Below are 70,620 nucleotides of genomic sequence, written 5' to 3' on the forward strand. Positions count from 1 at the left end.
TCGCGATCATGAAGTTGAGAAGTAAGGGAGCCTCCAACATCTCCCGGCGTCCCCCACAGAGTCCTGAACACTCCGTCCAGAATTCGCCTACTCCGGCTGACCCGGTTCCTCAGGTCCAGCCGGAGCAATTCAATGCCCTGGTGCAGCAAGTTCAGGCCCTGGCAGCTGCCATTCAAGGCATGCGGCGCGAGGAGGCCTTACCAACGCTCCCCCCGCAGGCCCAGATCTTGCCGGAGTTTCCTTCCAACGACCCGATTCTCCAAGGCCAGAATCTCCATGGCTCCTCCAGGGCCAACAACGAAGGGCGGGCCTCCCCCCAGAGAGAGCTGCCGGGGGAAGGTCTCAACAGAAGACCCCAACCCTCTGAAGCCGAGTCAGCCCCAGACCATCGTGAGCCGGAGCAAACCACGGTGACGATTCCTCGGGTTGGGGAGCTCGACAGGAAAGTCGAGCACTTGGAGCGCCAAATCGAAGCGCTCCACAGCAAGAAGGCAAGACAAGAGGGGGATTTTGAATTTACCACCAAGTCCCCCTTCTCCCGCCAGATCGAGGATGAGCCGGTCCCCGTGAGGTTCAAGATGCCTCAAGTGGAGCCCTACAGCGGAGTCACCGACCCCCACGACCACTTGGAGAGCTACCGAGCTCTCATGGCCCTGCAAGGATCCTCGGAGGCCGTACTTTGTAAGGCCTTCCCGGCGACTCTTCGAGGGACAGCTCGGCTTTGGTTTTCTGGGCTAAAGCCGAGCACGGTATCTTCCTTCGAGCAACTCGGCCGGCAGTTTGCTACCAATTTTGCTGCCAGCCGACGCCAACGGCGGACATCGGACTCCCTCCTGGATATCAAGCAGAAGGAGGGGGAATCTCTCAAGGAGTATCTAGACCGTTTCACCGCCGCCACGTGGGAAGTCCGCGAGCTGGACCAGTCAATAGCCATGTCGGCTCTAAAGACTGGGGCTCGCTCTTATCGATTCCTCTTCTCTATCGAGAAGAGCTTCCCGGCCGACTTCACCGAGATGCTGGCCCGAGCTCGGAAGTACGCTAAGGTCGAAGAGGCTATCGTCTCTAGGCGGGGTGCGATTGAGCCAGCCTCAAGGAAGCAGAAGAAACGCTGCGAGGAGCGCGGCCGCCAAAGAAGTCGATCCCCCCGCTGAGAGAAGAACCTCCCCCGACTAAGAAGCCCGCCTCGGCAGCGGGGACAACCTCAACGGTGGACCCCACCTCAACCAAGGTCCCCACCGCGGCCTCGGACATACCCGGGGAGGTACGAGAATTACACCCCTGTCAATGCTCCCCGGGCCGAAATTTTGATGGAAATCGAAGGTCGGGACTTCTTCCGACCTCCGCCTCCTATGCGGGATACAGGAGTTCCCCACAATCCCAGGAAGTACTGCCGCTTCCACCGAGACCGCGGGCACGACACGGAGGATTGCTTTCAGCTCCGGGACGAGATAGAGGCGCTTATTCGCCGCGGAGTGCTCAATCGGTTCGTAAGGAACCGACGTGAGGAAAGGAGGCCAGCGGAAAATGCCACACCGTCCGAAAATCCGGATGACAACAGGCCTATCGCCGGCACCATCAATGTAATCGAAGGAGCCTCGGCAGGAGGATCAGCCCAAGGAATCTCCCCGAAGCGCCCGCGTACTGCTGAAGTCATTTCGTTCTCGGACGAGGACTTGGAAGGGGTTGAGACCCCCCATGATGACGCTGTGGTCATCTCCATGATTGTAAATAAATTTGATGTAAAACGTGTCCTAGTTGACAATGGAAGTTCAGCCAACGTTTTGTACTACCATGCTTACCAAAGAATGGGGTTACTAGAAGGACAGCTCCGGAAAATTAATGCCCCACTGGTCGGGTTTACCGGAGACTCGGTCCCAGTCGAGGGCGAGGTCAGCTTTCTTGTTACGGTCGGCCTCGCTCCCCAGAAAAGCACTGTGAGGACGGACTTTCTTATGGTCTGTCTACCCTCAGCCTACAATGCTATCCTTGGGCGGCCAGAGCTAAATGCCCTTCGAGCCGTGGTCTCAACCCGCCATCTACTCATGCGATTCCCCACCGGCCAAGGAGTAGGCGAGGTCCGCGGGGATCAGCTGGTCGCCAAGCAGTGCTACGTGGCGGCTCACAGAGTGAAGCAACCAACCGAGGCGCCGACTCAGGCAACGGGCCCCTCGCTATCCATAGAAACCGTGGACGCAAGGGACGACCTCTGGAAGAAGCAAGTAGAGCCCAGTGAGCTTCTTGTTCAAGTTTCTCTACGAGAAAATTTTTCCGAGCTAACTGTGCAGGTCGGCTCCGGCCTTGGCGTCCGCGAGAGGGATCACCTCATTAGCTTCCTGCGAGATAATGCTGATGTCTTCGCCTGGCTGCCCGCCGACGTACCAGGAATTGACCCTGAGGTCATGGTCCATCGACTTCAGGTGAAGCCGACCAGCAGACCTGTAAAGCAAAAAAAAAGGGGCTCTGCCCCGGAATGACAACGAGCTGCAGCCGAGGAAGTGGATAAACTCCTTGAAGCTGGCTTCATCCGGGAGGTCTCCTACCCAGACTGGCTCGCCAACGTAGTCCTCGTGAAGAAGGCCAATGGGAAATGGCGCATGTGCGTGGACTACACTGACCTGAACAAGGCCTGCCCGAAGGATAGTTTCCCCCTTCCAAGCATCGACCAGCTCGTCGATTCCACCTCAGGACATCAATTGCTGACCTTCATGGACGCCTTCTCAGGATACAATCAAATTCGAATGGCGCCAGAAGACGAGAAGAAGACGGCCTTCATCACCGACAAGGGCACCTATTGCTATAAGGTGATGCCTTTCGGTCTGAAGAACGCTGGAGCCACATATCAGAGGCTGGTCAGCCAAATTTTTGAGGACCAGATCGGCCGAAATATGGAGGTCTATGTGGATGACATGCTGGTGAAGAGCCGAGCGGCGGAGCACCATGTAGCTGACCTCAACGAAACATTCTCCAAGCTCAGGAGGTACCGAATGAAGCTCAACCCAGCAAAGTGCGCGTTCGGAGTTACCTCAGGCAAATTTCTGGGTTTCATAGTGACCCAGCGCGGAGTTGAACCCAACCCCGAGAAAATCCGAGCGCTGCAAGAGATGACGCCTCCGAAGACGGTCAAAGAAGTGCAGCGGCTTACCGGACGGGTTGCCGCCTTGGGGAGATTTGTCTCCCGATCGGCTGAGCGCTGCCTCCCCTTCTTCAAGATCCTTAAGCGGCCAAAGGACTTTCTGTGGTCAGAAGAATGCCAGCAGGCCTTTGAAGAGCTCAGGCACCTTCTGGCCTCTCCCTCGCTACTCACCAAGCCTCAGCGGGACGAAGTTCTTTACTTATACCTGGCCGTCTCCCCGGTCGCAGCAAGCTCAGTCCTGGTCCGGAAAGAGGACAAGCTCCAAAAGCCGGTCTACTACATCAGCCGGGTCCTCAGGGATGCTGAGACCCGATATTCTAAACTTGAGAAGACAATTTTTGCCCTTATCATCTCAGCTCAGAGACTCCGGCCTTATTTTCAAGCACATACAATAGTCATACTGACCGACCAGCCTATGAAGCAAATATTGCAAAGGTCAGATCGTGCGGGGAGGATCGCCAAGTGGGCGGTCGAGCTCGGAGAGTTCGACCTCGAATATCGGCCCAGGCCGGCCATTAAAGCTCAAATATTCGCCGACTTCCTCGTGGAATGTACCTTGCCAGACGACCCTGAGCTACCGTCTGCATCTATGGAGGGAACCCCGAGGCTACCATGGGTCCTATATTCGGACGGGTCCTCAACCTCAGAGGGTAGCGGAGCTGGACTCATCCTCACCAGCCCGGATGGAGTGGTGGCCGAGCAAGCCTTACGCCTCGAGTTCTCGGCCTCAAACAACGAGGCAGAGTACGAGGCGCTCATTGCTGGGCTCAAATTGGCGAAGGAACTGAAAGTGGAAGATCTGAAGGCCTTCAGCGATTTCCAGCTGATAGTGAGCCAGGTCCAGGGAGACTTTGAAGCAAAAGAGCCATCGATGCAGAAATATCTCCAAAAAGTGCGGGAACTCACGTCCGCCTTAGGCTCTTTCAGCATCCAGCACATTCCCAGAGCGGAGAATCTCAGGGCGGACTAGTTGTCTAAACTGGCGACCTCCTGCATGAGCGAGCTTTCCAAGGAGACAACGCTCGAGTATCTTCGGACACCCAGCACGGAGGAACCCAAACCAACCATGTGCATCGACTTCGAGCCAAGCTGGATCGACGGGTTCTTACACTATCTCCAGGACGGAACCCTCCCTCATGATGAGATAGAGGCTCGCCGAGTTAGGCGTCAAGCTTCCCGGTATGTCCTATATGAAAACAGGCTCTATCGTCGATCATTCACTTCTCCTCTCCTCAGATGTTTCCGTCCCTCGAAGGCGGATTATGCCCTCCGAGAGGTCCATGAAGAAATTTGCGGAAATCACCTGGGAGGTCAGGCGCTAGCCCATAAGATCCTGCGGCAAGGATACTACTGGCCCACGCTCCAGAAGGATGCGACGGACTTTGTTCGGAAGTGTGACCGGTGCCAACGGAACGCCAACATCCAACGCCGACCTTCGGCCCTGCTAACTTCAATCATCGCCCCCTGGCCATTCGCCCAGTGGGGGATCGACATTCTGGGGCCCTTTTCTCTGGCCACCGGGCAAAGAAAATTTTTGGTCGTCTCCATCGACTACTTCACCAAATGGGTTGAAGCTGAACCTGTGGCCCGAATTACCGAGCAAAAGATGCGGGACTTTGTGTGGAAGTCCATAATCTGCAGATTCGGACTTTCCCGTATCCTTATATCTGACAATGGCCGGCAGTTCGACAACGTCCACTTCAGAGAATTTTGCTCCGAGCTCGGCATCGACCACCGCTTCACCTCGGTCGTCCATCTCCAGACAAACGGGAAAACTGAGGTAACTAATGGTACCATTTTGCAGGGACTCAAGGCTAGGCTTGATCGATCCAAAGGACAGTGGGTCGAGGACTTGTACAACGTCCTCTGGGCATACCGGACTACGTTCCGATTGCCCACAGGAGAGAACCCCTTCAACCTAGCATATGGCACAGAGGCTGTCATCCTGCTGGAAATCGGCCTCCCTTCTTCAAGGGTGGAGCACTACGACCCCGACTCCAACTCTTTCCGACTCAGAAATAATCTGGATCTCGTTGAAGAAACACGAGAGGTCGCCCGGGTCCGCATGGCAAGATACCAACAGAAAACGGCCCAATACTACAACTCCAGAGTCAAGCCCAAGCTCTTCAAAGTGGGGGACCTCGTCCTCAGGAGAGCCGAGGCTTCTCAGCCAACTGAGCAGGAAAAGCTCGTCCCAAACTGGGAAGGGCCATATCAAATCGCTCGAGTACAACGACCCGGAGCGTACAAGTTGAAATCTCTCGAGGGGACTCCAATTCCGCGAAGCTGGAACTCCGAGAATCTACGGATGTACTACCAATGAAACCCCTAGGGGTTCTAGGCAATCAGGAACATGGACTCAGTCTCCTCTTTATAATGATTCATCTCTTTTCAATGATTATGATTATCTCTTCTAATGTCGGGTCGTTTGTGATCCTCAGATTCCTCGACTAAGGTCGGGATGCCTCGAGGCTCGACCGTAGAGTCCCAAACTCCCTCGACCTCGGAAAATATCGCAGGTCGATAGAGCGTTCCCAGACCCATCGACCTGACGCAAGATTCCTCGACTAAGGTCGGGATGCCCCGAGGTTCGACCGTAGAGTCCCAAACTTTCTCGACCTCGAAAAGCGTCGCAGGTCGATAGAGCGTTCCCAGACCCATCGACCTGGCGCACGATTCCTCGACTAAGGTCGGGATGCCCCGAGGTTCGACCGTAGAGTCCCAAACTCCCTCGACCTCGGGATGTATCGCAGGTCGATAGAGCATTCCCAGACCCATCGACCTGGCGCACGATTCCTCGACTAAGGTCGGGATGCCCCCAGGTTCGACCGTAGAGTCCTAAACTCCCTCGACCTCGGGATGTATCGCAGGTCGATAGAACGTTCCCAGACCCATCGACCTGACGCAAGATTCCTCGACTAAGGTCAGGATGCCCCGAGGTTCGACCGTAGAGTCCCAAAACTCCCTCGACCTCGGAAAGCGTCGCAGGTCGATAGAGCGTTCCCAGACCCATCGACCTGGCGCACGATTCCTCGACTAAGGTCGGGATGCCTCGAGGTTCGACCGTAGAGTCCCAAACTCCCTCGACCTCGGAAAGTGTCGCAGATTGATGGAGCATCCCCAAACCCCCTCAACCTCGGCGGGCGCCATCGGGTTCATAAGAAGCCCGAGCTCTCCGAAAGTCAAAGAATGACTCCGAAAGTCGGCGAGGAAATAAGGCAACCCACTCCGCTACGAGGGGCACAATTCTGAAAATGCAAAAGGTACATCCCACTAGATGCTTGCCTCGTTATATTTATCTACGTATTGCCAGAGAAATCCCGATTAAAATCAGGACCTTATTTTGGCCAAAGTCGGATTACTCCTACAAGTCGGTTTAAGACTAATCTCCTACTGACCTTATGCATGCTCCGTCTACCGACAACTCCCACGACAACTTATGTAAACCCTCATGAACAAGGGCCCAATTCAGCCCTCGTACACAGAGACTCCAACGTCGACCTACGAAGATAACCTCGACCAAGGGCGTACTGATCGAGCTCAAGAAGGCCGAGGTATTTTCTACAGGTTCCGACCCCGCTCGCCGAAACCTCGGCAGGGTCCGAGGGCGATAACTATGAAAGCCCTGGCGATGATTTGATTATTGGCTCATGCTCCCCTTCGGGGGACAGCACTACCCTTTTTATAGACCTACGGTCCGAAAGCCGAGCTCGAAAGCTCGGCTGGACCCCCAGATAGCGGCCTATGCAAGTCTAGCACGGCCCCGCTCGGAGGTCTGAGGCCCGAGCTCGGTGCCTCAAAAATCTAAAAGCCAAACACGGCGACCTCTGCGATCTTCAGGTCCGAGCTACAGGACTTAGAAAAGTTTCCTAGAATCTAAGCTCGGAGCTCCATCTGGTTAGCGTGATCAGAATTCAGGAAAGCGAAACATAGTCAAAAGAACATGTCTTTATCAAGCAGCTCGAAAGTTAAGATACAAAGTTGAGGGTCGGTAAAACAATAAGTTAAAGTCCCGGCCTCGTTTACAACAAAGGAAGACAAAAAGGAAGATAAACGCGGAATGACAAAAAGAATCTTTTCATTAATGAAATGCCAAAAGGCTAAGTACAGAATTGGAGGTCGACCATTCAAAAATTTGAAGGCCGACCTCGATTACAATAGAAAAGAGAAATAAATCTAAGTCCTAAGGGGCGGTGGTCGCGTCGGCGTCACCCTCGGGGTCATCTATGGCGATGACTGGAGGGTCTTCAGCGGGCGCGGGCTCGGGATCTACGGCAGGGGCCTCGGCAGGCGCCTCGAAAATGCCCTCGTTGGTTTCATGAGGGATGGGCTCCGCCACCGTCGGCTCGGCTGCGTCCAACTCGGCCGATTCCCCCTCGGATGCTAGGGTGGCGGGAACGTCGTCGGAGTCGGAGTTGTAACCCAGCCTCATCCTTGGACGAACTGTTGAAAGGTCGAGCTGGGGGCAGAACCGGGCCATCTGCCTCCGGAAGTTCTCGAAGCCCCGGAGGAACCCATCGACGGTTTCCTCCTCCAACATGTCGCGAAACTCCTCCGATTCCTTGAAGGAGTCTACAGCATGCTCGGCCCGCTCGAGCGCCCTCCTTTTTCGGGCCTCCAATTGCTCGACCTTGAGGCGCAAGACCCCGCCCTCGTATTTGAGGCCCGCGACCTCGGACTGGACCTCCCCCAGGCGCGCTCCGAAGCGCGCAGGGCTGACTTGGCCAAGGAGTGGGCAGCCCTTTCTTCCTCGAGCACCTCGACCATTGCTAGGCGCCCGGCCTCAGTAGCCTCCCTCCGCGCCTCGGCCTCGGCCAGCGCCGCCCCCAACTCGGCAATCTTCTTAGCCAGCTCCAATTGCCGGCTGAGTTGCCGAGACTCCTCTTGACACCCTTGGGCAATAAATACCAGGGTGTCGAGTTCATGGATATGCTGCAAAAAAAAGAGACAACGATTATGAGTTGAAAAACATATAACATGTTCGCTAGTAGTCTAAGAAAAATTGAGAAAGTAACTTACCCGAGCGGTATTGCGGTAAGTACCGTCGACAACCTCTTCCAGCGGCAAGTTCCGGAATTCAGCCCGGTCCGCTGGAAGCATCGCACGCCGAAACACGGCGCGTGCGATGTTGGCATCGTGGATGGCCGAGCTCCCCTCGAGGAGTGGGGATCCTGGCTCGGCCGACTCCTCCCTCAAGACCCTTGAAGAGCTCGGCTCGTCCGAGCTAGGGACCTCGGGGCCTCTGATTTCGGGGCCTCTACTCGGCTCAGGCCCCGGGCGTCGCAAGTGGATCACGGTCGGCCCCCCCCTCTGGGCCACGGGGGCAGGGCAGAGAGGGGCCACTGGGCCCGCGTCGCCGGCGGCCCGTGTCCGCCCCCGATCAGCTGCGGAGACCCCCGCCTCCGGGCCTCCCGTCCCGGCCGATGTAGAAGCACCGGCCGACCTCGACTTCTTCCGAGGCTGGGGAATAGCCCCCCCGGCCTCGGCCTCCCGCCTCTTCAACCGAGAGAAGAGGGACGTGTTGCTGGTCGGCATGTGGGGATGTCTGAAACCAAAAATTTTCTTAAGTGTCAGACCAATGTTAGTGAGAAGGAAAAACAGATAAAAACAAAATGATGCGACTACTCTTACCCTCGGGGCGCGCCGAACTCAAGCCCACGCTCGCCAAGGCGTCCTTCCGTAGGAGCTCGGTCAGGTTGAACCCCTTCCCGAGGGCCCGCAGGGCGTCCAAGACCCTCAGCTCCCTCCCCGAGGGCTCGGAGAGTCTGTTGAGAGCTTTCAACCGAGGGTGCCCCCACCTCGGGTTAAACCCCCACGGCACCTCGGACGAAAGAAAGAAAAATTTCTCCTTCCACTCATGAATAGAGGAAGGGGCACCCTGAAAGAGTGACATACCGCCCGGAAAGGCGAAGTATAGCTACCCCGCATCCGCCGGATTTTCTTTAATAAAAAACACCGGCGGAAAATACTCACCGAGGTCGGGATCCCATGCGCGAGACACAAGGATAAGAACCCGATTATGGTCCTCTACGAGTTCGGAGCAAGCTGTGCTGGGACGAGTTGATACTCCACCAGCAAGTTGTTCACGAACTCGTGAACAGGGAACCGCAGACAGGCCCAGAGCGTCTCGCGGTGAATCGCGATCCGACTTGGGGGCGGCCGCGTCGCCCTATCCTCCGGCCCCGCAGTTTCGAGACGAAACCCGGGCTGGAAGAAGAACTGGGAGCGGATTAACTCCAACTCCTCCCCCGACAAACTCGACCCCACTTCATCTGGACCAAGACCCATTTTGCAGAAAAATGAAACAAACTAAAGATAAAAGGAGTAAGGAGGAGGAGGAAGAGGAACCCTAGCTAACACAGGGTGGAAACCTACAGAAGAGTCGCCGAAAATCGCTCCGGGTACCGTCGGCAAGGTTTTGTCGAGAGGTGGAATGAAGGTAGAAGCGGCGAAAATAAAAGGCAACCAAATAGAACTCTTAGGGCAGATTCGTGGGGTTTATATAGACCTCCCTGACGGCCCTGATCGGCAGGTTCGGTTTCCACCCCCCGTCTAGATTGCGCCACGTGTCGGCCTCGGAAGCCGAAGCACCGCATTCATTCCAGATCAATATGTCGGGTACAAAATCGAAGCGCCGTCCCATCGGATCTCACGACCTCATCATGGGTCCGCAAAACCGGACCGCCTTAAAAGACGAGCGGACGTCACCCCCGCTCCCTTCATTTAATAAGCCTCAGGGACGCGTGGAGCGCCGATATAACCTCAGCCTCCCCAGATCGCTGTTCCACCAATTCGAGATCAAAAACATCCGACCTCGGATCATGCCACGTGTTCACTTTGAAGCGCGAAACGGCGTACCTATTTAAGAAGGGGGCCTCGACCACGAGATCGAGGCGCCGCCCCATCGGGCCCAGGGACCCTCATCATGAGTTCGCCGTACGAAGTGATCCCGGAGATCCAAAGAGCGCTATCCCCGTTGTAGCTGCTTCGGGATGCGTAAAGAAGCAGACCCCGTTATAAGTTCGCCATGTAAAGCGACCTCGAAGGGCCAAAGGGCGCAGACTCCGTTATAAAAGCTTCAAGGCGCGTAAGGGTGCGGACGTGATCCCCTTCGGCCTCAATAACCACAATGACAACTTCTACTTCCTGCGTCCGAGCTTGCAAGCTGCTCGAACTCGGAAGTCGGGGGTAGTGTTGGGGGAATACAGTTTTCCCCAGTAGTATAGTAACCCCGCCTCTAGAAGCCCGCATGGCTGCCGACCCTGGACGACCGGGGTCGGCGCCCGACCTCGGAACGTCCGACCTCAAAACCTCCGACCTGGAGAATTCCCGACCTCAGAGGTCTGTCCTTGTCGACCACCTACCACGGCCGTACCCCTCCGAGGTCCGGCCGAGGGCCATATCCTGCCACTGCCCCAGCATTTATTACGCATGACCTCTGCAAACCCCCGGTTCACTCAACAATTAATGCGAATCTCCGGCCTACTCAACAATTAATGCGAATCTCCGGCTTACTCAACAATTAATGCGCATGGCTCCTATTATCTACGGATCCTCAACTCTCCACGGCAAATCAGCTCAGCAGAGTCCTGTCAGCCGTGATAAGTCTCTGACCCCGGCCTCACCTCCGACATCAATGCAATGATTCACCCGATCGCGTGCCAGCTCGGGTCGTACGACGGCCTCACCTCCGACATCAATGCAATGATTCACCCGATCGTGTGCCAGTCCAAGCAACATGCCGAGCCGTACGACGGTCTCGCCCAATCACATCACAGGTAAACCGACCCCCTATAAAAGGGAACCCTTGCTTCTCAAAGGGGGGTTGGACACAGAAAACTCTAAAAATACTGCTCCCCTTTCTCCTTTAAACACAGTTTGCCCCCTCTGACTTAAGCATCGGAGGGCCGGCGCCGGAAAACCCGGCCACCGGCTTTTCTGCAGGCACCCCGACGGAGGACGCCGCCCGCCGACGGACGCCGTGATGGGGACCTCAGCCCGCCGAGCCCAAATCCGGAGTCCATGGCCAAGCCAAGTCCCAAGGAAGCCGGCCTTCACTGCTTGGAAGGAGGACATCAGCCTCGGCCACAGTCGCGCGCAGCCCTCTGCGCGCGCCCACAGCAGCGCGCCAGCCACGGCGCGCCCGTGCCAGCCACGCGCGGTCAACCGCGCGCACACAGACCCCAGCAGGCGCGCGGCCCTCCGCGCGCACCCCTGCAGCGCGCACGCCCGTACGCACCGGCCCAGCAGCGCGCGCACCAGCTCTGCAGCGCCCGCGCCCGAGCGCACCCGCCTTGCAGCGCGCGCGCCCGAGCGCACCCGCCTTGCAGCGCGCGCGCCCGAGCGCGACCACCTTGCAGCGCGCGCGCCCGAGCGCGCCCACGCCCAGCCTGCCGCGCCCGCCTCTGCACGTGCCCGCGCTCCGACAGCAGCGCGCGCCCGAGCGCGCGCCCGAGTCCAGCCTGCGCGCACCCCTGCGCGCGCCCGACTGCCAGCCAGGCCGACCCGCGCCCGAGCGTCAGGCCGACCCGACCGCGCCAGCAGACTCATGGCGAGGTTCTGCCAGCCGAACCTCGCCACGACCAGATTGGCCCGGTGCACTGCCAGGACCCCGGCGCATGCCTCGCCAGCAACCAGCACGCGCGCAGCAGCCCGCTTCACGCATGCCAAAGATGGGCATGGTCATGGCCGACGTCCAGGGGCACCAGCCCGTGCGCGCGCACCTAGGCACGCACGCACAAGAAGAAATGGCCCGAGCACAACAATTCCACAGCCCGGTCAGCCAGCCAAGCGGCCGAGCGCAATCCAAGCCAAAGGGCCAAGCACGGCAACCCGGCACGAGCCCGCGCACATTGCGCCCATGTCAGCCAAGGGTGAGCCAAGCCAGCGCACAGCCAATGGCAAGTGTGCGCCCAACCGAAGCAGCAGGAACCTGGCCAAAGTCCAAGTGGCACCCGCACGAGCAAAGCAGCCATCAAGACAAGCGCGCCCTGCCTAAAACAGCAGGCCACGACACATGGCAGCACAGCCAAGCAAGGCGCCCGGCATCACGCCCAGCCAGGACCACAAGGCAGCGCACCCAGCAGAAGCGCCCAACCAAGCGCGCGAGCAGGGCCACATGGCAGCGCGCCCAACAGAGTCGCCCGACCAGGCGCGCGGCCATAACTGGCCGCGCCACATGGCAGCAGCCCCAGCAGCGGCGCCCCAGGCTCCGCCCAAGCAAATCCCATGTGCGCCAAGGCAAAACCAAAGGGGAAGCCTGCAGGCTTTCCCATAGCTATCAGGCGAGCAGATTCATGGGCGGCCAAGATGCATCCGGCTGCCAAACCGAAGGCCAGCAGCAAGCCAAGTCAAGGATCCGCGTGAAGGGGCAACAAGCACAAAAGCACACTATCAGCCCAACAGCAAGGAGCATTCAAACCGGCGCAAGCACCAACTTGAAGACCTTCCTTAGAAGGTTGGAATCCAAATTCAAGCCGAAGCCGGCCAAGCAACTCATGAAGCACATGGCCGAATGCATTTGAATTCAAATTCAAATGAAGTCGGCCAATTCCCTTTTTGAATTCTGAAGGCATGAAGCTAATAAGGCACTAGGCCTATAAGTAGAGGCCCTTAAGGCCGAGTTAGACATCTTTTTCATCATATTTCATTTGGACTTAGAGTCTTGTAAAGGGTTTCATCCCTTAGGTCCCTTAGGGGTCATTCGGCCGAAAGGCTTGGGCTAAGGAGGAGCATATCACTCCCCTTAGATTGTTCTTAGGATAGGGCAAGGACACTTCCCGTCCCTTGGCCAACCATTCCATGTATTCGTTGTCCTCTTGGAATTGAATCTCAGTTTGTTTTCCCCACATCATCGATTCATTTCCTTCGCCGTTTCCCTTGTGTGGACTATGCATTGGTGAAGGCCAAAGACAACAAGAAGAGCCACGTTACCCACAAGTCGGTCCCAAGCAACAAGGCAACCGAGCCACATCAAATCGGAGGATTGGGCCGGGGATCGAGACCGCAAGTCCCCGGGTGCCCAACACTGGTGCTTTCATTGAGAGAAGTCTTCAAGGAGATCGTCGGGAGCTCGACTAGTTTGAGACCCACGGAAGGTCGATCTCAAGTGGTAACGTATGCTCTTTCGGATCTACACACTCATTGTAATATCTCTTAGATCTGAAAATTAGATCTTTGTTTTTCTTTTTCATTTTGTAAGATCTAATTGGGGAAGAGTGCATTGCTTGTAATATTACTCTCGGAGGGCTGGATCATCCTTTGGGTGACGGCCACAGGAGGTTCGGATTGGTTTTCAAAAGGGAGAAAAATAGAAAGGTTGTCATGGAGTCGGGAGGAGACTCAAACAACCAAAAGATCATTGAAGCCATTGAGGGGAGTAGTGCTAGGTTAGGCAATGTCCTAGATAAATTGATGGAGATATTGACCGAGATGAGGAGGGAGAGCAATGCCAATGCCGAAAGGCAAGAAAGAAGAAATGGAGAGAGGGAGAGCAATGGAAGTGATGGGCTCCGACATGAGAGAAGAAGAAGAGGGAGTAGGAGTGGAAGAGAAGAAACATTCGAGAGATGGGCCGATGGTATCCATGAGGAGGATCGGCCAAGAGGTTATGAGGGAGAAGAAAGTGAGCCCCAAAGGAGTCCTCTTCATCGAAGGCCTTATGGCCGGAGAGAAAGAGAGGAAAGGAGGAGAAGAGAGGAAGATGATGATAGGGTTTCGGATCGGCATGACAGGATCCGGAAACCGAAGATAGATTTCCCTACTTTTGGAGGAGGAGACCCTTATGAGTGGTTGGATAGGGTAGAGCAATACTTCCTAGTGTACGAAATTCCTAGGGAGGAGAAGGTGACTCTAGCATCCTATCACTTGGAGGGGAGGGCCAACCGATGGTGGAGGTGGCTAAGGAACCTCTATGCTAGAGAGGGGAATCACTTGGGATGGATGGAGTTCATGGACGAGTTCTTGAAGCAATGGGGACCGTCACCGACCATCAATCATCATGGCCAATTGGCCAAATTGAAGCAAGAAGGCAAGGTTCATGACTACATCGACCAATTCCGCCAACTACAAACCATGGTGGAGGGGTGGTCCGAAGAAGCTCTCCTTGGCACATTCGTAGATGGGCTCAAACCATGGCTATCCAAGGAGATCAAGCTCAAGCAACCTACCAAGCTTCAAGATGCCATGAGGATGGCCGAAATCATGGACCAAAACACCTTCCATGACCGGCGGCCAACCAAGGAGTCAAGCCACCACAAGGACTCCAAACCTTTGCCGATGAAGCCTCAAAAATCTGCAACAACGACCTCCAAACCACCTCAAAATGAAGTCCGAAAGCTCAACCGGGAGGAGTTGCAAGAGTACATCAAGAAAGGCCTTTGCTTCAAGTGCGGCAACAAATGGGAGAAAGGCCACCAATGCAAGCCCGGCCAATCCTTCGCCATCCACCTTGTGAGCAGCGAAGATGAGGCCGATACAAGTGCTACTTCATCCTCCGAAGATAGCACCCTTGATGAAGAAGATGAAGCCACAAGATCAGCCCAAGAGAATGCCGAGGTATCCTTGCATGCACTATCCGGAGTACAACGACCATCGACGATGAGGATGATGGCATGGATCGGAAGACACGAGGTATCACTCCTTGTGGACAACGGTTCCTCCCACAATTTCATCAACCCGGATGCCTTGCGAAGGATCGGACTCAAAGGGGTAGCCATCGAACCCTTTGACGTGAAGATAGCAAGTGGAGATCGTCTACAATGCCAATCCATTGTCAAAGATGTGCGGCTCAATGTCCAAGGGGTCCGCATAGTGGCTGATCTCCATGTCCTTCAACTTGTTGGCCTAGATGTGGTTCTAGGCAATGCGTGGCTTCGAAGCATTGGTAAGGTCATCACCGATTATAAGACTATGACGATGGAGTTCAAGGTCGGCACCAAAAAGAAGTTATGGACTGCACTACATCCAAAGGAAGTTCGGCCATGTGAAGCCAATTTGCTTGAGAGGCTATGCCGTGGGGGAGCCTTGTGCCTCGCCGTGGTCATGGCCAACCAAGGAGGGGCTGCGGGGGGACCTCAACCGCAGCCAAGTGAAGACATGAGCAACCTTCCCTTGCAAGTGCGCCATCTACTAGAAGCTCACCAAAAAGTCTTGGAGCAACCGACCCATCTTCCACCACAAAGATCCTTTGATCATCCAATCCGGCTCAAGGATGAAAGCAAGCCTATCAATGTACCTCCTTACCGGTATGCACACTTTCAAAAGGGGGAGATCGAAAGGCAAGTGGAAGAAATGATGAAGCAAGGATTGATCCGGCCAAGCACAAGTCCATTCTTTTCACCGGTTCTCCTAGTGAGAAAGAAGGATGGATCATGGAGATTTTGCACAGACTACCGAGCCTTAAACGAAGCCACCATCAAAGATCGCTTCCCTATACCTACGGTGGACGAAATGCTAGATGAACTCCATGGTGCAAGGTACTTTACAAGGTTGGATCTAAGAGCCGGCTATCACCAAATTCGGATGAAGGAGGAAGACATCCACAAGACCGCCTTCCGCACCCATTCTGGCCATTACGAATACCTAGTCATGCCATTTGGACTTTGCAACGCTCCATCAACATTTCAAGCGGCCATGAATAAGGTATTCAAGCTTCATCTCCGAAAGTTTGTCATAGTTTTCTTTGATGACATACTAGTTTACTCAAAGTCCAAAGAAGAACACATGAAGCATCTTGATCAAGTCTTGAGCATCTTGGAAGAACACAACTTCTACATCAAACCTTCCAAGTGTGCCTTTATGCAAGAGGAACTTGAGTATCTTGGGCACATCGTTTCCGGCCAAGGTGTGAGGGTGGATTCACGCAAAATTGAAGCCATGACCGATTGGCCATTGCCCAAAGACATCTCGGCTTTGAGAGGGTTCCTAGGCCTCACCGGCTACTATAGAAGGTTTGTGAGGGATTATGGCCTCATTGCCAAACCCCTTACAAACATGCTCAAGAAAGATGGATTCGAATGGACTCCAACCGCCAAGCAAGCCTTTGAAGAACTCAAGAGGGCCATGACTCAAACCCTGGTGCTTGCCCTTCCAAACTTTAGTCAACCATTCGAAGTCTACACGGATGCAAGCAATGAAGGGATCGGTGCGGTCCTAGCACAAAACAAGAGGCCTTTGGCCTACATTTCAAAGGCCCTCGGTCCTCAAAAGAAGGCTTGGAGTACTTATGCCCGGGAGATGCTTGCCGTGGTCCATGCGGTCAAGATTTGGAGACCCTACTTGCTTGGAAGACGCTTCACCATTGTGACCGATCAACAAGCACTTCGACATCTCCTCACTCAAAAGATCGTCACTCCGGATCAGCAAAAGTTTTTGGTAAAGCTTCTTGGTTTTGAATACGACATCGTTTACCAACCGGGGAAAGAAAACAAGGTAGCGGATGCATTGTCACGCAAAGAAGGTAGCCCGGTCCTTGATGCCTCCCTTGAGGATAAGGGTATTCTCCAAGAAGGGGGGGATGATGGGGACCTCAGCCCGCCGAGCCCAAATCCGGAGTCCATGGCCAAGCCAAGTCCCAAGGAAGCCGGCCTTCACTGCTTGGAAGGAGGACATCAGCCTCGGCCACAGTCGCGCGCAGCCCTCTGCGCGCGCCCACAGCAGCGCGCCAGCCACGGCGCGCCCGTGCCAGCCACGCGCGGTCAACCGCGCGCACACAGACCCCAGCAGGCGCGCGGCCCTCCGCGCGCACCCCTGCAGCGCGCACGCCCGTACGCACCGGCCCAGCAGCGCGCGCACCCGAGCGCACCCGCCTTGCAGCGCGCGCGCCCGAGCGCGACCACCTTGCAGCGCGCGCGCCCGAGCGCGCCCACGCCCAGCCTGCCGCGCCCGCCTCTGCGCACGCCCGCGCTCAGACAGCAGCGCGCGCCCGAGTCCAGCCAGCGCGCACCCCTGCGCGCGCCCGACTGCCAGCCAGGCCGACCCGCGCCCGAGCGTCAGGCCGACCCGACCGCGCCAGCAGACTCATGGCGAGGTTCTGCCAGCCGAACCTCGCCACAACTAGATTGGCCCGGTGCACTGCCAGGACCCCGGCGCATGCCTCTCCAGCAACCAGCACGCGCGCAGCAGCCTGCTTCACGCATGCCAAAGATGGGCATGGTCATGGCCGACGTCCAGGGGCACCAGCCCGTGCGCGCGCACCTAGGCACGCACGCACAAAAAGAAATGGCCCGAGCACAACAATTCCACAGCCCGGTCAGCCAGCCAAGCGGCCGAGCGCAATCCAAGCCAAAGGGCCAAGCACGGCAACCCGGCACGAGCCCGCGCACATTGCGCCCATGTCAGCCAAGGGTGAGCCAAGCCAGCGCACAGCCAATGGCAAGTGTGCGCCCAACCGAAGCAGCAGGAACCTGGCCAAAGTCCAAGTGGCGCCCGCACGAGCAAAGCAGCCATCAAGACAAGCGCGCCCTGCCTAAAACAGCAGGCCACGACACATGGCAGCACAGCCAAGCAAGGCGCCCAGCATCACGCCCAGCCAGGATCACAAGGCAGCGCACCCAGCAGAAGCGCCCAACCAAGCGCGCGAGCAGGGCCACATGGCAGCGCGCCCAACAGAGTCGCCCGACCAGGCGCGCGGCCATAACTGGCCGCGCCACATGGCAGCAGCCCCAGCAGCGGCGCCCCAGGCTCCGCCCAAGCAAATCCCATGTGCGCCAAGGCAAAACCAAAGGGGAAGCCTGCAGGCTTTCCCATAGCTATCAGGCGAGCAGATTCATGGGCGGCCAAGATGCATCCGGCTGCCAAACCGAAGGCCAGCAGCAAGCCAAGTCAAGGATCCGCGTGAAGGGGCAACAAGCACAAAAGCACACTATCAGCCCAACAGCAAGGAGCATTCAAATCGGCGCAAGCACCAACTTGAAGACCTTCCTTAGAAGGTTGGAATCCAAATTCAAACCGAAGCCGGCCAAGCAACTCATGAAGCACATGGCCGAATGCATTTGAATTCAAATTCAAATGAAGTCGGCCAATTCCCTTTTTGAATTCCGAAGGCATGAAGCCAATAAGGCACTAGGCCTATAAGTAGAGGCCCTTAAGGCCGAGTTAGACATCTTTTTCATCATATTTCATTTGGACTTAGAGTCTTGTAAAGGGTTTCATCCCTTAGGTCCCTTAGGGGTCATTCGGCCGAAAGGCTTGGGCTAAGGAGGAGCATATCACTCCCCTTAGATTGTTCTTAGGATAGGGCAAGGACACTTCCCGTCCCTTGGCCAACCATTCCATGTATTCGTTGTCCTCTTGGAATTGAATCTCAGTTTGTTTTCCCCACATCATCGATTCATTTCCTTCGCCGTTTCCCTTGTGTGGACTATGCATTGGTGAAGGCCAAAGACAACAAGAAGAGCAACAAGGCAACCGAGCCACATCAAATCGGAGGATTGGGCCGGGGATCGGGACCGCAAGTCCCCGGGTGCCCAACACGCCGCCCGCCGACGGACCGCCACTCTCCTGTGTCCACCGACCGCTCCCCTTCCTCAACCGACGACCGCTCTCGGGTCCAATTTCCAGCAACACTTGTGGTATGGCTTATTTTTTTGTCCATATCCTCCACCTATCAAGTGTAAGCGTCCTACCTCTCCAGCGTGCAAAGAAGCGTAGCGGAGACATTATATCGGTCTTGTTTCAAGCATGGGGAAAAAGAAATCTATGGCTTCAAAACACCATGCAGGACCACGCTGACGTAGCCGCCTGAGAATTCATCAGCACACCACCAATCTCCCAGCGCGGCCCAATGATCTTGCCATGGAACCACCGCCTGGCTATAGTTGGCAGGCCGGAGATCCTGATCTCATTTTGCAAAGGGGGGAGATTTCGAGGACAACGAGATCTAAATTGGCTTCTTTACTCAATTGGAGAAATGGCAAGAAGCGTAGACGAATGTGGACGAGGAGGAGGAAGGAAAAGAAGGGAGGGTGATGATAGTAGTAGGAAAGGGGAGGGGGATGATGAGGGACCATTGATGGGGGTGACGACGAATAGGTCAGTGGAAGGAGGAGCAGGTGAAGTTGGCTAGGCTGGGTGGCGATAAAAGAGGTCATGGCCTCGGAGGTTGGCGGGTGGTATTTCCCCACAGGTTCCTCTTCCTTGCTGCAAATCGAGCATCCCTCGTGGACTGGCGCCATAGACGGGCCTATGTCAGTTGGGCAATCTAGTGGATTCTCCGACAACCATGTTGGTGTACGTCCAAGTTTGGGGCTATTTTTATTTTTAGGAAAGAATTACAGCGACACCTCGTCCGGTTTGGCCGATTTCCAGAGAAATCATCTCGATTTTCAAATTTTAAAATTGATTTTTCAAATTTTTAAATCGTTTCAAACTTGACTTACCGCTCATCTCCGCTGACAACAAGATGGCAACACATGGTAGTATAAATTTTTCTATAACCCGGATACCCCTGGCATTGACTGTTTGTAGGGCGAATTCCCAGCACCAAGATGCCGCCGTTCTAATAATTATGGGTTCTGCATCGAGAGAAATACCAAGGTGTTGGTGGAAAAATGGACCACCCCACAAATGCAATTATAGCACCCAAATCCGTCCGCTCTCGAGCTCATCCAAGTGATCGGGCTCTTCCGCTCTCGAGCTCATCCAAGTGATCGAGCTCTTCCGCTCTCGAGCTCATCCAAGTGATCGGGCTCTTCTAAGTGATCGAGCTCATAGGCCGAGCCGAGCACAGCAGGCCGAGCACAGAAGGCTGCCGAGCACGGAAGGCAGCCGAGCACAGCAGGCCGAGCACAGAAGGCTGCCGAGCACAGAAGGCAGCCGAGCACAGCAGGCCGAGCACAGAAGGCTGCCGAGCACAGAAGGCTGCCGACCACAGAAGGCCGAGCACAGAAGGCCGAGACCAGAAGGCCGAGACCAGAGAGCGCCGACCAGAAAGGCAACCCCGCCGAGCCCATGCCTTGGTCAAATATCCAATCTCCGCCTAACCCTCCAAAGGATCTGATAACTAAATATATGACTCCACTTCAATCTGCCACCATCCCCAAGTCATTAAGGCACAAGATCTCCGCAGGCATTCGGCACACCCTATCATTAATGCATGAGACCCCCTCAGGCCTCCGATGCACTCAGTCATTAAATGAACACGGCTCAAGATGATCTCCGGATCACTGAACCATCAAAGCGTACGGCTCTTTCTGACCACCGGTTCACTCAGCAATCAATGCACTTGTCATCTACGGACTCCAGGCCCACCACGGCCGGCGGTTCAACCACCCCAACGGGTCCGATCAATCGTGACAGCTCCCTAACAGTGACGGTAACCCATTAATTCGCCCAGTCACATCACAGGTAATCCTGCCACTCTCCCTATAAAAGGGGAGCTTCTCCCTCTGAGATAAGGGAGGCCTCTTCCTCCCAAGGGGATTTTTTCGGACTTCTACATACAAACCCTCTCTCTTCTTCAAAGTTAAGCCCCCCTCTGACTTAAGCATCGGAGGGCTGGCGCCGGAAAAGCCCGGCCACCGGCTTTTTGCAGGACTTACGCCCCCCAGGAGGACGCCACCCGCCGGCACGCCATCGACCACCGCTCCTACGGCGGACTTGCACCCCTCCAGGAGGACGCCACCAGCCATCGGCGCACCGCCACCCACCGTCCCGGTAGCGGAGGCTCCTCCTCCTCCTCGGTTCGCGGCCGCCCCCGGGTCCAATTTCCAGCAACAGTTGGTGCTAGAGGAAGGGTCCGAGTCGCGGCCATGAAACTAAGGAGCAGAGGAGTCTTTAACGCCTCTCAGCATCATGCTCCAAGTCCCAAACGCTCAGTCCAGAATTCACCACCAAGATCTCCGGTAGATCAAGTTCCACAAGTCCAACTCGAGCACTTCGATGCGCTAGTGCAGCAAGTCCAAGCGCTAGCCATTGCTGCCCAAAGCCTGCAACAAGTGGAGGCCCCTCCTGTGCCGCCTCCACGGGATCATGTAAAGCAGAGGAAGAAACTTTCTTCCGAGCCATCTCGAATCAGGCATGGCTCCCGCTGCAACGACGTATGTGGGGGCAACCAGTGAGAAGTAGTAGTCCAAGTCTCACGTCAACGAGTTGGGGGGAAAGAGAAATAAAAGCTGAGATCTGGAGAAGGAGAGTTATGGAGCTTTAAAATGGGATTGTAAGCCTCTGTGACAAAGGGTACAGCCCCATTAAATCCCATTGTCCTTCCAAGTCTTCTGTCTTCCGGCAGCAAGCAAGAAACCAGCATGTACTCCCTCCTCACGGGCGAGTTCTTAGGACGGCGCCCGCGATGTTGCTCCCTTTCAGAGCGACGCCATCACAGAAGCCCCCGCCAAGCTCATGCAAGCCGAGCTCAGAAGGTTGCTGAGCTCATAAGCGCGAGCTCAGAAGCCCGAATGCAGAACACCTCCCCCAGAAAATCGAGCCAAAGAAAGCTAGTGCCAAGCTAAGTCCTAAGGGACTTCGAAGCTCGGAGGCCATCAAAATATCTCCAAAAGGTACAGGACGCCACTTTGGCTTCAAATAATTTCAATATTTTATCTATTTCCAGGTCGGAGAATCCAAAAAACGACCAACGTCGCCCCGAATAGGGCGCACGATCGCCAACGGACGAAGTCCGTCTCCTGTATGCGTCTCCAATGATGCTCTAGCTAAGCTCGGGACGCCGACTCGACGACACTCGACTCCATTCGACGCCATTCGACGCCATTCGACGCCATTCGACGACATTCGACGACACTTCGACGCCATTCGACGACACTTCGACGCCATTCGACGACATTCGACGCCATTCGACGACACTTTGACGCCATTCGACGACATTCGACGCCATTCGACGCCTTTCAACGCCATTCGACGCCTCCTACGACAACACGCCCCGATCTGAGTGGGGGCACCCTGCTGAGTTGACCACAAGTCAAAGAAGGCCGCTGAGTCGACCTAAAGCACTATAACTCTAACTGCATGAAAGGTACATCCTGCTTGGCACGCACATCTCCATATATATTTGGCTATATTACAGGATGATCGACGACTGGACTACTTCCTTCGTCCGAGCCAAAAGGCAGCTCGAACTCGGAAGTCGGGGGGTAGTGTTGGTGGAAAAATGGACCACCCCACAAATGCAATTATAGCACCCAAATCCGTCCGCTCTCGAGCTCATCCAAGTGATCGGGCTCTTCCGCTCTCGAGCTCATCCAAGTGATCGAGCTCTTCCGCTCTCGAGCTCATCAAGTGATCGGGCTCTTCTAAGTGATCGAGCTCATAGGCCGAGCCGAGCACAGCAGGCCGAGCACAGAAGGCTGCCGAGCACAGAAAGCAGCCGAGCACAGCAAGCCGAGCACAGCAGGCCGAGCACAGAAGGTTGCCGAGCATAGAAGGCTGCCGAGCACAGAAGGCAGCCGAGCACAGAAGGCAGCCGAGCACAGAAGGCTGCCGACCACAGAAGGCCGAGCACAGAAGGCCGAGACCAGAGAGCCGAGACCAGAGAGCCGAGACCAGAAGGCCGAGACCAGAGAGCGCCGACCAGAAAGGCAACCCCGCCGAGCCCATGCCTTGGCCAAATATCCAATCTCCGCCTAACCCTCCAAAGGATCTGACAACTAAATATATGACTCCACTTCAATCTGCCACCATCCCCAAGTCATTAAGGCACAAGATCTCCGCAGGCATTCGGCACACCCTATCATTAATGCATGAGACCCCCTCAGGCCTCCGATGCACTCAGTCATTAAATGAACACGGCTCAAGATGATCTCCGGATCACTGAACCATCAAAGCGTACGGCTCTTTCTGACCACCGGTTCACTCAGCAATCAATGCACTTGTCATCTACGGACCCCAGGCCCACCACGGCCGGCGGTTCAACCACCCCAACGGGTCCGATCAATCGTGACAGCTCCCTGACAGTGACGGTAACCCATTAATTCGCCCAATCACATCACAGGTAATCCTGCCACTCTCCCTATAAAAGGGGAGCTTCTCCCTCTGAGATAGGGGAGGCCTCTTCCTCCCAAGGGGATTTTTTCGGACTTCTACATACAAACCCTCTCTCTTCTTCAAAGTTAAGCTCCCCTCTGACTTAAGCATCGGAGGGCCGGCGCCGGAAAAGCCCGGCCACCGGCTTTTTGCAGGACTTACGCCCCCCAGGAGGACGCCACCCGCCGGCACGCCATCGACCACCGCTCCTACGGCGGACTTGCACCCCTCCAGGAGGACGCCACCAGCCGTCGGCGCACCGCCACCCACCGTCCCGGCAGCGGAGGCTCCTCCTCCTCCTCGGTTCGCGGCCGCCCCCGGGTTCAATTTCCAGCAACACAAGGCATTGAAGCAAGTTCCGATTCCTTTTCATCCGCCATGTCCAGAACCATAGCAATGGTGAGGCCCACCCTCTTCTCCTCCTTGCCTTTCGTTCTCTCTGTGCTCTCCTTCTTTTTCTCTAATCTGCTTTCCACACTGCTGCAACCAGAGATCTGCGATGAGTTTCAGAGATGCGACACCTTCCTAATTTCTAATGACCTGGAAAACAAGGCAGAAGCAATGCAAACTTGAAGATAATCGACAACATACATCCCCCAACGGTGCCAGAAAGGCAGATTAGAGAAACTGCTGTATAAAATATCCAAAGAGTATCCATGCAAATTAACTTCCTTTTTTTATCTCATGGAAATCAATATTTGCCCCCAAGGGGAAAGCGTTCACATAACCAACGCCACAATTAACAGCTCACGATATATTTCTATCCGTTTGGATCTACCGGAAAGAATAGCCCAGGCATCAGAGAATGACACTGACATTGACTCGATCGGGATGTCCGCGTGAGTGCTTTCATCCATGACCGGACACCAACACTAAGAAAAATCGAGGCCTTCATGCCCACCATTTGTGACCGTGAGAGCTACGGACCCTTTCAAACCACCGGTTCCAGGCAACGATCTCTGGGCCGCTGGTGCTGAAAATAGGCAAGCGGAACAAAGAACATCACCAAGTTACACGTAAGAAAACATCACCGTGATGCATAATCAACTATCTGATGATTTACAGCAACACTCACACAGGAAGGAGGGCGTCAGGTATGCCTTCCGTGCTGACGAGAACCCTGCAGAATACTCACGGACATAAAACACAGGCGACCAGACATTGGATTGAACTTATGGAAAGGAGCAAAACGCAAGACCACAAAACCATAATATTCACTTACTCCTTGCATGCTGCGGAGGAAGGCTCTGTTGAATCGAGTTTGTCTAGTTCCTCCTGCATGCATAGAAAAAGCAAACAAAATATACAGTTATCTTAGAATCAACTGATCCATCATTTCCCTAGTTCTAAATCGAAGGTAAGTTCATCCAAAGAAATCTCTTCCAGTATCTGTTCCCTGCTGTAAAAGATTGCCGAACCCATTTCAAGCACAGAGACAGTTTCACGACCTTCCATAGATACGCAGGCTGCTTTATGTGTCAGGTTACACAGTTTGGTATTCTGGAGAGCAAGGGAACCATGTAATGCTGTGCCCAATTATTCATGGCTCTCTTTTTGCATCACTCATCCAATTTTCTTTCCTCTTTTTTTTTTCTTTTTTTTTTTTTGAAGCAGAAAGGTTGGACTCAGTCCAATCTCAATTCATTATGAGTGGCAATGCTGATGCCTGAGCTACAATTAGGCAAGCTTATAAGAGCTGACCGCTTCAGATGTTACTCATATGTTGCCTCAGAATGCTAGTTTTGTCAGGTCTATGAAAGTGGAACGTTCAGGGTAAACACCCTGCCGCAGCATCACATGGAAAATGAGCATTCTGGATCTATTACACGTCACACAAGCCTATGCACCGAAAGATGGAAGAACAAGGGCCGTCTTACTGTATCTGAAATTCTGAATAGGTATTAACGGTAGTGAAAAAAAGTTTCTTCCAAAGAAGTTTGTTATTATAAATTTAATGGGTTATGAGAGAGAGGAATTCCCGGATCTTTGACTATGATTGACATAGTATAAAACAGTAGCAGCGAAATAGAAGAAGAAATCTTTAATGTTTTAATATGGTAATTTGTGATATAGTATCAAACAGTAGCAGCGAAAAGAAAAATGAAATCTTTGATATTTTAATATTGTTTTTTTAAAAAGAATTACGATATCAATTTAGACAAATTGGTAGAGAAACGTTAGAATGAACTCTCAAGCACTTATACATTTATAGCACATCTCTCCTGTTGCTAATTCTCCAATTTGCTTTCAAAACTCTAATAGCACCAATAGTAGAAGGAAAGAAGTGTTGTTTCCCTACACCTCCCCTCCCACAATCTCTTACCATTGTAATAAACCTATGCTAAATTCACAATAGGAAGCTTCCTTCCTGCATCACATCCCTCTAACAGATTAATTCTTTGAGGAATATTAACATGATAGGGTACTTGTTAAATCAAATATTCATTTTCTAACTCATAGGTGAATTATCTGATGGATACCAGCTACACAAATTAATAGAAGCATGCAGATTGGGGTTTTAAAGAAAAGCAATTACTATGTCTTTTGTTATGGGGGAATTGAGCCGCCATGCCCCACGTGATCGGCACGCGTATCCAGGAAAGCTACAGCTGCCCTATGATCCAGCACTCCGACCCCGAGTCGGACCTCCTCGGCTCCGCAGCCCGACCCCGGGTCGGCTGCCCTATGATCCAGCACTCCGACCCCGAGTCGGACCTCCTCGGCTCCGCAGCCCGACCCCGGGTCGGCTGCCCTATGATCCAGCACTCCGACCCCGAGTCGGACCTCCTCGGCTCCGCAGCCCGACCCCGGGTCGGCTGCCCTATGATCCAGCATTCCGACCCCGAGTCGGAGATCTTTTGATAACGACAGGCTATTCTCCAGAGGCACGCCGCGGCCTCCTGCTCCACTACTCCCTGCAACGGCTGTACCCGATGCTGCCCACGATCTCCTGTATCAACCGTACAAAGCGGAGCTCCACTACGCCCTGCCATGACCGTACCCGGCGCTGCTCCACGACGCCCCGTAACGGCCATGTCAGTGGCCATTCTATCGTGCCCCACGACGACAAACCCCCCTGAGAGACCTCCCAGCCAGGTATATATGCGGCTGGGGGGAGAAGGGGGGGTAAGCAATACCTCCCAGAGCACTCTCTCCCACTTGTGATTATCATCTCTCCTCCTCCAATCTCCTCTGACTTGACCGTCGGAGGGCCATCACCACCCTGGTGGTGGTGCAAGGCTTGTTTGCAGGTTCCTTGGCGGAAGGTGGAGCGCAACCAGCACCAACCAAGACAACTCAGGCGGAACCCCGTTCACACCGTCGTGTCAATCGTTCTCGGTTTGGACCACCAGCAACAGTTGGCGCTAGAGGAAGGGCCGAATCTCAGAACGATCGTAATGGCACGGCGAGGTGGTCGCGGAGCTTCCAATGCTTCCGGTCGCGGAGCCTCTCGCGCCTCTGGCCGGGAGGCTGCTGCGTCCCCAACACACTCTCAGCAGCATTCCACCGCTTCTCCTCCCATTCAGACGGTCGAACCTGCTCAGTTCGACCAGCTAGCCCAGCAGGTTCGCACCCTCGCGGAGGCAGTGCAGAATCTGCAGGGTGTGATCTCTCGGGTGCCGCAGCGGGCTCAGGAGCCGCTGCTCCCCGAGCACTCGCCTCTTCCTCACAACCCGCGCTCCTTCCTCTCCCATGGAGAGGAGCGCCGGCGCGGGGAGGATTCTTGAGTGCGGTCCATTCTGCCAGGACCTTCTCATCGGAGCTGCGCGGGGTACGAGAGGCGGACCCGGGCGCGTTCTCAGACACCCCAGTCCTCGAGGGGCCCGCACTCCAGTCGGTCCCCCTCGCGCCGCTCCTTGTCTCCCACCCACCGGTCGCGCTCCCTGGACCGGCGGGTGGACGATCTCCACAGACAGCTCCAGGTCCTGAAGGGCCACTCCAAAGATCCCTTCGCCGACTTGGAAATCTCCTCCCAGCCGGCGCTTGCCTCAAGGATCCTGCGAACCCTAAACCCGCCGGGGTTCAAAATGCCGGCGATCGAACCCTACGACGGGGCGGCGGACCCACGGGACCACGTGGAGAGTTTCAGGACTCTTATGCTCCTCCATGGAGCATCGGATCCTCTCCTCTGCAAGGCCTTCCCGGCGACCCTCCGCGGCCCGGCAAGGGCGTGGTTCGCCGGTCTGGAGGCTAATTCCATCCAGTCCTTCCACCAGTTCACCCGTCTCTTCATCAGCCATTTCGCCGTCAGTAGCCGGCGAAGACTGGTCTCCGACTCCCTCTTCGATGTCCGGCAGAACGAGGGAGAGAGCCTGCGGGATTATCTCACCCGCTTCAACAAGGCAACACTGGAGGTCCGGAATTTGAGCCAGGAGGTGGCTCTCTCAGCCCTGAAGCGAGGCTTCCGGAAGGGCAGACTCACCTTCTCCCTGGACAAACGTCTGCCGCGGAGCTTCCCGGAGCTGTTGTCTCGGGCAAACCAGTATGCAGACGCCGAGGAGGCAGCCTCCCACCGGAACAAGGAGGCCGCCGAAGCCCCTCTAAAGCCCGGGAAGAAAAGGCGAAAAGAGGCACCCCAGAGGAGGAGCCCGACGCCTCAATGCCGGCGCAGAAGCCCGTCACCAGCAAGGAACCACGGCGCCACACGCCCTCGTTCTCCGCACCGACGCTTCAACCGGTACACCCCACTCCTGGCCCCCCGGGCCCAGATCCTCATGGAGGTCAAGGGGCGGGAGGACCTCCCGGTCCCGAGGCAGATGAAGAAGATCCCTGGGAGGAAGCCTTCTCGGGCGTACTGTGAGTACCACCGAGACCACGGCCACGATACCGAAGACTGCTTCCAGCTTCGGGACGAGATCGAGGCTCTCATTCGCCGAGGGCGTCTCGGCCGATATGTAAACGACCGACGTCCCCCCGCAGACCCGCGTCCAGCCGACCCGGCCTCTCAGGAGCCTCGGGAGCAGAATCGACCCGTTGCGGGAGTGATCCACACCATCACTGGGGGCTGCTCTCGGACCGTGAGGAACGCAGGGGGCTCGGCGGAAGTATCAGGAGTGGCCGTCGCGAAGAGGCAGCGGGTCGGAAATGTAATCACTTTTTGTGATGAAGATGTAAAGGGGGTTCAGACTCCCCACGATGACGCCATGGTGATCTCTCTCACTATGGCGGACTATGATGTAAGGCGTGTTCTTGTGGATAGTGGAAGCTCAGCTGATATTTTGTATTACGAGGCCTTCCAAAAGATGGGCTTTTCCCGACAATTGTTGCACAAAACATCCACCCCCCTCATAGGATTCACTGGAGACGCTATCTCGGCCGAAGGTGTCATCGAGCTGCCTGTGACCGCGGGCATTGCACCCGCAGAAGCCACGGTGCGGCTCGGGTTCTTGGTCGTCCGTGTCCCCTCGGCCTACAACGCTATCCTCGGACGACCCGGACTGAACGCCCTTCGCGCGGTGGTTTCTACCTACCATTTGCTCATGCGGTTCCCCACAGCGGCCGGGATTGGAGAGGTCCGAGGTGACCAGCCGACCGCACGGCAGTGTTTCCTAGCAACTCTCAAAGGGAAGAAGCCCATGGAGGCCCTAAGCGTCGAGTCACTTGACGCCAGAGACGAAGTGGCCTTGCGGCACGGGGAGCCGGCCGAGGGCGTAATCGAAGTTCCCCTCGAAGAAGGCCGCCCGGACCGCACGGTCCGGGTCGGTGCCAACCTCGACTTGGAAGCTCGGCTCCGGTTAGTGGAATTCCTCCGAGCCAATGCAAATGTGTTTGCCTGGTCGGCGGCCGATGTACCTGGGATCGACCCGGAGGTCGTTTCTCACGCCCTCAACGTCGACCCGACCCACCGACCAGTAAAGCAAAAGAAGAGACACTGTGCCCCGGATCGGATCCGGGTGGTCGACCAGGAGGTAGACAAACTCTTGGAGGCAGGTTTCATAAGAGAGGTGAGCTACCCCGAGTGGCTGGCAAACGTCGTACTTGTCCGGAAGGCGAGCGGGAAGTGGAGGATGTGCGTCGACTACACCGACCTGAACAAGGCGTGCCCCAAGGATAGCTTTCCGCTTCCACGGATAGACCAACTGGTCGACGCGACTTCCGGATATCAGCTACTGTCTTTTATGGACGCCTTCTCCGGCTACAACCAAATAATGATGGCTCCACAGGACGAGGAGAAAACTGCCTTCATAACAGACCGGGGGCTGTACTGTTACAAGGTAATGCCCTTCGGTCTGAAGAACGCTGGCGCCACTTACCAGCGCCTCGTCAATAAAATCTTCAAGGAGCAGATCGGCCGGAATATGGAGGTGTACGTGGACGATATGCTGGTAAAAAGCAGCCATGCAGACCAGCACATTGCAGATCTGGAGGAGACTTTCACCACCTTGCGAAAGTTTCGCATGAAGCTAAACCCAGCGAAGTGCGCTTTTGGTGCTTCGGCCGGGAGGTTCCTCGGTTTCATTGTCAACCAGCGCGGGATCGAGGCCAACCCGGACAAGATCAAAGCCATCCAAGATATGTCCCCTCCGACCAAAGTGAAGGAGGTTCAGGAGCTCGCTGGAAGGGTCGCCGCGCTCGGACGATTTGTGGCAAAGTCGGCCGAACGCTGCCAACCATTCTTCAAGGTGTTGAAGCGCCCAAAAGACTTCCTCTGGACGGCCGAATGCCATGCGGCGTTCGACCAGCTCAAGGAATACATGGCGTCTCCTCCCCTGCTGTCCAAGCCGCAAGAGGGGGAGATGCTCTACCTTTACCTGGCGGTCTCCCCAACCGCAGTCAGCGCAGTACTGGTTCGGGAAGAGGCAAGACTTCAGAAGCCTGTATACTACATCAGCCGAGTCCTCCGGGATGCCGAGACGCGGTACACGAAGGCTGAGAAGATCGCCTTCGCGCTGCTGACTGCGACCAGGAGGCTTCGCCCCTATTTCCAGGCTCATTCTGTCACCCTTTTGACCGATCAACCACTGCGGCAGATTCTCAGCAATCCAGAGAATGCGGGACGGCTGGTGAAGTGGGCAGTAGAACTTGGTGAGTTCGACATCCGCTACCAGCCCCGACCAGCCATCAAGGCCCAGGTACTCGCGGACTTTCTCGCTGAGTGCACTGTGCAGGAGGCGGAACCTAAGCCGCCGGAGACACCCAGCCTCGATCTCCCGATCTGGACGCTCCACATTGACGGGTCGTCGAACCCTGAAGGTGGAGGGGCTGGGTTGGTCCTCACCAATCCCGATGGAGTGATAGCCGAGTATGCCTTGAGGTTCGGATTTCCAGTGACCAATAATGAGGCGGAGTACGAGGCCCTAGTCGCGGGACTCAAACTCGCCAAGGAGCTCGGCATCCGGCGTCTGAAAGTTTTCACCGACTCCCAGCTGGTGGTCGGGCAGGTTCGAGGGGAGTTCGAGGCGCGGAGCCCGACCATGCAGAGCTACGTCCGGAAGGTGCAAACACTCATTCCCGACCTCGGCAGTGTTGACATTCAGCAGGTCCCGAGGAGCGAAAATGCCAGGGCCGACAGGTTGTCCCGCCTAGTGGACGCAGACACGCACAACTTGTCGAGGGCAATCTACCTGGAGACCCTGGATGCCCCGAGCATTGACGGGGCTGGAGCGGTGATGGCAATTGATCCGGAGCCGTCTTGGATGGACCCGCTCGTCGCCTACCTCGCCGAAGGAATCCTCCCTGAAGACGAAGATCAGGCCCGGCGGCTTGTAAAGAAGTCCGCCCACTACGTACTTTATGAAGGGAGGCTGTATCGGACCTCGTTTACCGCCCCCCTCTTAAGGTGCCTCCGCCCCGCGGAAGCGGCCTACGCCCTCGGCGAAGTCCACGAAGGCATCTGCGGATCGCACTTGGGGGCTAGGTCCTTGGCGCATAAGATCATGAGGCAAGGCTACTATTGGCCGACCTTGATGGAGGACTCGAAGGACCACGTGCGGAAATGCGACGCCTGCCAGCGCCACGCCAACGTCCAGAGAGTCCCCTCTGTCCCCTTGGCGCCAATCACCGCGCCCTGGCCCTTCGCACAATGGGGAATGGATATCCTCGGACCATTCCCCGTCGCTTCGGCCCAGCGGAAATTTTTGATTGTCGCCATCGACTACTTCACCAAGTGGGTGGAGGCAGAGCCACTGGCCACCATCACGGAGGCACAAGTCCGGAAGTTCGTGAAGAAGAACATCATTGTCCGATTTGGAGTACCTCGGGTCCTCATCTCGGATAACGGTCGACAGTTTGATAACAAGCACTTCCGGGACTTCTGCGAGGAATTCGGGATCGAGCATCGGTTCACATCCGTGTCGCATCCCCAAACCAACGGCGAGGCCGAGGTCACAAATCGGACAATCCTCCAAGGTATCAAAGCGCGGATCGGCCGGACGGGGCAAGCTTGGGTCGAGGAACTCGAGAATGTCCTTTGGGCGTATCGGACCACACAACGGACTCCTACTGGTGAGACGCCTTTCAGCCTAACCTATGGCACGGAAGCCGTTGCCCCCGTGGAGCTCGGACTCCCCTCGCCTCGGGTGGCCGCGCACCGACCCGAGGCCAATTCAGAGCAACTCCGAGGGAACTTGGATCTCTTGGAAGAGGCAAGGGAAATGGCTCAGGTACGGATGGCAATGTATCAGCAGAGGGTGGCCCGATATTACAACTCCAAAGTCCGACCGAAGCTTTTCAGAATTGGAGATCTGGTGCTGAGGCGAGCTAAGGCATCTCAACCTACGGAAGGTGGGAAGCTAGCGCCAAATTGGGAAGGCCCGTATAAAGTTCGTTGGGTAAACCGACCTGGCTCCTACCAGTTGGAAGCCCTAGATGGCCGAGAAATTCCAAGGGGCTGGAATTCCGCTAACCTGCGGATGTATTACCAGTAGAACAACAAGGCCAGAAAGACAATTTAAAAAGGTGCAATACTTTTCATTTCAATAATTTCTGGTTACAGTGGCGTGCTCGTGTGATTACAAGGAATTCCCAGAGGGGAATTAGGGAGTAAAGAAAGTAAAGAAGAGGTGGGGACCCAAACCCTCAACCCAGGGCGGCTGCAGTCCCACCAGAAGTGGGTGCTTCTAACCGGAGGCGCCATCCAGCACCTCACCAAAAAGAGGAGGAGCCGCCGCAGAAGAAGCTCCCGCTGCCCCCAGGGGAACGCCGCCTCCAAAGGATATTCCCATCTTCCCCAGTGGTAGGGAAGAGAAGGGATTCGAGGGGGAAGAGTATATGGAGGCGCGGTCCCGGATTGAGCGTCCGGCGCAGAGCTCAACCCAGAGGCTGAACTTCAAGGAGGGGAGATGTGATCCCGGATGAAACGCCTAGAGCGGAGTTCCGCCGGGGAGACCCTCCTTGTTGATCCCAGATGAAACGGCTAGTTGGCTGAAGTTGTAAGGGGAGCGCCTCCCCTTTCCTTCGACAGGAGTCTCTCAGTCATATGCCAAGGAGGAGGTCCGCGATCCATGGCAACCTGCAGCTCCGGCTTGGCAAATTCCATCGTACCTGCACCTGTATTTATAGCCAAGCTGCGGCCCCCTGGTAGTTCCGATACGGGTGGCTCCAATAAATGCAGGCGCACTGAATCCGGAGCCGTTCCGGCTCCCGAGGCGTATCTCCCCGCGATTTCCTAAGCGTCATTCTCCTTAAATCGCATTCTTTGTGCAGGACGATCCGGGTGACGTATACCCCTAGGTCCACGTGTCTCCGCTCGCGCCCAGGCCGCATCCTCCTCGAAGAACCCGCGTATCGCGGCCGCTCAACTAACACTCCTCACCAGCAGCAACTGGCGATCCGATTTCCCAGGTAACGCATTAATTAGCGTTTAATACCCTTCTAGTGTTCCCCCCAGGCAACGCTTGGAGGAGAGGAGAAACACGGTCGCGGCTGGGCACAGAGAAACCCCGATGGGCGGCGAGCGACAAGTGGCCGACCAACGAGTGGAATGTCCCGAGGCTCGGCCCTCGGATGCCTGGCTAACCCGATGATCATCCCGGGAGCAGACTAGCCGAAAGCCCCGACCGGTCACCTCGGCTTGCGCCAGCCTTGGCCGACCAACGAGCGGAATTTCCCTGAGGCTTGACAACCCTCAGATGCCTGGCTAACCCGATGATCATCCCGGGAGCAGACTAGCCGGAAGCCCCGACCGGTCGCCTCGGCTTGCGCCAGCCTTGGCCGACCAACGAGCGGAATTTCCCTGAGGCTTGACAACCCTCAGATGCCTGGCTAACCCGATGATCATCCCGGGAGCAGACTAGCCGGAAGCCCCGACCGGTCGCCTCGGCTTGCGCCAGCCTTGGCCGACCAACGAGCGGAATTTCCCTGAGGCTTGACAACCCTCAGATGCCTGGCTAACCCGATGATCATCCCGGGAGCAGACTAGCCGGAAGCCCCGACCGGTCACCTCGGCTTGCGCCAGCCTAGGCCGACCAACGAGTGGAATTTCCCTGAGGCTTGACAACCCTCAGATGCCTGGCTAACCCGATGATCATCCCGGGAACAGACTAGCCGGAAGCCCCGACCGGTCGCCTCGGCTTGCGCCAGCCTAGGCCGACCAACGAGTGGAATCTCCCGAGGCTCGGCCCTCAGATGCCTGGCTAACCCGATGATCATCCCGGGAGCAGACTAGCCGGAAGCCCCGACCGGTCGCCTCGGCTTGCGCCAGCCTTGGCCGACCAACGAGCGGAATTTCCCTGAGGCTCGGCCCTCGGATGCCTGGCTAACCCGATGATCATCCCGGGAGCAGACTAGCCGGAAGCCCCGACCGGTCGCCTCGGCTTGCGCCAGCCTTGGCCGACCAACGAGCGGAATTTCCCTGAGGCTTGACAACCCTCAGATGCCTGGCTAACCCGATGATCATCCCGGGAGCAGACTAGCCGGAAGCCCCGACTGGTCGCCTCGGCTTGCGCCAGCCTTGGCCGACCAACGAGCGGAATTTCCCTGAGGCTTGACAACCCTCAGATGCCTGGCTAACCCGATGATCATCCCGGGAGCAGACTAGCCGGAAGCCCCGACCGGTCGCCTCGGCTTGCGCCAGCCTTGGCCGACCAACGAGCGGAATTTCCCTGAGGCTTGACAACCCTCAGATGCCTGGCTAACCCGATGATCATCCCGGGAACAGACTAGCCGGAAGCCCCGACCGGTCGCCTCGGCTTGCGCCAGCCTAGGCCGACCAACGAGTGGAATCTCCCGAGGCTCGGCCCTCAGATGCCTGGCTAACCCGATGATCATCCCGGGAGCAGACTAGCCGGAAGCCCCGACCGGTCGCTTCGGCTTGCGCCAGCCTTGGCCGACCAGCGAGCGGAAGAATTTCCTGAGGCCTAACCCTCGGATGCCTGGCTTAGCGCCGGAAGAATTTTCTGAGGACTAACCCTCAGATGCCTGGCTAACCCGATGATCATCCCGGGAGCAGACTAGCCGGAAGCCCCGACCGGTCGCCTCGGCTTGCGCCAGCCTTGGCCGACCAACGAGCGGAATTTCCCTGAGGCTCGGCCCTCGGATGCCTGGCTAACCCGATGATCATCCCGGGAGCAGACTAGCCGGAAGCCCCGACCGGTCGCCTCGGCTTGCGCCAGCCTTGGCCGACCAACGAGCGGAATTTCCCTGAGGCTTGACAACCCTCAGATGCCTGGCTAACCCGATGATCATCCCGGGAGCAGACTAGCCGGAAGCCCCGACCGGTCACCTCGGCTTGCGCCAGCCTTGGCCGACCAACGAGCGGAATTTCCCTGAGGCTTGACAACCCTCAGATGCCTGGCTAACCCGATGATCATCCCGGGAGCAGACTAGCCGGAAGCCCCGACCGGTCGCCTCGGCTTGCGCCAGCCTTGGCCGACCAACGAGCGGAATTTCCCTGAGGCTTGACAACCCTCAGATGCCTGGCTAACCCGATGATCATCCCGGGAGCAGACTAGCCGGAAGCCCCGACCGGTCGCCTCGGCTTGCGCCAGCCTTGGCCGACCAACGAGCGGAATTTCCCTGAGGCTTGACAACCCTCAGATGCCTGGCTAACCCGATGATCATCCCGGGAGCAGACTAGCCGGAAGCCCCGACCGGTCACCTCGGCTTGCGCCAGCCTAGGCCGACCAACGAGTGGAATTTCCCTGAGGCTTGACAACCCTCAGATGCCTGGCTAACCCGATGATCATCCCGGGAACAGACTAGCCGGAAGCCCCGACCGGTCGCCTCGGCTTGCGCCAGCCTAGGCCGACCAACGAGTGGAATCTCCCGAGGCTCGGCCCTCAGATGCCTGGCTAACCCGATGATCATCCCGGGAGCAGACTAGCCGGAAGCCCCGACCGGTCGCTTCGGCTTGCGCCAGCCTTGGCCGACCAGCGAGCGGAAGAATTTCCTGAGGACTAACCCTCGGATGCCTGGCCTAGCGCCGGAAGAGTTGCCTGAGGCCTAACCCTCGGATGCCTGGCTCAGCGCCGGAAGAGTTTCCTGAGGCCTAACCCTCGGATGCCTGGCTTAGCGCCGGAAGAATTTCCTGAGGCCTAACCCTCGGATGCCTGGCTTAGCGCCGGAAGAATTTCCTGAGGCCTAACCCTCGGATGCCTGGCTTAGCGCCGGAAGAGTTTCCTGAGGCCTAACCCTCGGATGCCTGGCCTAGCGCCGGAAGAGTTTCCTGAGGCCTAACCCTCGGATGCCTGGCTCAGCGCCGGAAGAGTTTCCTGAGGCCTAACCCTCGGATGCCTGGCTCAGCGCCGGAAGAGTTTCCTGAGGCCTAACCCTCGGATGCCTGGCTTAGCGCCGGAAGAATTTCCTGAGGCCTAACCCTCGGATGCCTGGCTTAGCGCCGGAAGAATTTCCTGAGGCCTAACCCTCGGATGCCTGGCTTAGCGCCGGAAGAATTTCCTGAGGCCTAACCCTCGGATGCCTGGCTTAGCGCCGGAAGAGTTTCCTGAGGTTTAACCCTCGGATGCCTGGCCTAGCGCCGGAAGAACTTCGGGAATCAAAAGTCACAAGAAGCAACCAAGAGCTAAAAAAAAAAAAAAAGAGGACGAGGGCGAGATGAAGAAATATTCAACGTGCATTAATTTTCAGGGCCGAGGCCCATACAATTGGGCAAAACGCCGACATACAAAAATAAAAAAGACAATGAAAGGTACAAGAGGTCAGCTTGGAGGAACTCCCGGGTCGGGAACGCCGGGCTCGTCCGCGGGAGGTAGGGAAGCAGCAGGAGAACCAGCAGGCGATGGCGCCGGAGAGGAGTCCAGGAGGGAGATCTCGCTCAGGTCAACTTCGGGATACTTAGCCGACACCCTTGCCAGGCCCTCCTCGAAGCCCAAGGTGAAGGCTTCGGCCCCCGCGTCCGACGCGTCATGGACAAACTCGTCAGACTGGCGATAGGTCCGCACTGCCTCCGACATATCATGGGCGAACTCGGCGGACTGGCGATAAGCCTCTACCGCCTGACGCCCGATTTCCGCCCTCTTCTCGGCCAGCTCCGCCTCAGCTCGCTCCATAATCTGAGCCTTGGCCTCCAAGACCTTCGCCACAATCCGGCCTTCGGCCTCAGAGGAGACCCTCAGCAGATCAGCCTGAGCCTCTTTATGCTTCGCCTCGGTAGCAACCCGAGCGGCCTCGGCTTCCTTCAGGCGCGAACGGAGCTCTTGGACGTCCGTGCATGACTTCTCCAGGGCCGACTCCAGTTCGCCTAGTTTGGCTTCAAAAGAGCGGATTCGGTCGCAGGCGTTGTCGGCAGACCGCTGGGCCTTCTCCCACCGCTCTCGATAGTCCGCGATCTTCCGGGACTGCTTTTCAGCCCGTTCCTCCGCCTTCTTGACCCTGCTTTCGAGGCCCGAGGCGGCTTTGAGTTGCTCCCGAGCCTCTGACAGTTGCTCCTCCAGGGCGGCGAAGCCGAGTGCCCGCTCTTCGGCCTCCCGGAGCCTCGCCTCGAGGTCCCCAGTCGTCCTGCCTGCCGCAGCCCGGCCTCCCTCTTCCATTGCTTTCAGCCGGTCCTCGGCCTTCGCCAAAAGCCCCGCCTGTTCCTTGTAGCACTCCTCCAGACGGATCATGTACTGGGCGAGCTAAGAAATAGGAAAAATAAGGGAGTCAGGCGGAGAACAACAGAGCCAATAAATGGTGAAAGACGGCCAGAAGAACACTCACCGACATGAGACAGACGCAGCTGGCGGCCCCAACGTCAGAGACATCCAACTCCCGGACCCGCCGACGGTCCTTCTCCAGCAACACTGTTTCGATGAGATTTCGGGCGCCATCGGTAGTGAAGGCAGACCCCGATTTCTCCCCGGAGCCGGATGGTGGTTCTGCAGCCTTACCCTTATCCATCGCCTGGGGAAGAGTCCGGCTGATCGCGCTCGGGGCGGGGGTCGCCCCAGGAATTGATAGGGTCCCGCTCGGCCGGGGCCTCGGCGCGTCCCTCCTCGAGTCATCAGGAGCCGACCGAGTCGAAGGCCGGGTTGGGGACCGATCACGTCCGACCCGTCCGTCTTGAGCAGGCTCAGATGGCACCTCCGGAGTAGCGGCAACCTTACCACCGGAGGGCTGATACAGCGTCAGCTGCCGGTCGGTGCCCACGACATCTCCCTGACCGGTGGGCCCGGACTCGTCGGTCGGCATCGGAGGTATCTCCTTACGGGACTTCTTCGCCGGTGGGGCCCCGCTCGGAGGAGCTCGTTTCCTCCTCCGGACTGCTTCCAGCAGGGACGCCCTACCAACAGCCTTCGACTTCACCGACCGCATGACGTCGTCGACCTCTGCAAGAAGGACGGGATGGTCAGGGACTGAGAAACCGAAAGGAAGAAGGAACGAAAGAGAAGAAAAGAGCTAAAGAAACGATGGCGGACTCACGGTCGGTGGGGACCGAGCTCAAACCGACGTTCACCAAGGTATCCTCAGAAATAAGGCGGCCCACCGGGGGAAGCTGGCCCTCGGCGACCAACTCCTTCAAGGCGGCGACGCCCTCGGATTCCTCCCTCGACAACTTCGACAGGCCAATTGGGGACTTCACCGGCGTCCCCCAGATTGCCCTGATTTCCCAGGAGGGGTCTGCATCAACGAAAAAGAAGCGCTCCTTCCAGTGGTGAATGGAGGTAGGACCCTCCTTGACAAGGCCGCACCCTCGCCGCGCTGCGAAGCACCACCACCCTTTGTCCTGGGGGTGGCCGCTCAGGCCGTAGAGCTCCCAGAAAACGTTCAAGGTGGCGGGAATCGCATGCAAGCGACAGAGAACCTGGAAGACCGTCAGAGCACGCCACGAGTTCGGCACCAGTTGTGTCGGTGCCATTCCTAAACCCCGGAGCACCTGTAAGACTAGGTCTGAAGGGGGAAAGCGGAACCCGGCCTGGAGGATGCCCTCATTGATGGCGATCTTCCCTCGAGGAGGATGAGACATCCTCTCCTCAGGCCCTGGGAGCGTGACATTGCAGGCCTCGGGAAGGTGGTACCGAGCCACAAATCCGTCTAAGTCCTCGGCGACCAGTTTTGACTTGATGCTGTCTGCTCCCACTTCGCCCATCCCTAATGGCCAATCTACGGTCAGGACGGGGTCAAGAAGGAGGGAAAGGCCGGAACGACTGGGGTGCACTAGTACAAAAAGAAAAAGTATGAAGAGCTCAAAGTAGAAGAGTGGGAAACTCACTTGAAGAGGAGGAAGAACGGCTCCGAGAGCGTCAAAGGAAAAGCAAGCGAACGTTTCGGCGGCAACAATGGTAGCGCAAAGGAGAAACTCGAAAATGTCCGTAAAGAAGAAGACGGACGGGGGAGGGCCTCCGATTAAATAGGCGAAAGGGCAAGTGACACCTCGATGACGCCAGAAGACGCCTGGCCGCCGAAGGGTCGCTCGCACCCCAAAGGCGAATCGACACCATTAAGGAAGGATGTCCGCCGAAATCCTCAGGTTGCCAGGTCAGCAGCAACCGCCATACGCCATAAAGAAGGCGGAAAGCTTGAAGCGCGCGCGCCTCTCCGAAGGATGGCGGCAATCTCGAAACATCACTCCCTTCACCTGTTCCCCTTCTGGTTCCAGGCTCGGAAGCGGGGGGCTACTGTTATGGGGGAATTGAGCCGCCATGCCCCACGTGATCGGCACGCGTATCCAGGAAAGCTACAGCTGCCCTATGATCCAGCACTCCGACCCCGAGTCGGACCTCCTCGGCTCCGCAGCCCGACCCCGGGTCGGCTGCCCTATGATCCAGCACTCCGACCCCGAGTCGGACCTCCTCGGCTCCGCAGCCCGACCCCGGGTCGGCTGCCCTATGATCCAGCACTCCGACCCCGAGTCGGACCTCCTCGGCTCCGCAGCCCGACCCCGGGTCGGCTGCCCTATGATCCAGCATTCCGACCCCGAGTCGGAGATCTTTTGATAACGACAGGCTATTCTCCAGAGGCACGCCGCGGCCTCCTGCTCCACTACTCCCTGCAACGGCTGTACCCGATGCTGCCCACGATCTCCTGTATCAACCGTACAAAGCGGAGCTCCACTACGCCCTGCCATGACCGTACCCGGCGCTGCTCCACGACGCCCCGTAACGGCCATGTCAGTGGCCATTCTATCGTGCCCCACGACGACAAACCCCCCTGAGAGACCTCCCAGCCAGGTATATATGCGGCTGGGGGGAGAAGGGGGGGGGTAAGCAATACCTCCCAGAGCACTCTCTCCCACTTGTGATTATCATCTCTCCTCCTCCAATCTCCTCTGACTTGACCGTCGGAGGGCCATCACCACCCTGGTGGTGGTGCAAGGCTTGTTTGCAGGTTCCTTGGCGGAAGGTGGAGCGCAACCAGCACCAACCAAGACAACTCAGGCGGAACCCCGTTCACACCGTCGTGTCAATCGTTCTCGGTTTGGACCACCAGCAACATCTTTGTTGAAACTTATGTGGCTCCTTCAACATGGCATAAATATCAGCAGAAGAGTCTACACCTAGTCTTGACATATGACTAAACTAACATCGAACTATTAGGCCCAAGCTTGACACCATTTCACGACCATAAGAAGCTATGAGGCCAAAAAAGAGCTCGAGCTAGAGGAAGATGGCGATAAGAAATCCGTATATATATAGAGAGAGGGACTATTAGTCCATTATCATCGTAGGAGAAGAACAAGCTGTGCATGTATATCGGGAGGCCAACGGGGCGGCAGACTGGGTGGCGGCGTATGTTGCGAGCCACTCAGACGGCTCCCTATGGGTTGGTGAGGATGAGTTGCCTGATGCATTCCGGGATATTTCATATGCAGACTCTACTAGGTGTATTCGTACCCGTATAGTATGAATCATCGCTTTTAGCCAAAAAAAAAAAAAAAGAACAAGCTGTACAAGGAAATAACCTATTACTTAATAAAAGGAAATTTTCACCAGTTTAATGTTGCACTCTTGCCATCCATAGCATCAGACAACTTAAGGTAGATGGGTATAGAACAACGTGTAGCTGATGAATGACACCAAAAACATAGGATAATGTTATTGACTGGGTTTCTTTTAAGATAAGGACTCTGGGAGTGGCTAGTCACAAAAAAGAGAGGCAAAGCAAGATGATATAAAGTATGGCATCATAGATGTAACTTATAGACATAATTATGCCTGCACTATATAAATTTGTGCATGAAATGCATACTAAAACATGTAGGCGCATGCGATAGGCATGTATATGAGTATATGTTTGTACGCATGTATTTATGCGCACATAGAGACTCATTTAAACAGATATACACATACGCATCTGTCTGTGAGAGCATTATAACTTTTTGTGGGGTCAGCATTGTTTCAGTCGTAGATCTGTGCATTAGGGCTAGTGCCTACAAGGTTGTATACCTGTATTCTTTTAGAAGAATTAGGTATGGGTCATTAAATCATTTGCACCAAATCTATGGCCAGAAGTGAGAAAATCTCGACTCCAAAGTCACATCCTGTGCAGGGTGGCGCACTTTTCTGTTAAAGTCTTCAAAGCACTTGTTGTTAGACATGGACCCTGTCTAGCTCTAGCCAAGATAGCTAGTACCACATCCCTAAGTGGATATGATTTTGGTCTCCTACATGTCACCTGGGAAACTCGCCTAAATAAAGGCACTCTCCACTCCATTATATACAACCCTTATGATTTTATTTTACAAAAGATAGAAGCTTATCAATCAGAAGTGGAGGTGTATGATATACCTCATAATTTGCATGAATAAAAAACCAAGGGAAAATGTTTTAACAGTTGATTGGATCACATCTATGCATCAAACACTCCTTATCGAATGCGTAACATGCATGAACTCTACAATATCTTCTCATAAACGCATAGCCATGGCCACCAAAATTGCTTCACTCGGGCATACGTCCATGCGCAGCATGGCTAACAGAACCTAATTGTCCAGTGACACCCTGCCCACACCCACCCTTTCAATAAAAACCCTTGACAGTCGGCGCCTTATTCTCCTCCCTTCACTGCCAAGCCATGGCCAAGACATTGATAAATTCAAAAGGCAATTGGTTTTCAGTTAGTTATGCTATATGCATATATGTATGTTGGCATGCATCCGCCTGCTTGGCGTGTGCCCGTGTCCACACTTCTACATAATTATATACATATGCTGCACGGGCGAACACCCGTAAAAGCAACAGTTTCAAATCCAAGTGTTAAAACCAAGCAACTCAGTGCATGCACCTGAACAAATATGAGGCAAGTGGGATGGATAAGGTCTAGGTCCTGCATGTCTTCCAACCGATACAAATCAATTTCATGCTAAGGATTTGAAGATAGACATAACCCACATGCGTGCCAACCAGCCTCTCGGCCAGCCATCTCCACCTCCTCCAGTCCTCTCCGCCCGCACCCCCTCCCCTGTTACGCTCATTCCTGCCCACCCCCTTCACCCTCGCTCCATCCCCACCTCTGCAGCCTACTATCTCCACCCCCTTCCCTTCACTTTCCCCTCCCCGCCCCAGCCCCATCCAATCCTTCTATATAGAGCTTTTCTAACTGCAGGGCCAGAAAGAATCAAAGAATGGCCAGAATTTACTCTCTGTATTTAGGATTCCACCTGCACTAGCACCACCCATAACACACAATCAAGAACTGATGCCTCTCCGAGGCCTAAGAAAGAGTCTGGTTGAAGATCTAATGTCGCATAATTCTCCATTGCTGGTTGAAATTCCAAAAAAGGTACTGTACGACATGGATAAGAAATCAGACAATGTCATCTCTCTTTTTCTTTTCTTCTCTTTCATATTGCATCAAGATCAATGGCCTGCAGTTGTGACTACCCTCTTGAGGAACCAGAATAGGATAACGAAACAATTCAGGACTTCAAAGTTTCATTTCTAATCCCATTTGCTCGAGTTAGTTGTTTCCTTCTATGAAGTATGATCCAAAAAGTCCGGGCGTTCTTGGATCCAAACCCAGATACCTCAGATATGCACAACGCTAGCTCCACCTCACCAACTATGCGGGCTATCTCAATCAACACTGCCTTCCGAAACCTACATTCTTCTCCCACTAATCCAACGCTATTGGGCTTCGACTCGAAAATGGAGTGGGCTATCTTTCGAACCAATCATGTGATTGTTCATTGGTCTGTGTTCCGGAAGATTCGAGGGAGTGAGAGTTATTTTATCAGCACAAGAAAGTATTAGCGTCGATGAAGGCGATTCATCGGTGTGGCTATTATATATGATGCTGTCTTGCACAGTCATAATCAAGCCAAGGAACCCTATGATCCGTATTTAGATAGTTCAGAATGCATCTCCGATGGTTCAGAAGGCTCGAGACTGGTCACATGACGGAATTTGCTATGGACGGTGAGTTTGCGGGGATAGCGATCCAAGTCCCACACGCTTCGGACAAGAAAATTGGTAGGTTTCTTTTAGATTGGCTTCAAAATAGGAACAGGCGAGCTTTTAGTTGAGGGGCCAACGAGCTTCTTGCAGGTTCGCTTAGCATACTTGCTTGGTGCTTGGTTCAGCAAAGGGGGGAAGGCTCTGACAGCTGATTGGAAGCAAAGTACATGGTTCTATTCAAACATGGTGGAGGCTGGTAGCCGAGAAATATAACGAATGATGAGGACGAAAGATGCATACCGTTATGCAATCAAAAATTGGATCTGATTCTTCAAACCAGAGACACGTGGTGGATCGATCCAGCGGGGAAGTGCGTGCGTGCGGAGCGCGCGCGCAACAGGTCCCATGTGGCTGCGGGAGGAGAAAGAAGAAACAAGGAAGGAAGGAAGGAAGGAAGGAAGGAAGGAAAGAAAGAAACAGGCAGGGACTGATCTCACACCCAAGCCAACAATACATGATCCTCCCAAGATTCGTATCTAGGGGCGGGACAGAAGTAGAAGAAAGAAGTCGGTCGGCCAGGGTAAGCAGGTGGAAGAGAGAGAACGGACCTGGAGGGAGTGGATCTCTTGATTGAGGCGGTTTATGGCGGCAGACAGGCGGTGCCTCCCCAAAAAATCTCCTGTCCTCGGGGTCGGAAGCCGAGAAGACGGCCGCGCCTCCCCTTCTCCCAGACTCCCGCCCTCCTTCACGGCCGTCGCCTCCACCTCCTCTTCGCATCTCATTCTCCTCGTCGTCATCGTCGGTTCTCTCTATCTCATCTGGATCAATATGTTCTGTTCCTCGCACGTCTGCCTTTCGACCGTTCTCCGTGCCGAGTTATAGCAATAATAGCAATGGTAAAAGGATGAAAGAAGGCGAGGTGGGTGAAGGGCGAGAACTCGTGCGCCCATCATTATCATGATCTATGGGAGAAAGAGGGAGAATTGAGAGAGTAGGGTAAAAGTAGGTGAAACAGACACAGTCCAGTCAAGAAAACGCGCGCAAGTTGTTCGAGCATATTTATTGGACGCTAAACGTAGCGGGACCGCAGACAAAAACAATTCATCCATTTCATTTGCAATTTTTTATTGCCCGCGCGAATGCTGAGTGGGTTGCTGACTCGACTCTTGACGGACTGCGCGTTCGAGGAATTTTTTTTTTGTTTTTTTCGCATTTCCTTTGATTAGAGCCAGCAGGGCGGCCGACGCGGTTTGCTGATGAACATTTTCGTGGAATTCTTTTTTGTCAAAGACGAATGGGTGCGGCATGCCCAGATGGATCATCCCCCTCCTCCTCTCCTCCTCCTGTTTTTTTTTTTTATTAGATTGAATGGATATAGATATATTTAATAAAATTAAAAAATACAAAAAAAATTAGGAGAGGAGAAATAGTTTCGTAGCTATTCTATAGGAAGCCACCAGCATGCAGAGCAACAAAAGAAGCAACTCAGTCAGCTATCTTGTTTGCCTTCATATAAATATGAGCTGTCCAAAAATACTGTGCAATCCCTCATCAGCCTCAAAATTTCCTGCAACAACGGAGGCCCATGGTTCACCCTGCAGTGATTTTAAATCTATCCGATAACCATAGCAGAATTTTTTTAAGCTTAATGCACTATGCCCCTAAGGTGTGCCTTGCATAGGTAATGCCCTCCCAAATAATCACCAACTCTGCACCGGGAACAAAGGCATTAAAGATGCGACTGTCTCCGGCTACCACCAATCTAGAGTCAAGGTCTATGATCACAAATCCAGCTCCGCTTCTACTTCCACCATCTGATATGCTACCATCAAAGTTTATTTTGAGAAAGTTTGGAGGTGAGGACTCCCAGCAGATGAAAATCGTCCGGATTGCTGCAAGAGCTGAATGAAAGTCCCAGATGTCCCTCACAGTCACAGTATCTCCGACGGATGAATTTGGATGATCTCGGCCGCACGAAGTATTCTAATATGCCCTTCTTTGTGACGGTGAAAACAATAGATGTTTCTGCATTTTGACTTTGATCTAGACTTATGGAACTCCTACTACTCCTACCTGTAGCAATCAAGCTTTCCCCTTCATTCTTCACATAACTCTTAGATGCCTTTTTTCTTCACCTCTCAAGATTGCAAGGCATCTTTCGTATCATTAATTGAAAGAGACTCTCTATCATATATCATAGTATAAATGAAGATCTCGTAGGAGGATGGTAGTGAGCACAGTAGAACAAAAGCATGATCTTCATCATCAATTGGAGCATTGATGTCCCTTAAATCCAAGATAGCTTTATTGAATTCATCTATATAATCTTTCATGGCATATTTTCTTCCATATGTAGATGGTAGAGCCAATGCTGTAAGTACAATTTATTTGTGACTGACTTGGTCATATATCTACTCTCCAATTTTAATTATAGTTTAGTCACCATATTCTCTTCAATAACCTCTTTAAGCACCTTGTTTTGCTAAACACAACCAAATAGTAGTATATGCCTTCACCAACAGTTTCTTCTTATCTTTACTGGATGTATTATCTAGCAACTTCTCTTTACTTTTCAATGCCTTCCATAGCTCTTGTCGCACCAAAAGGGCTCGCATCTAATCTGCCCGTTGCCAAAATCGCTTGTATTATTGAACTTTTCAATTTCTAATTTTGCAGTCATTATTGCGAAACCCTAATTGAAAAGCCAGATACCAATTATTGTAGTAGGCGGAGAGAATAATGAAATAAAAAACAAAAGGAAACAATAATAAGAACACACACTATTTATGAGATGCAGTCTATCAACGTACATTCACGGAAAGCGACGATACAAAAGTTTTAATATAAAAAATTAGAGGGCAAGGCTTTTTCCTTCTACCCTACTGGCTTCGCTCACCATGCTCCACTCTATTCGCTTCGCTCACTCTACTTCTGGAAAAGATCCCTTTTATCTCTCTAGTAATTCTAAACTCAAGATATACTCAATATATTATTGATAATTTTAAATTTAAATTTCCTCTTACCTCTTATCTTAGTAGCATAGGAAGATGAAAGGCCTATTTTGTTCGAGTGCAACTAACATACTTGTGACATTCCTGATACCTCTTATAGTGTTACACATCATCGTTTTTCTAACATAAACTCAGTTGCAAATATTTTATCAATTTACCAATCAAACCTAGCCACAGAAGTGCATATCACAGTCACAAACTATATTGGCTTTGTTTTCACATTGAGGTGGACTCATCCAACTTGTTTTCACATTGTTTCCCTCCGCCCCTTCAAAAAAAAATACCAACCACCTTCCTCTGAATTGATTTTGCTCTTTCTTTCGATAGTTCTGTTATTAATTTTGTGCACAGAAGAGGAAGGGTCAATCCTCTAACACAAACCACCATATCCTTCTTCCATATGCCACTAATTCTTCCCCCTACACTACCAAAATCATTGACAAGGACCATGCACATAATTACACGTAGAAATTACAGATGATTGCTTAGTAGGCAAAAATTGCCGTATCTATACAAAGGAATGGGCGTGTAGCATCAATTAAGTTTATATAATTCTTGATATCAGGTGTTCTTCTCTAGAACAGATAGAGCTGGCGCGAGATAGTTATTTGCTTTGTCAGGCAAATGTGCAACCTGCAAGAGCAGTTTGAAAACAGATTAGGAAACCAAAAATCTGAAATACAAACCAAACTGACTTATTAAAACATAAAGATTTGAACAACTTGATTCATTCATTACCAATTCAAAAAGCTCCTTCCCTTGCTCGGCGACGTACTCATAGCATACCTGACAATGATCAAATTAATTAGTTTTGGTGCTCGATAACGAAATGATAATTGTACGACATATAGGCAGACAGAGATGCATAAATCTCACATCGAAGCTCTTATTTCTTGCTGTCGAATCATGCAATGCCTTGACGCATATATCTGCTACATCGGCGCAACTGATGCCCTGCATTATGAAGTGATGTTAGAGAGCTGGTGTAATTGTGGAATTATCGATTTTTTGGTGCAGAGGTGTCGGTCTCACCTGAGAGATCCTGTTCCCTTGATCAAAGATCAGCGCACGCTGACCGCCAGGTTCTTCCTGGAAAATATTTTTGGAATTAGGCATAAAGGTTGATACTACAAAAGATCAAAGTTCAGGACAATTTTTGCATGTGGTGACCTTCCTAGACACATCCTAAAGCAAAACTCCAATGTACTGAGCTTAGGCTTTACAGAGAATCTAGCCCCAACCATCTACAACCATGTGACGCATGTCAGAGGAGGTCTGGTCAGGGATGGCTGTGACTAAATCCACACAAGGGGTTCGCGACAGCACATGTTGAGACATCTCCCATGTTAAAAGAGTTAAATGGGTTGCTCTCTTTTAAAGCCATGATATAGCGATAATCTCATCCAACCTCAAGATTCCTATTGAACAAGAAGTTTTATTGAATGACGACAAATATTTGAAGGCAACGGCACAGAGCTGGAAATGTTGCTAGCAATGTAATTCTCTAGGGAATTGAGGAACTCTAGCCTTCATGATCTGCAGGAAGGATGACTATATTGATAAGGTAATAATATCAAACCCTCAGGCTCTTCAATAAGGTTATGTAGAGCTCAATATTAATCGTTAATATTGCAACCACCTGTTTTCAAGACTAGCGACATCCTAATCAACCACATCGAACCACAGCAATCAGCCAAGCATCAATATGAAACCAGCACCGCATCTTTTTTATTCCATGCAGTTCTATCGTAAGTTATATCCACAGTCCAAAACAGCCCTTTCAGAATCTTTCTCAATAGCAACCATCCAGATTTTCTTATTTTTTCCATTTTGGCTTTTCCATAACTCCTGAACATCCATGTTTAACAGGCATCATCTACATAGGGGTGAACAAAATATGACCCAACCCACCAATCCGACCCGTATTCGACCCGCCATAAACAGGTTTAGGTTTGGCCTAAACAAATTTGGGTCGTAAACAGATCGACCCGTTTAACCTATTTATTAATTGGGTCGGATACATATTTTAGATATCTTACCCGTTTAATATATGGGCCTCATTGGGTCTGATTTTATTCCAAATAAAACAAATGGAGTAATATATAAATATCCTTAGGCTAATGATTCCAAGATCGAATGGCTGGGAGCGGAAGATCACCAGATGAAAACCCTAACTAAAAGAAGAGAAACCCTAAAGCCCCCGGGCTCTTTCCCTCCTCCATCGCTCCCTCTCTTCCCCCGGTTGCCGAGCCGCCGAAGGTCTCCCTCCAGCCGTCGCCCTTCCGTCGGAGACCGGAGCCGGCCATTGCCTCCCTCTGCCGATTGCTGGTACTCGCGTCCCCTCAGATCTGACCTTTTCGTGGGATTTGACCTCGGTCCCCTCAGATTTGGTGAACAAATGAGCGAAACAGAGGAAGAGAAGATATGGGATCTCCCTAGGTTTTGAGAGGAGGATGGGACGAAGGAGAAGCAAAAGATCCGGGGACGCCAGGCCTTCGATGATGCCAAGGAGGTCGGTGAGGAGGGACTCGACGACGACGACGGTGCCGCTGGTGTCGGGGTCGGAGGAAGGGGCCAAGGGTCGGAAGATTTCATCGAGATCCAGAGGGTCGTTGGAGAAGCGGAGGAGGGAGTGGTGGTCGCAGAGGAAGACGCTGGGGTCGACGGCCCAAGGCTTGCCGCGGTTGGGGTCGTGGAACCTTCCGAGGCGGGGCTTCCAAGAGGTGGGCGGCGGCCGCCGCCGGCGGACAGAGGGGGAGGTGGATGAAGTGGAAAAGGCGGCGTCTTTGGGGCTGGAAGGGTGAGGAAGGAGGTCTTGGAGGAGAGGGGTGAGGAAAAACAGAGAGGGAAGGGGGTCGGGTCGGGTCGGGTAAGGGTTACCTGTTTATTAAATAGGTTAAACAGGTCGGGTCAGGTTACCTGTTTAATAAACATGTTGGATTCAGGTTGTAATTTCTGACTTGTTTAATAAATAGGTCGGGTTCAGGTTTATAATTTTCTGATCCGACCTACATCTGACCTGATCTGTTTATGTCCGACCCGACCCAATTGCCACCCCTACATCTACATCATATTGGTTGACGAAACAAATTCCAGTCAATTTTTCCAATTTATCTTTCACTAGCGCTGCTCCTTATCTTTTGTTTACCACATCCTATCCAAGTAATAAGCCAGATTTGGAATCATGAGTATCTTCAAGTGTGAAGTTTCAAGAGGAAGAAAGCATTAACTGTTGGAAATGAAACTGAAAATGTAGTATTAAAGGAACTCGGAAACCTAAAGATGGAAGTAAAAGCATGCCTTTATTAGCTTGCATGGTTAAAAGACTGTGCTAGGTATTTGGTCAAGCTCCAATATAATTTAATTAATATGTTAGTGCTAGCAAAATAGAAGGTATTCCTTGAGATAGTTCCCGTGCTGATTGACTCAAAAGCACAATACTATCCCTTTTATCCATTCTGGAGCTGCCAAATAACACATCTTACAACTCATTTTATCCAGTCGCAAAGACAAGAATTATCATAGTATCTTGAAAACCCAAATAACCATTTCTAACAGCAACTTACCGTCATCCAAACCACATCCCTCTGGTAACATCTCAACCATCCACAAACATCATGAATCATACACTTATTCTCAACTATAACCTATCCTAGGATAACATGTGGAGCCTATATAACCATGGATCACATTCTAGAAGCAGTGCTCCTAGCCCTTGGATTCACCTTTTTATGAGAACCATCCATTATCTCTAATCATTGTAAAACCTAGTGAATTGAAGTGTTTAGAATCTTTATGATAAAGCAATATTTTGCAAGTTTCACGTGGGATTTAAAACATTTATGTTACTTATAATTGTTCCACTATCTCCGCACTTTTCTCTCCATGCAGGTCACAAGTTAAATGTCCAACTGCAGTGCCTCATAGCTATATAAGCACAAGAATAAGTTGGATTAAATTATATTTTGAACATGGAAGATTAACCATACCAGATTAGATTTCAATCGCGGTGTTTTTTATTTCTTTTTTTTTCATCATTATTCAAATGCTGTAGAATTATAATTCAAATGCTGTAGAATTATAATTCAAAAGTCATATGATTTTAATCAATGCTATGCAAACGCAGCCTGAATTTGCAAGTCATAAAGCAGTTATATTATATGCAATCACTAATGCTAGATCCTTTAGTGACAAGAATAGAAACACAACCATCAGTCTGATAGTACCTGCAATGGACCGGGACGAATAATGGTATATCCGAGGCCTGATCTTCTTAATGAATCCTCTCCAGCCTGAAAGAAGATAAAAAAGATTTTTTAAAAAAAACAAGATTACTTCAAGCATCAATTGGAGGACATGACATGGCTGATAAGTTACATGATTGATAAAGAAATACCTTCTTGGCTTTAAGAACCTGCTCCCTTCTGCTACGTTCAATTCCAGATCCAGTACATGAAACCAATATAAAGTCCGTTTCCTGGCCAGTCTGCAAATATCCAACATATAAAGCTGATGAGTATGATGATAAAGAGCCTCTAATTCTTTATTCTTTATATAAGTTTCATTTTCACAAAATCATTCCCCTCATAAAATCACAATAGAAGCGAATGCAAAATTGAATGAACCCAAGAAAAACAGGTCATAAAACACTGTTTTACATGCTTACATATCTTGAGATATACAAATTTTCCTAAGATGCCGATTTTGGAAGAAGTTCAAATCATGCAACATGCCATGCCCTAGAAGGTGCCCCTTTACTCTACAATTATTATTTCTAGAATCTGTCTATTTTTTTTTCAGATACTATATATGTCATCTCGATGATCCAAGAAGAAAACCAGATCTTTCATGGACTAATTTGGCCATTTTGGATAGGATTGAATGGGATTCTGGAGCAATGTTTACAAAATCCAACTATGAATCTTTTCTTCCAGATGGTATAATTTTTTCTTATATAATGTCTGCTTGCAGAATTCTCCAAGCACTAAAATGGAGCTCTATTCAAGTACTACTAGGATGTGCCCACCTCCAAGGGATTTGTCACACCTAGCTACATAATGGTTCAAGAACATTTGGGGCCCGAAAAGGCCAATCAAAGTAAACTTTCCTTTTTGGTAGGAAATTGACTGAGCATATCTTTTAATCTGGAAGTAATTAAACAATGCTATAGAAGTCAAAATTGATGTACCGGTCGAGATCTAACTCTTGGACAGATTCTTTTTCTTAACATAATGTCCTACTATTTTGGAAAACTTTTCATCTCTTTCAACTATAAGAGGAATTTGACTCAAATTCCAAACATGACTAGTACAATTAGAGGCTTTATGTATCAGTTCATAATCAATTGATGAAAGCAAAAAGGGTTAGGACCTTACTTTCAAAATTTTATTATTTTATTATTGTTGTTATCATTTTCAGTGAGAGGTTTGAGTGGAGCGGATTGACGGGATTGCTTCATTCTCTCTCCAATTGGATCACCCGTATATAGTTTTTATAACTACAGCCACAAGGCCGGTTGTAGAATTTAATGCTAAATTTCAGCATTTTCAAACTTGGAGGTTACAGATAAGTGGCAAGTTAGACAATGGGATTGACAGACAAATAACTGTTCCACTTTATCAAAGGATTGTACAAAACAAGTAATCAACTGCCAGAACAACTTACAGGCAATGCTTTTATGTATTCAATTATCAATTTGAAGCTTCTAGGGTCCTGCTTATTTCCTCCAGGTCCTTCAACAGGCCTCTGCAGCAAGCATAAGAATGTAGGAGTTACAAGATATATTAGATGCCTGATGCATCACCTGATTTTGGAGAGAAATTAATAACATTTGACACCCAAACATAATTCACAACTCTAGTTTCATCTCACTAGGAGGAGGATGAACCTGTCGTCTTGGTTCAAAACGAATGGTCAATGTATGTACAAGAAAAGGGTCTAATGGAGGATCATCTGGTTTCACTGGACGGAAAGATGAAAATGGTACTCTTACCTGCAAAAAACAGTTACAACAAGGCAGCGAGTCTTCACAAGCAGATAAGCACTATTACCAAGTTTGATGGAAATAAAAAAGATCCAATGGCTGTGGAGGTAAGGTATTCCTGACCCTGCAAAAGCCGACTTTTGTGGTCATTCGAGCAAAATACATTTTGCTTTGAGAAGTATCAGCTAGTGGGCCAGCCTCAAGTATTAAAACATATGACCTTCCATTTCCACCAACTGAGAGAAGCAAACCATCATACCTAGCCGCGATCATGTCACATATTTATGTAAATTGAATAGCTTGCATTTATGAGTATGCAAAAGACAAAGCATAAGACATTGAACCTGCAACTAGCAGTGTAATGCATTTTGAACCCATTCATAGAGCAAGCAACTGGTACCTGTCGAGCGTGGAACCCAATGAAAGAGAGAGCTTTTTGGAAAGTTCCACATATCCACCTCTAGTAAAGACATATCCTGCCGGAGATAAGAGAGTACTTCAGATTACTCTACAGTCTCCTACACATGAAGCATAATTCAAACCCCATGTGGCAGAAACATCAGTTTGTTTCTGCTCAGGGTACCTTACTCATCTGATAATATGCATATAGCCGCCAAAGCGAGAATTTCTTTACAGTGTTTGCAACTCTGACAACTAAGGAATGAGGCGGACGGGCAGTTTATTTATCTATTTATTTATTTATTTATTCGAAAGTAACTCGAAGAGTTAGCAGCACGAGCATTACCTGAGAAGATAGCATCACCAGATTCTGTATACTCAAACTTTGCATCCATCCCCCCATCATACTTGGCAGCAACAACATCCTGAAAGTAAGTTCCCTGGCGAACTTCCCAGCCTTCCAATGATTCAGAAGATTTAAATTTCGCAAGCACGAGCTTGCTCTTGCTACTCTTGCCAGCCCTCAGCTGTGCTAGCTGATTGTTGTAATCCTGAAAATAAAAACAGAGCTCAGATCAGCCACCTACAGCCTGTTTGCCTGTTTGTCATAAGATCAAAAGCAACCCCCAGATCCTGGGCATGCCAGTGCATTCTTCAGAGGTCAATAGATGACCTGAAATGCCTTGGTGACGTTGCGCACCCCTTGGTAATCGACTCTGTTGAGGTCCCCCGTGATAGCAGAGCGTGCAGTGGCGCAGTAGATGATCTTGTTGCAGCCCTCGACGGCAGCTTTGAGAGTCGAAGGTTCGCCCACATCACCAACCACTATGGCCACCGATCTCGGCAGCGCATCTAGCACTTCTGGATCAGCTCTTCTCACTAGCGCCTGATTGGTGGATCAACAATGTTTCATTCAGGACCAGTAAGTTTCTTAATTATTTTCTGTTAATTGCAATAAATGTTATCAGAAAAAGCAAAAAGCCTTTTTCCCCCGTCTTCTTCATCATCTTCTTCTTCTTCTTCTTCTAACCACTAGATACCAATACACAGGAGAAGAAGGGACTAATGTTAGGATTCAGGGGCGTAGCTTGGGGGACAGAGACGGAATCGCTTACCTTGACCTTGTATCCCCTCAGCATGAGCTTGCGGACGACGATTCGTCCGATCCGGCTGGTAGCCCCGACGACGAGCACGGTGGTGTCCTGCGCGCCGGGGATGGTGAACTCGCACATGGGCCCACGGATGAGGACCGCGTCGAGGAGGCGGTCGTCGGCGGTGGGGGTCCGCGAGATCTGGCCCAGCCCCGAGAATTTGCGCCACACCTCGTCGAAGAGCTGTCGGGATCTCCGCCCCAGCCCCACCGGGTTCACGTCCTCCAGCGTGAGCGAGACCGAGGGGCCCTGCTGCTGCTTGCTGCTGCTGCTTGTCGGGGCCTCCCCTTCCTTCGCGCCGTCGCCGTTTCTCTTCTCTTCTGCTGCGACCCTTCTCTGATCCCTCGCAGTCGGATCGCTGCTGCTGCTGCTGCTGCCGTTTCGATGGGCCTTCTTCTGCTCGTCTCCGTCGCCGTCGCCGTTGATGTTGCCACCACCCAGCTGGCTCCTCCGATTTGCCAGCGCCAACGGTAAGCGTCTTGATGCGATAGGAGTGGCGCCACGAGGGATGTGGTGGTCGTGGACCTTGGGACTTGAGAGACGGAGCCCGAGGAAATTGGAGGAGGAGGAGGAGAACTGGGGATTCCGTTTCTGGTAGGTCAGTCCATGTGGACATGCTGCTGCAGCAATCCCGCCGCCGTGCCGTAGAGCCATGCGAGAGAAAATGGGTCGTAGCACCGAATAAAGGGAATCCGTTCTTGTTCTGCCGCAAGCTTCTCCTCCTCCTCCGTCTTCATGCCTCTATGGGTTGCAGCCATAGAAATGCGAGGGAGGGGGGCGACCGAGTGCGCGCGTGGCTGGAGATTGCCCGCGCTTTGCCACGACCACCAGATGTTGGTTCGGAGGACGTGGCTACCGACGGTCCACGTGCTACTTGTATACATCCCAAAACATAATCAAAACTAACTAAAAAAATAAAACTATCCATTTCAGCATCATGTCTTTTTTTCAGTATAATTAGTTATAATTAAAAATAAATAAACTTAATTGTGCATCTAATCAACATGACATTGAGACGTTTGTGTTTTCAAGAGATGTTTGCCAACCAAACGAGCTCGTATATAGTATCATTCATAAATATGATTTTTGGTATTTTATATAGAAGTTACTTAAAGGACTGTAAAATTTTTTACTTGAGTCATTTCATAATGAAGAGAGTTAAAAAAATTTAATATAAAGTAAAGTTTTCTTCATTTCTAACAAAAAATACTACGATATCCTTCTTCTCCTCCGTGACTCCATCCACCTCTCCAGTCACGATGAACTTTGCCATTCGTACCCACGGTTCGCGGATGGCCACCTGGATCGTTGAAAGTGGAAGGAGTCAAAAGAATCAATCTCAGGCAGCCTTCTTCACCGCCACGGTGATGGTGGTGGTGTTGGTGTTGTTGTTGGTAGTTATCATCATAGCCGCGCGGCCGGCGTGTGTTGTTGCTCCGCCCACCACCTCATCCCATGCCTGTCGCCGTCCTGCCGTCCGCCGGGAACGGGGATGGCATTTGTGGCAAGGTGGTCGGGCGCTCGCCACTGTCGCTGCTGCTGGCAGTTCCGGGGGCCGAATTCGACCGGCGCTACGCGGACGCCACAGGGTCCACGCCCACATGCCCGTCATGCTGGGCGAGGTGCTCGACGTCTTCCGCCGCTTCCACCTCTGCTCCGTCGTCGACTGCACCCTTGGCGCTGCATGCCGCTTCTTTTCATCATCGTAGCCGGCTATCTCATCATCGTAGCCGTGCTGTTCAATATATTTCCCAACGGACTATAGAGGCGCATAGAGAACTGGAGCTCCATGTCGGTTTGGATGTGCATCCTGTCGCCCATGACTAGGCTTGAGCTCGGATCGAAGACAAATGATGATTCTCCCGGCGGCAGCTTGAAAGCATACACCCACGTCCGGAATTTCAACTACAAGAAGTCCGTGCTCGGGGGCATCAATGAGAACCGGCCTGGACGGTGTAGTAGAAGGAGATGCAATCCATGCAGGTATTTTATTTTTTATTTTTATTTTTTTTGATACAACAGCGCGTCACAAAAACACAATGTATGTGGGTGCAGCCTATAAGGTCTGAAAGGATAAGGAGGTGAATGATGGAACTAAAGTGGGGTTATCTCAAATAAAACTTTCGAAATGCTAAGCGTCACTTAGTCAGTCACACTGTTTGCACTGTTTGCCTCTGCAGGCATGAGTAGCCTAATGAGAAATACGCTCATTTAAAAATAGTCAGATGCCATGAATCACCCACATCCCGCCGGCTGCAGGTATAATCCTTCCTCGTCACAAAAAAGCACGTACAGCCCGTTGGCGTGGGGGGTTGGTATTGGGGTTTTTAGGAGTCGTTCTACTTGTATCGTATTGCTAGGACCAGGAGGGCATGGTTGATTTTTCGCTTCTCTCCTGTTTGAGAGATTGCCGCCGTAAATCAAATGCCGCGCGTCCCCTGTATGGAGCAGGTGAACCATTCCGACAGGGGAGGGAGGGTGCTTGGCGTGGGCCTCTGGATATTGGATGAACCCTCTGGTGAGAGCTGCCTCTAAATTCTCTCTCTCTCCCTCTCTTCTTGATTCTGATTCGGTGCCTTTGGCGTTTGCAGCCCTTGGAGAAGCATTGACCGATGAAGCTGTGGATATGTTTTTGGGATCCAGTCAATAAGATTAAGCTCTCTCTTCTTTGCTACTTGCGCGAGTGGGTTTTGCATGGCTTGTGCCACCATTTAAATCCGTGGCCTTGGATATTGCTGTAATACTTTTCTGTGCTTATAACATGCTAATTTCATTAGATGGCTAAATAGTGTTTGCCTTCTTCTTTTTCATTGAATTGATGTACTACTGATTGTATAGTCATCTTATCTGTAATCGGATTGATTTTTCCATTAGTCTCGAATGAAGATAACCTCCCAGTTCTCATCTAAGCTTTTGTGATATAGAAAGATTTTGTAATGTTTGACCGATTGGAGCAGGATATTATGCCGGGCGACCTTGAAAGCTTAGGGCATCTTGAATTCTTGGCCTGATTAAGTGGGACGGATATTGCGTGATTGTGGAGAAGAAAGCAACTGGCCTTTACTTCGAAAACAAATTGCGGATGCTCGCGCAAATGGGTGATTGCATTCTCCAGGTCATCTAGAAGATTTCGTGAGAAGTACATCAGCCAGGTCAGGAGGTAGGTAATTTTTTATTTGGTGATTGGTAGGTTGGTAATTTGACACTGGACACATGCTAAGGTGGCATACACATATAGCAGTTACACAGAAAACACAAATGCAAACTGGATTGGATAATGGTTATCATCTGAGCAACATGACTGCAATTGAAAGAATGGATGCCCGGCGTAATCCAATAGTAACAGGCAATCTTTTTATTTTCCTTTTTCGGATTTGTATCAGATATCCAGCATGTGCTCACACTGAAGATAGTGAACTTTTAGTTAAGGATGAAAGTTATTTTTGTTGCAAATTTAGACAATGAAGAATATTTATTGCAGTATTTCATTAACAAATAGTCTATATTACATGACAAAAATATTAAAGCCACCGCTTAGTAAATATCTAGGGATAAAATATTATCCTCGCCAAAAAAAATAAAGATCCTTTTACAATGAAATATAATTTGTCACCAAATATAAAACTATCAGTGATAAAACTAATTTATCACAAAAATTATAAAACGATGTAACATACGACAAAATCCAATTAGTATTCTGCAGCAAAATTATATAAGTTGCAAATAAATTTATAATTAAAGATGAAAATATTTTCATCATTCAAAATCATATTGATAATTACCAACAAAAGCTATTTTTACCATAAATTTATACAATGAAGAAATGCATCATGATACACTATTTTGTTATTAAATCATCTGCATTATGCGATAAAAATATAAATATCATTAATAAATGAATATTTATAGATGAAATATTATTCTTGTCGAAAAAATAAAGATCCATTTACAATAAAATATAATTTTATTACCAAATATAAAACAATTAATGATGAAATTAATTCATCATAAAAATTATAAAATGATGTATACATGACAAATTCTGATTTGTTGTTAAATAATTAGTATTCTACGACAAAAATAAATTTGTTGCTAATAAATATATAATTATAGATGAGAATATCACTGTTGCTAAAAATAATATTAATAATAAGCAACCAATTTTATTTTTGTCGTTAATTTAGACTATTGTCGCAGGATTCGGACCGAGGTCGGAGCGCTACTTGGATGATTCTGGGTCAGCTGGAGTCGAGCTGAGCAGGCTGGTTGAGGCATCGGGTGCCAGTCTTCTTCGTTGGTGGCCTGTAAGAAGTTCTCTTGTTGGAAAGTTTATTTGGTGAAAAAAAGGTAGCATCGAAATAGTATTTCATCACTAAAACTGTTAAGTAAGAGATATTTTACAACATGCATTTTATTTCACTCTCTTAAGGCAATTACTAGTGACAAATTGTACTTCATAGAAAAATGTTTTAATGCTGATTGAGTGCTTTGCTGTAGTGCCTAGACCCTAAACCCCAAATCCTCAACTCTAAACCATTAACAGTAAACCATATATCCTAAACCTTAAATCCCAAATCCTAAAATCCTAAAACCATAAATCCTAAACCTTAGACCCTAAAAATCCTAAATCCTAAAAACCTAAATTCTAAACCCTCATTCCTAAATCCTAAACTGAAAACTCGAAACATCAAAACTTTAAACCTTAAAACCATAAACACTAAAATCCTAAAACCTGAAGCCTAAACCCTAAATGCTAAACCATAAAATTCTAAACCCTAAAGCTCCAAACCCTGAACTTCAAATTCTAAACACTAAACCCTGAATGCAAAATCCCAAACTACAAACCTTGCACCCTAAACACTAAATCATAAACCCTAAATCTTAAATCCTAATCTCTATGCCCTAAACCCTAAATCCCTAAAACCCAAAAGTCTAAAACCTTGGACCCTAAAAGCCCAAAACTGTAAACCCCAAATAGTAAATTCTAAATCCTAAACTAGAATCCTAAAGTCCTAAATCCTAAAATAAAATTTGTCATCTCGGTACCAAACCATATACCAATACTATCCTACTATAATGTCGGTACATAAAATGGCCCAAGAGGATGAGACATACTAAGCATCGATAGCCTATGACATATGTACCAATTCAGTATCAGTATCTTAAAGTACGCTCATTATAGTATGGTACCGAGGGTATGGCAATCTTTGCCCTAAATCCTAAAACCTAAATCCTAAATCCCGAACCCTAAACCTTAACCCTTAAACCCTAAAACCCAAACATCAAATCTCAAAACCCTAAATCCTAAATCCTAAACCTTAAACCTAAATCCGAATACCCTAAATCCTAAAGCCCTAATCTCTATGCCCAAAACCCTATACCCTAAATCCTAAATCCCTAAAATCCTAGACCCTAAAAATCCAAAATTGTAAACCCCGAATAGTAAAACATAATCCCTAAACTTAGAATCCTAAAATTCAAAACCCTAAATCAAGGTTTGCTATCTCGGAATAGAACCTCATATAGGTACTATTCTATTATAGTGTCGATACATAAAACTGTCCAAGAGGACGAGATGTACCAAGCATCGATACAGTATGAGACTACGTATCGATTCGGTACTAGTATGTTACGGTACGTCCGTTACAGTATAGTACTGACCGGTATAGCAATCTATGCCTTATACCCTAATATCTAAATTATACATCCAAAACCCTAAATCTTAAACCATAAACTTTAAACCCTAACCCTAAACTCGAGACACAAAACCCCAAACCTCAAACTCCAAAATCCTAAACCTTAAACCCTAAACCCTAAATCGTGAACCCCAAACCTCAAACGTCCATTATCGAACCATGAACCTCGAACCTTGAACCCCTAAAACCTGAACTTTGGACTTTGAACCTTGGACCTTGAACCCTAAATCCTGAACCTTAAATCCTAAAACCCTAAACCCTAACCCCTAAGCTTTTATGTTGGGAATTGTATCCTAAATGTCAATCGTCAGCATGTTGATGATTAAATGAATTGACAAATCAATAAAGTATTTTTTGGCATTATTCATCATTTTACATCTTCAAATGAACTCTTATATGATGAAGTCCTTAGGACTTATTAATGATAAAGGAGGATTTATCTTCGAGTCCTTAAACTAGTTCGTGACCAAATGATATGTTGTTACAAGGACGACAGCATTATCAAGATTAGGTCGTTGTCTGACATATACGTTGGTTGTCCTCTTAACCAAGGAGTGTGGAGAGACTGGTATGCCACACAGGTGAAGTGTAGGAGTACATTTCACTGAACGTGACCAATTTTGGAACGCTCTACTGTCAAGAGATGTTCCGAGTGGATATGGGTATAAGTTTGGCCCTCTGACCTGAGACCGCAACTTGTGACTAGCAAGCAACTCATTGTACTTGGTACCGGACTACCTGGATTTCTAATTCAGTGATGGAAGGTCACTGGGTGCAGTCAAGTACTTGCGTAGTCAGTTGTGAATCGAGATGGAATTGACCCCTCCTGAAAATAGGAGATAATGTCTTGTGATTAATTTAGCAAAACCTTGGCCAGGGTAATTCCAGTGAGGAGTCACGGGATATCTAAAGTTAATCACATAATGGATGTACTAATTATAGGATTGACAGTGAGCTCTAAGTCATCCTGGCATTAGGAGTCAAAGGGATTGAATTATACAGTAACCATAGTTCAGGGTTCCAGAATATTTGCTTCGCATATATTCGGCCTATCCGGACGTCGGGTACCATTGCTAGATGGTCACATCGATTAGTGTAGGAAGTCGTTCCTATACTACCGGCTTAGGTTCAAACCTATGAGGTCACACGCATGGAAGATTCCTGATTGATCAAGAAGGCTGATGAATGATTAAGAATCATTCAGAGGTAATTTGGTCAATTCGATTGGCAAATTATCTTATAAAATAATTAAAGTAATTATCGGAGGATTAATTAGTAATTAGATTGCTAATGAACTCAATTGTATTGAGTAATTAGACTAAGGATGAGCCAAATTTAATTAGATTCAATTCTGGGCTCAATCAGGGTTTTTGACCTGATTGGATTAGGTCTGAATCAAGAGGACTTAGGTTGACCAAATTAAATTAGATTAAATTTGTGCTTAATTAGGGATTGACCTAATTGGATTAGGTTCAACCCATGGTAATTGGATCATTCTAATTGTTAGGATTTAATTAAATTAAATGGGTTTGATCTGAAAATGTTCGGATCTTGAAATCCACTTGTCACATATCCATGCATAGCACCATAAATTGATTTTTAATATGATTAAAAATTAATTTAATTTATTTAATGGTGCCATGGGATACTTGGCAACATCAGAGACTTCTTTCATCATTAGATGGGTCGAAATGGAGAGATAAATTCATGAAAAGAATTGGATAAGATCAAATTCTCTCTCTTCATGGCATATGTCATCCTTATCTTTATCTCACTTCTAATTAAGGTTGAATTTCGAATTTAATCACCACAAAATCACCACGTGATCCTCTAATCTGATTGGGGGCATGGGAATTTCGAAATTGAAAGAGGAAAGTGGCAACATGATGAATGGTTTAGATTAGATCAAGCTTCATCATGTAATGGCACATGAACTTGAATTTTGAATTCAAAATTCAAAACCCCACAAAATCCTCCACAAATATGGGATGGTTGGCATGAAGTTAGAGGGGATAGCAACAATAAAAGGACCTCCATCAGCTGGTGGTCGAATTCAAGAAAAAAAGAGAGAAAAAGAAGAAGAAAAAAGGGAAAAGAAAAGAGAGGAACCCTAGTTCATGCATGGAAAAATTCTGCATTCAATCTAGCTGACTTCTTCCTCCTCTAAGTCCATCGCGCCATTAGTGTTAGGGGTCCCTGATAAGAGTCTTTAGATCAGATCTAAGTCCTCTTCAATCCCTTTAAACCTTTCCTTCAAGTTCTTCCAAGAAGGCGGATCAAAAGTTGATAGCGTTGGGAAGATTAAATTTCAGCCTCAAGAAATTCTGCGCAAGCTAGCACTTCCGCAGGATTGGATCTCTTCAGGAACTTCGCGTGGACTTCTCGTAGAGGCCATTCGTGTGCATGGCTGCGAAGTCGAGGATCAGATCCACAAGTTTCATCCATCATAAAAGGTATTAATCCTACATTAATCTTTTATTATGGTGTCAAGATCTAGGTCCGATTCTCCGAGGTTTTACCCTCTTTTGGGCTCCTCACGGAGATATCTCCAGAATCCATTCAATGGATATTTGGAGATTAATTGGAATAGAGTTTTTAAGTTTCAGATCTGATAGTTAATCATGCATGAAAGTTTTAGCATAATTGTTTAAACAATTCCGGCATAATCCTATGTGTTCTTAAGGTGCTGATTTCTAGATTTGATCTTGTAAGCATGCATGAATTAAATTGTTTGATTCGATTTTTCCGCTGCGTTTTAAAACTTAAAAAGAACTGCGTATGGCTTGATCCCCTTTATGAAGGGGTACGTAGGCAACCCGATCAGGTTCAGCCATGATTTTTTTAAAAAAAAATCAGCAAGCTTAACACCGAAGAACCTAGGATTCACTTTCATTTTAATCCTAACACTTAGACCCTAAACCCTAAACTCTAAATTCTAAACCCTAAACACTAAAATTTGGAATCCTAAAACCCCAAACCCTAAAACCCTGAACCCCTGAACCCTAAACCTTGAATCCTAAACCCTGAACTCTTAACCCTCTGAACTCTAAACTCTAAACCTCCTAAACCTTAAACCCTGAACCATGAACCTTGAACTTCTATACCTTAAACTTCGAACCCTAGACCCCTGAACCCTAAACCTCAATTCTAAACCCTAAACTCTAAATTCTAAAATCCTAAATCCTAAAACCCCAATCTTAATGGCCTAAATCCTATACCCTAAACCCTAAATCCCTAAAACCCAAATATCTAAAACCATGGACCTTACAAACCCAAAACTGTAAACCCCAAACAATTAATCTTAAACTCTAAACCTAGAACCCTAAAATCCTAAACCTTAAATCAAGATTTGTCATCTCGGTATTTAACCTTCTGTAGTTGAACTAGCGCCTCTAACCACAGCACCTAGGGTGTTCCCTTCTTGCTAGAGGTGTGGATCGCTAGGACTACTAGATGGAGGTGGCGCTAGGGTTTTTGGATGACGATATACGTGCATGAGAGGAAGAGAAGAAAAGAGAATAAGGTTTCAGGGAGAAAGAATTTTTTTTAATGATTTCATCCCACCATACACAAAATATATGAGTGTATATATACACGGTCAATCATGAACCAAATCCAAAAACTCTTCTAGGCTAAACCATATGAGAAATCACTCAACCCAAGTTCATGTACGCGCATGACTTATATGCTCTCTCTCCCTGTGAGCCTAAACTCAGCTTAATGATCGTTAACTCCCTCAAGACCTAAATTACCTGAGCCAATTTAGGTCGGCTCAGGCATCAACAGGGTCCGAGGTCAGCCTAGCCTCTGGTCGAGGTCGGCTCGGCCTTTGGCAAGGTCAAGATCGGCTTGGCCTTCCGAGGTTGAGTCGACCCCTCTGCTATTTTCATTGTTGTTCCTTGCATTCCTTGCTTTGGATGTGCCACAGTTGTGTCTACAATCTCCACTTTGGTGCTCCAAAGCCTCTGCAAGCTTCACCTAATTCATCAACCCCATCGGCCTCACACATGAGAGAAAACTATCCCACAGAAGAATCTTTGTAAGTGCATCTGACTGGTTCTTCTTCGTATGAACTTTAACCAGCACCACCTCAACTTCGTCCACTAGCTCTCTGATCCTATAGTATCTCACATCTATATGCTTTGTACGTGCATGATAGACTGGATTCTGAACCAACTGCAGAGCACTCTGACTATCACTATGCAGCACCACTGTAATCTGCTTCACCCCCATCTCCTTAATGAGTCTCTTTAGCTAAAGTGACTCCTTGGCAGCCTTTGTAAGCTCTATATATTTGGTCTCTGTAGTGGATAAGGCCGTGATAGGTTGAAGGGTTGATCTCCAAGAAACAGATCCACCATATATGCAGAAAATATAATCTGTAGTAGACCTTCTTGTATCTAGATCACATGCAAAGTTGGCATCAACAAACCCTTCTAATGGACCTGAAAACTCACTTGAGACATTGGAGTTACTCCTAGGTTCATCTTGCTGCCCAAAAATCAGACCAAGCCTTTGAGTTTCTTGAAGATATCGAAAGATCCACTTCAATGCCTTCCAGTGCTCCTTTTCAGAATTTGCCATGTACCTGCTTACCTGGCTTACTACATGTGCTATGTCTGGCCTACAACACACTATAGTATACATCATGCTACCTACTACACTGGCATATGGAATTCTCTCCATGTACTCTTTCTCTTCATCTGTTTGGGGGGATTGTAACTTAGAAAGAGATATATGGCTTGCTAAAGGTGTTCCAACTGGTTTGGCCTTATTCATCCCAAACCTCTCTAATACCTTCTGAATGTATCCTCCCAATGACAAGTGAAGAATATCCTTTCTTCTATCTCTGCAAATTTTCATCCCAAGTATCTTTCTGGATGGACCCAAGTCCTTCATCTCAAACTCTGAAGACAATGCAATTTTCAGCCTATTCACTGCTTTGGCACTCCTACTGGCAATAAGCATATCATCCACATACAGTAGCAGATACAATGCATCATCCTCATTCATATCTTTCACATACACATAGCTGTCATGTTCACATCTAGAAAAACCAAGGCTCAAAACAAAGGCATCAAACCTTTTATACCACTGAAGGGGTGACTGCTTCAAACCATAAAGAGATCTCTTGAGTAGACAAACCTTTTCTTCCAATCCAGATTGCCTAAAACCAGCTGGTTGCTTCATATAGATTCTCTCCTCTAGGCTCCCATGTAAGAATGTCGTCTTCACATCCATCTACTTCAATTTCATATCATGTTGAGCTACAAGAGACAGCAACACCCGAATTGAAGCATGACGCACCACCGAAAAGAATACCTCTATGTAGTCCACTCCCTCTCTCTGTGAGTGTCCCTTGGCAACAAGCCTTGCCTTGTATCTGACTCTAACTTACTCTGAAGGTGCCTCCTTCCTTGTGAACACCCATTTTGAACCAATGGCCCGAGCATCTTTTGGTAGATTCACTAGCTGTCATGTCTTGTTCTTTTCCAGTGACTCTATCTCGTCCATCATGGCCTGCATCCAGGATTTCCATTCTGAAAATAAGAAAATAAGAAAATAAGAAAAGGTTATCGCATTACCCCAAAAGAACTTAGGAAGTGATGCTTGCAGCCTCAAACTTCTGGTCTTCTCTGTCAATGTCTGGTTCATCATTTTGGCTACACTGTTCTTTTGGGGAGTCATCTTCACTGTGAAATGGCGTTTGATTCAATTCTCCTCGTAGTAGTTCCTGAATTCGCTACTGGTATACTCCCCTCCATTATCAGATCTAAGGCAATCTACTGGCTTTTCCGTCTCCTTTTCAACTTCAGCTCTCCAAGCTTTGAACCGGGCAAATACCTCTAATTGTTATCTTATCAGATACACCGACACTTTTTTGGAGAAGTCATCAATGAGGGTCAAAAAATACTTGGCCCCACCTCTGGCTGAAACAGGAGCCGGTCTCCATACATCTGAGTGAACTAGCTCAAGTATGCCTTCACTCCGCTTGGTACTGCTGGCAAACTTCATCCTATGCTGTTTGCCATAGATGCAAGGCTCACACGGATCGTTCCCCTCCTTTTCAAGTACTAGAATCGGACCTCTTTTACTGAGTTCAATAAGCCCCCTGTTGCTCATGTGCCCCATCCAATAGTGCCATAGTTGATATGCTAATTGTCCCCTACCGCAAACATCTCTACACCATCTGTCACCACTAAGCCCTCCATCTCATAGAGATTATTACTCAATCTTCTCCCCTTCATCACCACCAAGGCCCCCTTGGTTATCCTCAAACACCCGCTGCTCGGCTGGCTTCCAAATGCATAACCATGCTTCTCCAAGTAGACCAAAGAAATCAGATTTTTCTTTAACTCCGAGACATGTTTGACATTGGTCAATATCCTTATGACCCCATCATACATTCTCACCCTTATGGTACCAACACCAGCAAGCTTACAAGTGATCATCACCAAGGCTTACACTCCCTCCATCGATTTTTTCATAGGATGCAAACTACTCTCGATGTGAGGTGTAGTGGTGAGAACATGTTGAATCCATTGTCCAATGGCTGTCATATTTCATGGTCCCATCTGAAACTACCAGTAGATTATCCCCACTATCTTCAGATGAATTTGCACCACCATTGCTGATTGAACTACCCTTTGATAAACACTTCCCCTTCTCATTTTTCAGTAGTAGACAATTCCTCTTAAAGTGACCAACTTGATGACACTTGTAACACTTCCATGCTTTCACCTTACCCTGAGACTTAGATCTACTCTTAGACTTGCCTCTAACTCTTTGCCTGGGTCTCTCTTGCCTCTCATTCACAGCAAGAATCTCTGAATTAGAACTCCCCTTGCAGATCTTTTCTCTTTGCTCATTCGACTGAAGAACACCAATAACCTCTTCATAGTTCAGGGATTCTTTTTCATAAACTGAAGTTGTAATCAGACCATCATATGACCCTGGAAGTGAACACAACAATAAAAGAGTCCTATCCTCCTCATCTATCCTCACATCAAGGCTCATGACTTCCGAGCACACTTAATTGAATTTTTGGATATGTGCGATAAGGTCTCCTCCTTCCGGCATCCTCAAGCTGTACAACTGTTTTTTCAACCATAACTTGTTTGTCATGTTCTTGCCCATGCATGTGTTCTCCAACGTCTCCTAGAGCCCTTTCGCCATGGTCTCTGAACAAATCTCTGGCATGACTTGATCAGCCAAGCACATCCTAATAGTGCTAAAGGCTATCTCCTCTAACTCTTCCCAATCTTCAACACCGATCTTCTTAGGTCTTTCCCTTACCAAGACCTTATAGATCCTCTGCTGAACCAGCAAGTCCTTCACCCTTTGCTGCCACAGGGTGAAGTTCTTCTTGCCATCAAACTTCTCAAAATCTGCCTTTAGATTACCAGATGCCATACGAAAAAACAGAAATAACATAAAGCAGAAATTCCGTTTTGAAACCTTACCAAGATCTGGGCCAGATTTCAAACTTTCCTCCACCAAATCAGCCAACCAATGCTCTGATACAAAATTGTAGTTGAACTAGCGCCTCATACCACAACACCTAAGGCGTTCCCTTGCTGCTAGAGGCGTGGATTGCTTGGACTATTAGGTGGAGGCGGCGCTAGAGTTTTTGGATGATGGTGTACGTGCATGAGAGGAAGAGAAGAAAAGAGAATAGGGTTTTAGGGAGAAAGAATTTTTTTTAATGATTTCATCCCACCATACACAAAATACATGAGTGTATATATACATGGTCAATCATGACCCAAACCCAAAAACTTTCCTAGGCTGAACCACATGAAAAAGCACTCAAGCCAAGCCCATGTACGCCCATGACTTGCATGCTCTCTCTCTCCCTTTGAGCCTAAACCCAGCTCAGTGATGGTTAGCTCCCTCAAGACCCAAATTATCTGAGCCAGTTTAGGTCGGTCGGCCTTCAACGGGGTCCAAGATTGGCTCGGCCTGACCTCTGGCTAAGGTCGGCTCAGCCTTCCGAGGTTGAGTTGACCCCTCTACTATTCCCACTGTTGTTCCTTGCATTTCTTGCTTTGGATGCGACACACTTGTGCCTATACCTTGCATTAATATTGTCCCATTATAGTGTCGGTACACAAAATAGTCCAAGAGGATAAGACGTGCCAAGCATTGATGTAGTATGAGATTACGCACCAATTCAATACCGATATGGCATGGTACATTCGTTCCAGTACAGTGCCGACTGGTACGGCAATCGTTGTCCTAAACTCTAAAACCTAATTCCTAAATCTTAAACCTTAAAACCCTAAACCCTTAAACTCTTAACATTAAGCCCGTAACCCTAAACACTTAGCCCTGAATCTTAAGCTATGAACCTTGAATCCTGAACCCTCAACCCTATACCCTAAATCTTAAGCCCTAACCTCTAACCCCTAGACCCCTAGACCCTAAAATACTAGGACCCTAAACCTCGAACTTTAAACCCCAAACCCTGATCCCCAACTAAAATCTTGGACCCTAAAACCCAAGCCCTAAACCTGAACGCTCAAAACCTAAAACCCTTCGACCTCGAAACCTAGGAACCCGAACCCTAAAACCCGATACAGTGAAAACCCAAACCTCAAACCCATAACCCCATACCCTAAGCATACTGAAAACCATCTTGCCTGCACAAAAATAAAAGAATTGCAATCCTTTAGAAAATGAGGCTGGAGATGGCAGAGCTTATGATGTAAAATTGTAACTCTCATGCAAATCTCACATAACATGTCCCAAACCGATCAAGTGGCTTTTACTGCAAATTGCCGGTCCATGAAAGCAATCAGGTTTAGAAACTTAAAGCCCAATAAAACCCCCAAAAAAGACAGTTAAAGATGCCACATGCCTCGTAATGCTGCTGAAACAGATTATTTTTTTCATTTTCAAACAGACATACATTCTACAAAATGGGACAGGCGTAACAACTGCATGGGCTGTCCATCTGTTCTCCCTCCCTCCAGATGAAGACATAAATAAAGGGATGGAAACAAAAACAACCCTCACTTTTACTGATTATTGACATATTTGGACATCTATTATACAACCATCACCAACAGATGATGGGATTCATATAAGACCAATTAAAGAATTACCCCGGTCGGGATGAGACTGACCAATAACCTTAAAAAGTTCAGCTCAATATGGTTAGCTTTGAAGACGATGCCAAGTCATCAATCCATCTCTGGATCACAGAAAAGCTGGTGGAAGACCAAATTCCCATAATTGTGTTTGATCCATGTGTTTCCACCAATTCATAGCTCTGCTGCCTCCCTATCAGCTGCTTGTCCAGACCAGTCAAATGTTTGGGGTGAGCAACCAGCAGTCTCCTTCCAACTTCCAACTAGAGAAGCCCATCTGTACGGTAGGTCATCCATTGTTCTCAGCAACTTCAGCAGCCCGTTGCCTCATCATCTCCATCACTGCAGCCCTCCGCCTGGAATCAGACTGCTGCTGCAACCTTCGCAAATGTTCTTTCAAATCCCTGGAACAATAAGAACAATTGATAACAATGGACACCGAGGCTTTGTGTATCACAAACATGGATTGATCTACATACCGGCACCGTGGTACACTACATTCTGATTCCTTACAAGCTCGAGCATGGAGTTGAAGAAGATACCACATTTTCTTGCACAGAACACAGCCTCCTGAAGCACGTGTCTTGCAGTACATACCATGACGGAAAAGTCCCTTGACTTTACGGCAATTTGGATATTGACAGTGTGGAAAACGACACTGTGAAGCATGCACCAAAAGATCTAGCATTTTCCTAAGCTGTGGAAACCAGAAAATGGGTAAGGATACCATAAATAAGCAGAAACCCATAAATAACCAGAACATTTCAGTTCACAGAATACTTTGGAATATGAACGATATGCATTATCAAGATAGAATTTTACATTGATTGTACAGCAATCACAGAATATTTCGCAGCAGTGAAACGCAGAAGAGCATGAGAATGAAGGTCACATGAGGAGATTGGGAAACCCTACATTTCTACTCTCTTGACTTTCATCTTTTACACCAACATTTTGAAAGCATACATCTCTTGATAACAAGTGCACAAACAGATTTTTGAATTGTACAAACTACAAACATATTACAAGCACTAGGAACACATAGCTCTGATGATACCGATGGTACTAAGAGAACATTGTAGGTAAGTAAAAACATTAAACTCCACACAGTAACAAGGGCTACCAAATGAATTGCAGGGCATAGTAAGCAACTGATTTTATTAAAAAGATGAATATTCACATAAATTTTCCTTAGTGACTTCTCCAAACAGAATAATTTCTACTTCAACTTAGAAGATAAACCTGGACTCTCTGAATATGCTGGTAGACCAATCCCATTTGAGGCCCACAAAGGTCTGCCGTGGAAAAAGAACCACGCATTTATAGCCATATACCCTACACATCAGATTTCATAACTGAAAAGCTAGTTTCCTCTACCCTAGATTTGATCTTATATGTACCCTGGAAAGTTCCTCTCTTAAGTTGCATTGAACAGGACTTGTTAGTTTTGCACATTGTCCACAGTGATTAAAAAAAACATAACTTCTATCTCAATGAGTAAAGCAATAAGGCATAAAAAAATCCATATCCCTGTTACTTCTCAATTAACTCTATAGATTTTCATCTCCATTTGCTATCTAAAAAATATTTCCTTTATTCTTAGTGTCTCCAAATCAATTCAATACCTTCGTAAGTCCACCATAAAAGATTCTACCTAAATTCAACTTTACTCCTTGTAAGGGATGTTATCATTCATTGCTCAATTCCAAGTCATCTTGATTGTTTGCTCATCGCATCATTTGCAACTAGCAGTTACATTATGCCTTTCACCAATCTTTGTTACCTTATATTAAACAATGTTTTTTTACTAAATAACTTTTCTGGACTCAACATTGACTTCTTCAATTCTAACTGCACTGCAAAATGAACCATAGATATTACAAAGGTCTAATGTAGTAATGCTGGAATGACATGGTTAATGAAGTGAAAGCCATTAACGAATAGAATATGAATGAACCAATAGTTATGGCTTGCCCTGCTCCTATATAAATAGATGTAAGGAAGAAAAATAAAATAAAAATTTAAACGAAAATAGATTTATCCTATTCCTTTTCTCCTTGATTTCATCAAATCAACTTTATGGGAGAACTGTGACTGGTTGATCATAATAACAAAGATCCAGCTGAAGCTTAGCGAACATCTTGTTGTAAACTACAAAATGCCTCAGCAAAGGGCATTTTGCACTCTGATCAATCTCACTGTTTTCCTCATTGATGATGATAACAAAGAAACATGGCTGTGACCCTGCTGTGACTTTTAGCATCAAAATTTGATAACTGTACTTCCATCTTATATGAGCATCTCTCATCCACCCTTCACATATATAGAACACTAATTTCAGGAAATAAAAAATTAGATTGCTTTTCCTATTCAACAAATTTCGGGCTCCAGAACCTAAATGTTTTGCATTTAGACATTGTAACAGATACTTAATAAAATGATTGATTTTACCAAACTAAAATGTAGTTCATC

At 50.0% G+C, this 70,620-nt stretch overlaps 4 protein-coding genes and 1 long non-coding RNA gene across 8 annotated transcripts in view; 2 read left to right on the top strand and 3 right to left on the bottom strand.

The window, feature by feature from the left end:
* The first annotated feature begins 13,456 nt into the window (after positions 1–13,456).
* On the top strand, positions 13,457–18,865 carry LOC120105265. Its single transcript, XM_039117573.1, has 2 exons — positions 13,457–16,628; positions 18,855–18,865. The coding sequence occupies exons 1-2, from the start codon at positions 13,457–13,459 to the stop codon at positions 18,863–18,865; spliced, it is 3,183 nt and encodes a 1,060-aa protein (XP_038973501.1).
* Positions 18,866–23,713: 4,848 nt separating this feature from the next.
* On the bottom strand, positions 23,714–43,779 carry LOC103696817 (guanine nucleotide-binding protein subunit gamma 2-like). The gene is made up of 4 exons (XM_008778535.4): positions 43,425–43,779; positions 24,333–24,385; positions 24,186–24,230; positions 23,714–24,083 (listed from the first exon to the last, which is right to left on the bottom strand). Exons 1-4 carry the CDS (start codon positions 43,611–43,613, stop codon positions 24,002–24,004), a joined length of 369 nt encoding a protein of 122 aa, XP_008776757.1. The 5' UTR covers positions 43,614–43,779; the 3' UTR covers positions 23,714–24,001.
* A 2,234-nt stretch (positions 43,780–46,013) lies between these two features.
* On the bottom strand, positions 46,014–54,170 carry LOC103696815 (protein HIGH CHLOROPHYLL FLUORESCENCE PHENOTYPE 173, chloroplastic). Its single transcript, XM_008778534.4, has 13 exons — positions 53,325–54,170; positions 52,883–53,095; positions 52,556–52,760; positions 52,211–52,286; positions 51,934–52,069; positions 51,715–51,819; positions 51,492–51,572; positions 50,224–50,313; positions 50,054–50,119; positions 46,860–46,916; positions 46,704–46,781; positions 46,566–46,613; positions 46,014–46,460 (listed from the first exon to the last, which is right to left on the bottom strand). The coding sequence occupies exons 1-13, from the start codon at positions 54,012–54,014 to the stop codon at positions 46,389–46,391; spliced, it is 1,917 nt and encodes a 638-aa protein (XP_008776756.1). The 5' UTR covers positions 54,015–54,170; the 3' UTR covers positions 46,014–46,388.
* A 399-nt stretch (positions 54,171–54,569) lies between these two features.
* On the top strand, positions 54,570–57,960 carry LOC113461244. 2 transcript variants are annotated; one of them, XR_003383384.2, is made up of 4 exons: positions 54,570–55,343; positions 55,541–55,878; positions 55,952–56,520; positions 57,558–57,960. It is a non-coding gene; the product is annotated as an uncharacterized LOC113461244 (long non-coding RNA). The 2 variants fall into 2 exon arrangements; XR_003383383.2 differs by having other exon boundaries at positions 54,570–55,878.
* Positions 57,961–67,920: 9,960 nt separating this feature from the next.
* The window catches only part of LOC103714911 (probable histone acetyltransferase HAC-like 1), a 26,646-nt gene continuing 23,946 nt past the window's right edge, over positions 67,921–70,620 (bottom strand). For all 3 annotated transcript variants that reach the window (XM_039117591.1, XM_039117589.1, XM_039117592.1), the window contains 2 exons: positions 68,628–68,845; positions 67,921–68,552 (listed from right to left, as the gene is read on the bottom strand). In XM_039117591.1, coding sequence (XP_038973519.1) covers positions 68,438–68,552; positions 68,628–68,845 — 333 coding nt within the window. In that variant the 3' untranslated portion in view covers positions 67,921–68,437. The remainder of the gene's footprint in view (positions 68,553–68,627; positions 68,846–70,620) is intronic.

Source organism: Phoenix dactylifera, unplaced genomic scaffold, assembly GCF_009389715.1.
Source record: "Phoenix dactylifera cultivar Barhee BC4 unplaced genomic scaffold, palm_55x_up_171113_PBpolish2nd_filt_p 000243F, whole genome shotgun sequence".
In the NCBI taxonomy this organism is placed as follows: domain Eukaryota; kingdom Viridiplantae; phylum Streptophyta; class Magnoliopsida; order Arecales; family Arecaceae; genus Phoenix; species Phoenix dactylifera.

Excerpts from the sequence above, each read along its gene's own strand:
- LOC120105265 (XM_039117573.1), top strand. The coding sequence starts at position 13,457 with ATGGAGTCGGGAGGAGACTCAAACAACCAAAAGATCATTGAAGCCATT.
- LOC103696817 (XM_008778535.4), bottom strand. The coding sequence starts at position 43,613 with ATGACGACGAGGAGAATGAGATGCGAAGAGGAGGTGGAGGCGACGGCC. Across the intron at positions 24,386-43,424 it reads AAGAGATCCACTCCCTCCAG|GAGGAACTAGACAAACTCGA; the intron begins GTCCGTTCTCTC and ends CTATGCATGCAG. Across the intron at positions 24,231-24,332 it reads TCCTCCGCAGCATGCAAGGA|GGTTCTCGTCAGCACGGAAG; the intron begins GTAAGTGAATAT and ends AGTATTCTGCAG.
- LOC103696815 (XM_008778534.4), bottom strand. The coding sequence starts at position 54,014 with ATGGCTCTACGGCACGGCGGCGGGATTGCTGCAGCAGCATGTCCACAT. Across the intron at positions 52,070-52,210 it reads TTGGGTTCCACGCTCGACAG|GTATGATGGTTTGCTTCTCT; the intron begins GTACCAGTTGCT and ends GATCGCGGCTAG. Across the intron at positions 50,314-51,491 it reads AATACATAAAAGCATTGCCT|ACTGGCCAGGAAACGGACTT; the intron begins GTAAGTTGTTCT and ends GGATATTTGCAG.